Source organism: Vigna umbellata, chromosome 2, assembly GCF_029865625.1.
Source record: "Vigna umbellata cultivar VRB3 chromosome 2, Vumbellata_1.0, whole genome shotgun sequence".
NCBI classification, from domain to species: Eukaryota; Viridiplantae; Streptophyta; class Magnoliopsida; order Fabales; family Fabaceae; genus Vigna; species Vigna umbellata.
This window is the reverse complement of record NC_142166.1, coordinates 24,883,293-24,955,381: the sequence shown is the minus strand read 5'-3', so window position 1 is coordinate 24,955,381 and position 72,089 is coordinate 24,883,293. Positions and strand designations below refer to the sequence as shown.

General features: G+C 38.3%; 3 protein-coding genes across 3 annotated transcripts; all 3 read left to right on the top strand.

Moving 5' to 3' along the window:
- The first annotated feature begins 25,139 nt into the window (after nt 1–25,139).
- LOC148203683 (uncharacterized) lies at nt 25,140–25,535 on the top strand. The gene has a single exon (XM_088107713.1). The coding sequence runs from the start codon at nt 25,140–25,142 to the stop codon at nt 25,533–25,535; it is 396 nt and encodes a 131-aa protein (XP_087963839.1).
- Nucleotides 25,536–44,629: 19,094 nt separating this feature from the next.
- On the top strand, nt 44,630–49,261 carry LOC148203682 (uncharacterized). Its single transcript, XM_088107894.1, has one exon. The coding sequence runs from the start codon at nt 45,465–45,467 to the stop codon at nt 48,639–48,641; it is 3,177 nt and encodes a 1,058-aa protein (XP_087964020.1). The 5' UTR covers nt 44,630–45,464; the 3' UTR covers nt 48,642–49,261.
- Nucleotides 49,262–53,424: 4,163 nt separating this feature from the next.
- Nucleotides 53,425–60,103, top strand: LOC148203681 (uncharacterized). The gene is made up of 5 exons (XM_088107712.1): nt 53,425–55,000; nt 55,505–56,047; nt 58,718–58,941; nt 59,024–59,683; nt 59,768–60,103. Exons 1-5 carry the CDS (start codon nt 53,425–53,427, stop codon nt 60,029–60,031), a joined length of 3,267 nt encoding a protein of 1,088 aa, XP_087963838.1. The 3' UTR covers nt 60,032–60,103.
- Nucleotides 60,104–72,089: the final 11,986 nt, after the last annotated feature.

Here is a 72,089-nt window from a genome sequence, read left to right as displayed (position 1 = left end):
CTGGATTTAGGGTTTAGACGTCGGTTTCCCCAATTAACAGACGTCTAAAGTGCTTCAGAAGTCGGAGTGGCGGGATCAGACGTCTAAATGGAGTCAAAAAGTGACTTTTAAATTTCTGGATTTAGGGTTTAGACTTCGGTTCCCCCAATTAACAAACGTCTAAAGTGCTTCATAAGTCGGAGTGGCGGGATCAAACGTCTAAATGGAGTCAAAAAGTGACTTTTTAAATTTCTGGATTTAGGGTTTAGACGTCGGTTCCCCCAATTAACAGACGTCTAAAGTGCTTCAGAAGTCGGAGTGGCAGGGATCAGATGTCTAAATGGAGTCAAAAAGTGACTTTTAAATTTCTGGATTTAGGGTTTAGACGTCGGTTCCCCCAATTAACAAACGTCTAAAGTGCTTCATAAGTCGGAGTGGCGGGATCAGACGTCTAAATGGAGTCAAAAAGTGACTTTTTAAATTTCTGGATTTAGGGTTTAGACGTCGGTTCCCCCAATTAACAGACGTCTAAAGTGCTTCAGAAGTCTGAGTGGCGGGATCAGACGTCGAAATGGAGTCAAAAAGTGACTTTTAAATTTTTGGATTAAGGGTTTAGACGTTGGTTCCCGCAATTAACAGACGTCTAAAGTGCTTCAGAAGTCGGTTCCGTCCATAACGTACATCTAAATAGAATAAAAAATTATTATTTTTTAACTTTTTCGTTTAGTTATGGCGTCTATTCGGGGGAGCCGACGTATATGAGTATTTAGACGTCGAGCCCTTCCATAACCAACGTCTAAATAGTCGTTTTATTTACGAAAAATGCCACCGGTCATTTTTTACGTTGGATATTCGAGGGTCAGACGTCTAAAGGGTAACGTTAAAGGTCTTTTTTGCACTAGTGAGAGAATTCTTTCTGGCCCTTTTCACTTCATCCGTTCCTTCTTGTGTGACTTCAAGAACCTCCCACATTTCCTTAGCAGTTTTACATTAGGAAATCCTGAAAAATTCATCCATGGTTAGTGTAGAAGTAATAACATTTCTAGCCTTAACATCAAACTGAGCTATATGGTTTTCATCTTGAGTTCACTCTGAAAAGTTTTTCAAAACAACTTTTCCATTTAAAACATGAGTAGGCTCATATGGACCATTTAGAGTTGCATACCAAACTCCTTTATCCACCGATTCAAGAAAGATTTGCATCCTTATTTTCCAAAAAGCATAATTTTCTCCAGCAAATAGTGGTGGTTTATTTGTCGAAGCACCTTCACCAAAGGTTTGAGAATTCAAAGCCATTTTCCAAGATTAGTCGATTTAACGAAAATAGTAATCGACTAGTTTTTCAAATATTTTATGAAAACCAGCTCTAGTGCAAATTGTTAAAATAGAATGGCTCAATTTCTCACACCAAAGAGGGGGGGGGGGTGAATTTGGTGAAGTATAAAATTTAAAACTTTCAAAATCCTTCTCACCAAAAGAGATGCCTTTATACTCTTCTTGAAACACAAGTTAAAAGATTTTCAATGCAGCGGAAATTTAATTAAATGAGTATAAAGTATAATCGATTGAATTTAAAAGAGTAGGGATAAGAAAGTGCAAACGTTGAGTTTTTATACTGGTTCAGCCAAGCCTACAACTAGTGTCCTTCCAACCACAAGTAGCCAATGCACTGTAATGATCAAGGTTTTTACAACAAAGTTTTTATAGAGACCTCACGTTAAAAATATAAATCACCTCTTTAACCCTATAATCAAAATATAGACAGTACATAAACAAACTAGCAGCAAAAATCTCCCCTCCTGCAGTCCAACTCCTTTGAGGCACCCTCAAAGTCAAGAGCGTATCATGTCCTTCTCCTGTAATCACAATAGGGAACTCAACCCAATCTTCAGCAGATTGTAGAACTTGATCTTTTAGTAGACACCCAAATGTGCAGATAGATCAAACTTTGAAACTTAAGAACCTTGCTCTTCAAGAAATCACAAAAGTTGATCACCACCATCAAACTATTTTCTTGGATCTTTTTTCTTTCTGTAAACTTTACACTTTTCTGCAAAAGAATATGAAAATGTTAGAATGACGTTGGAAAAAGTTTAAAGAAAAAGAAAAAGAGCATTGAGCAAAGCAAGAGAAAAGCAAGAGCAAAAAGAAAGAAGAAGAGAAGGATGAGCTCAATGAATAAAAGTTGGGATTAAGTTAAGAAGTGGTTTCTCAAGCCTTAAAAAGTCCTTGTGATGATAACTTGCTTGTGAATGTGTTTGATGTTGTTAAATGAAAGGCAAAGTTGATTTGTGTGACATTGTGATGGTAGGGTGAAAGAGACACCTCATTGTTAAGATGTCGGCAAGTATACCGAATCGTATCAAGTAATAATAAATGGTAAGACCAAGTATCGTTTCCCAAGAGACTCACGACACTAAATAGTCGTGTGATTACTCAACTAATTAAGACTTTTTGAAAACCAATTGAGGAATTTGAATGCAAAAACAAGAAAATAAATATGAATGTACTTTTGATCAATTGAAGAAAAACACAAATATGAAAGAATGATATTGAAATTGTGAGATGAGTATGTTGTTGGGGTTTAGATTTCACCTAATTTACTCTCATGCACATACAAATTCGTCTTCTTCATTCAATTGTTAACATCACTTTCTAAAGTACTTAAAACCCGATCCCTCGGCGAAGAAAACTTATCCTTAATTAATAGACCACAATCCTCTGCATCCCTTAATAACAAGCACTGAGCCAAGAGCTAAGCATGTGTGCATCTTAACTAAATTCTTTGTGATGAGCTGATTTGAGTATTTACTTGTCTTGAGAAAAGAAATTTTGAATGTGGTGAACCATTGTATGGATTGGTGGAAGATGAGTTACATCTTGTTGGCTTGAGGACAAGCAAAGTTCTAAGTTTGGGGTTGTGATAACAGTTGAAAAACTGTTATTTTTATACTTAAATTTGACTTTAAAGACAACCTTTATGAGTTAGAAACTAGCTTGGAATCATGTTTGTGTTGAAGTTTTGGAAATAAGAGAGTTGGACAGGTTTTATGCTTGATTTCTCTGTTTCTGCTGGTTTTAAGATGAATTGAGTGAAAGAAGTGAAGGAGCTAGGAAATGGATTTAGAAACGGAAGAAAAAGTGTATAAAAGGAAGAAGCCGCAAGTACCGCTCAGCGCCATTTACCGCTGAGCGACACTTTAAAGACCCGCAGTCACTGCTGAGGGGCACAATAGAAGTCACGCGCATACCGCTGAGCGACATTCTTATGGGATTGGGCTTACTTTTCTGTAATATTTAGAAATCTATATAAGGCTTTAGTCTTCCTAAGGTTAGTATCTTTGGCTGGAACGAGGCAAAATACACTTTCTTCATCCCTTGGAGGAGGATTTTGGATGCTACAGCTCCTTTCTCACCTTTTTAGGGTTTCATCTTTCACTCTTCCATTGCATTTCATCTAGTTTCACCATGAATATGGTGGACTAAACTTCTTTTGTTGTTGGGGAATCAATGTAATCCTTTTGAAACTCTCATGTATTGAATTTGTTCTTTAATATATATGTTTTCTTTCATTAATTGTTAGGGTTTTTCTCCTTTGCTTAATGCTTGCAATGTTTAACTCATTCATAGCATGATAATTGATTTTGTCGATATGGACACATACGGGGAAATCTAGATCTGGGGAATTGATAATAGTTGAAAATTTGTTATTTTTATACTTAAAATTGACTTCAATTACAACCTTTATGACTTAGAAATTAAGTTGAACTCATGATTTTGTTGAATTTTTGGAAATAACAGAGTTGGACGGGCTTTATACTTGATTTCCTTGTTTTTGCAGGTTTTTAGATGAAATTGATGAAAGAAGTGAAAAGGGATAGAGATGGAATCAAAAAAGGACACAAAAAGTGCAAAAGAAGAGAAACCGCAAGCACTGCTCAGCGCAAATTACCACTAAGTGGCACTCTCAAAGACCCATTGGCACCGCCGAGGGGAGAAAAGCCGTTGAGGAGAAGAAGTGGTCACGCGCTATTACCACTGAGCGGCACTTTTCTGGGCTTGGGCTTACTTTTCTGTATTTTTTTAGAATATTATATAAGGTTTTAGTTAACCTAGGTCAGTCATCTTTGGCTGGGACGAAGCAAAAACGCACTCTTTCACCCCTTGGAGGAGGATTTTGGATTCTAAGGCTCCTTTGTCAACTTTCTAGGGTTCTATCTTTCACTTTTCCATTGTATTTCATCTAGTTTCACCATGAATATGGTGAACTAAACTTATTTTGTTGTTGGGGAATCAATGTAAATCCTTATAAACTCTCTTGTATGGAATTTGTTTTTCAAGATCATTTTTATGATACATGCTTTCTTCCATTAATAGTTAGGGTTTTTCCTCTTTGCTCAAAGCATGCATTGTTTAACTCATTCGATGTCATGATTATTGGTTTTGTCGATATGGACACATACGGGGAAATCTAGATCTGGAGAATCTCTCCCAATAGTATATTACAAACCTAGACATAAGAGTATGATAGTTGGTTGCCTTTAAGCTTCTGTTCACTATAATGCATGAATAATTACTAGGATACAAGACATTGTAAACTAGTGATTATGATTAGGCTTTCTTCGCCGTGACATCGGGTTTAAAGTAATTTAGAAAGTGGCATTAACAATAATGAAAAGAATGATGAATTCCTAAATACAAGAGAGTGAAAAGGATGAAATGGATAAACCCCAACAACATATTCATCCATATATTTCAATTCACGTGTTTTGTTTCTTCTTGCCCATTGATCATCACATGCATACATATTTACTTTTCAGTATTTTGCCTTTGAAACTTACAACAATTTGTTCATAAGTCTTAATTAATCAAATAAATCACATAACTGTCTAGGCCGTGAGTCCTTTGGGAGAACGATACTTGGTCTTACCAGGTTTATTACTTGATACGATTCGGTTACACTTGCCGAGGGGTAAACAAGAATCTCTCCCAATAGTAGTATAAACCTAGACAAAGGAGTATGATGGTTGGTTGCCTTTAAGCTTCTGTGCTTTATAATGCATGAATAATTGCTAGGGAGACAAGACATTGTAAACTAGTAATTATGATTAGGCTTTCTTCACCCAGACATCGGGTTTAAGGTACATTAATGAAGAAAGATGAATTCTTGAATACATGAGAATGGATGGGATGAAATTGATAAACCCCAATAACATAATCATTCATATATTTCAAATCACGTGTTTTGCTTCTTCTTTTCCATTGATCAATACATACATTCATATTTACTTTTCAGTAACTTGCATTTAAAATCTCAAAGAATTGGTTTTACAAGTCTTAGATAATCAACAAATCACATAACTGTCTAGGCCATGAGTCCTTTGGGAAACGATACTTAGTCTTACCAGTTTTATTCCTTGATACGATTCGGTTACACTTGCCGATGGTTAACAACCATAAAATCATGCCATAAATGATCTAAACATAACAAGCATAGAGCAAAGGAGAAAATCCCTAACAATTGATGAAAGAAACATATATAATTAAAACCAATTCAAATACATGAGAGTTCAAATGGTTACATCATCCCCCAACAACAAATTGAATTTAGTTCCTCCTTGTCATGGAGGAACTAGATGAACAATGGAATGAGAATGAAAGATAAACCCTAAAAACTGAAGAGGAGAGCTTCCGCATCCACTTCTGCCTCAAGAGAGTTGTAGAAAATCTGAATTTTTGTCAATTTTGTCCAAAGATAGTCTCTCTAGGTCGAGCAAATCCTTAAATAGGGCTGAATTGGATCATGGGTCAATGTTGACACCACTCAGTGCCCCACTTAGGGCGCCCAAGCGTGAAACGTTACAGAAAGGTTGGCGCTCAGCGCCCCAAAGAGGGCGCCCAGGCGTGCCTGCGAGGCTTCTGCGCTGAGGGCCCCATAGGAGGGCGCCCAAGCGTCCTACGACCTGTAACAACCTTCTCTTCTTGTACTCTTTTTGTCCTTTCTACGTTTCAACTTCTTGACATTTAACTCCTCTTCCAATTCATCCAATTTCCTACAAAATCAAGGGAATTTAGTGATAAAATCTTCAACTATAACCTCAACTCTGTTATTCATCGAAATAAACTAAAAACGAGAGAACAAGCAAGTTTCTAAGTCAAAAAGAGTTCATTTGTTATCAAAATTTACTCTCAAATAACAGTGAAATCAACCATTATCATAACCCCAAACTTGAAACTTTGCTTGTCCTCAAGAAAAACAAAATATGACTCAACCTAAAGAATACTTCAATGGTTTCGCATATCACAAAACACTTTCTTCCAAGACAAGTAATCACTCAAATCTGCTTATCATACAAATCCCAGTCAAGATATATTGATGCATTCGTCAATCAATTTCAGCTATGGTGCTCATCTAATCACAACACAGATGCAAACTCACGAATGATCAACAACCAAGCAAGAATGTTATCCTATGATGCATGGAACTATTCCTCTCTAAAGATAGTGGTTTACTCAAGCACTCAAAAGTGTATAGTGAGGTGACACTCTTACACTTTACTATCACAATGTCACATGAATTACCTTTGCTCTTCATTTAACCATCACTCAGCACACTCACAAGCAAGTTATTATCACAAGGACTTTTTTGTGGCTTATATTGAGGCCTGGCTAAGAAGAAAATTGGTTTATCTAGACAACAAAATCCTTGAGTTAAGAGAGTGCATAATTCAATTATTCTCATAAACAATCAAGTCTTTTTCTTCTTTTTATGTGAGAAACCAATCTTGAACTCATTCTCAACCTGACTTGCATTGAGCTTAACCTTTCTTTTTCTTTCTTTTCTTCGCCTTTTCTTTTTTTCTTTTGCGTTTGCTTCCGCTCAATGTTCTTTAATGAATTTCACAAAGTTCTTTTCGGTTTCTCACAACCCCAAACTTGAACCATTCTCCATTACCACATACACATACTCTACTCAAGGTAAGGATTTCAACAAGGGTTCTTTTCAAATTTCACATTTAGGCTCAAGGTTCAAAGGTTAGAGAAAACATTACTTTTAGTTGGGTTCACCTATTGACATTGGCTCTACGGGAGAAGAAAACATGGCCTTGATTGATACAAGAAGGCCTAGCACCATAGGACCCATCACAAGAGGGATGGCCAAAAAGCTCCAAGATGAGTATTCTCCCCAAGGTCAAATACTATTTGCTATTTTTGGATGGAAAATTGGAGAACAAGAAGATGTTACAAATTTGCCAAAACATGGAGAAGGGTAAAGTGGACATTTCCACACAAGAAGGGGTGTGCTTATCCTTCTATGGGGTGGCATTAGTAATTGTTTTCTTCATGTAAAACTCATTTCTCACGTGTTTCATAAGGCTTTCTAGAAGCCACACATTTAGCACATGGTTAGCATTTCAGATCTAAAAAAAACGTGTAAAAGGCTTGCTTAAGCTTTGAGATTGATCTATAAAATCTCATAAGCAAAGCTTGTAGCTCACTTTTGAAGATATTGAGTTTTACTCTGCTGATGCATTTTCCAGCAACCAGAACTCTGCCAAAAGTCACTTCTTAATGAGCTTTCCTTCTCCTTCTAGCTTCCTTCCAGTGAAGGCCGTCTGAGCTAGAGAATCCACTCACCATAGAGCTCTTCCTCCATCTCTGCATCCACTGAATTCACTATTCCGCTGCTGCCAAACCACAATTCATTCCGCTGCCAACTGCTTCTCGTGAGCCAACTTCGACACTGCTAATGATCCAATTCATCATTTCCCTGCCTTCAACCCACACCTCTTCTGGAGAAACTTCATCAAGTGGTATTCAGAGCCTAGGTTCTGCATCACGCTCCAGTTGAGTATCTGTTTTCATTCGCTGCATTCTGTCAACATTTCCATTCTTGTTTTCTGTATTCTGTTGTACTATTACATTGTTTTCACAATTCCAGTAGATTTCAATTGAGAAATTTGTTGTTTCCAGCTTTTAATTGCTTTATTGTTCATCATTTTAATTGGTCAATTCTTTGCTTTGAGTCTTTTAATTTAGAAATCTAATTCTGTCATGTCTAGTAATGTGTTTTGGTTTATTTTGTCAAATTTCTGAGTTGAAACTGGTTTGGGATAAATCTGCTGTGTTTGATTGGATTTTCAATAGAAGCACATGAGATGAGCAATGATTAAAGAGCTCAGTGCATCTTGAATTCCATCACAGTGCAGTGCCAATGAATGCCTATCCAAATCTGTTTTAAATCTGGTTTTTCATGTGTTTTCTCTGAAACTGCACCGTATGGAAACATCATCCTTGGCTGTGTTGATATGCTGACTTTACAATATGTGCAAACCATATGAATATTGTATTGTCTAAGACCATAAAAACTGGATGCACCATTATGCAGAATCTAGAAATCCTGGTTTAAGCAGCTTGACCGAACTGCAATCATCTTTGTTTGAGTTTTTTTTCTGATTTAAAAATCTATCCAGTTTAGAACTCCCTGCTGGATTTCCTTCAAATCATTTCTAGAGTCTTGTTTAAGTTTGATTTGCTGTCCTAGAGTCATTTTAATTGATTACATATCAGTTTGATTCCTTTGCTAAAAATTGGATGGTGAATTGGCCAAATTTGGTGTGAAAGAGCAACTGCAATAGTAAAATTTTGATTTAAAAGCATTTAGCCTCTGCTGGCAATTTGCACAAGTCATATTTGGTAAAACAAATTTGCTCAAATCATAAAATTAAGAGTCCAAATTCGTTTGTGCAAAATGACCATTCAAACCACCAATTTTTAAGCACTTTTCTGGTATAGTTGCAGATTTTTTTAATTTGAAAGCTTGTTGTGATTACTGCATCAAAGTTAGTTTCAATTTGGTAGCGAAAGCTTGGTTCAGGTGATTATAAAGAAGTGCAACATTGAAAATTAACAATAGACTGCATTTTTAAAAAAAAAAAAAAAGCTGTGTGAACCAGTGCCAAGCAAATTTTAAACTCTGATGCACATTTTTTTCAGCCTTCTGCTAGGCATTTATTCAAACACTTTGCCTAGTTTAAATTTGGTTTCGAATTGATCATAGCTACAACTTATCTTTGTTTCTTGCTTTTCAAATCCACTCTAGATCCTTTCCTAAGTTCATTTTGAGTGCCACCATTCATTGGAAACCGATTAATTGATTGATTTAAGTTGTTTGAAAATCCTGCACATAAGCTGTTTGATAAAATCACAGTTGTGCATTCTGGTTGAACAGTTTTCTGGCAGCAGCAGTGTTGATTTTCTGGCTTAATAATTGATTATTGGTGGTTTGTATGAGCTCTCTGTTGGGTGCAGAACTATCTCAAAACGTCCTACAACACTGGTAGCATCTTAGGCAGTGGATTGGAGCAAGGAAAGATCAACTTTGGAGTTGATTTTTGGTGCAGCAGAACCACATTCTTCACTGGTCTGCATCAAATTGGTTGCTGCAACAGCAACATAATTCACTTTGCAGCTGAGAGAATTGCATGAATCCAGTCTGATTCATTACTTGTTTGAGAGCAACCAAAGCTGCCATATTCAACTACATCCTTGTTTTCCCAAATTTTGTTGTTTCCCTTGTATTTTTGTGTTTACTTTCTTTTCCCATTTTGTAAGTTGGCCATTTCAAGCAAGTGAAGTGGAAGAGCTCATAAGTGTTCTTCCCTCATTTGCTAACTTGACTGAAAGTCTCATCACTTTAAAATTGGTAGACGGTGAGTGTGTCTTAGATCCAAAGTCTAAGCCTCACCTAGGAGACCTCACTTTAATTGCTTTTCCCATTCTCGACTAGATAGCATATATCTTGTGCGAATAGGAAGCTCTCTTAGGGGTCCGAATTTAGAGTTTAGGTTGTGTCTTTTCTTTGCTTTGTGTTTTCTTTGTTGCCTTTAAGACTTAAGTGGAATTAAGAGTGATTTTGATCTAAGGACTCTATTAAGTAGCCAGAAGCATATTTGGCAAGGATAAGGTTTGGTACTTAAGCATTCCTAGTGAATCACCTCCCTTACCTTGAATATTGCTTTCAAGCGAAAATCTCTAGTCTTTACTTCAAGAATAACATTTAAGTCCATCATAATGTCTAGAAGGCATTCTCCTAGGATTAGTGATAGTGAAAAAGAACATTTTTCTCTTCAAACTTTAGTTAATGAATTCAAGGAAATAAGAAGAGAAATGAATGAAGAGAAAGCCAATAGAGAGCTTCAAAATGCTGTTATTCAAGATGAGTTGAGATTGATAAGGAAAAGTAAGTCTAGGGGAAGTCAGAGTGAAAACTCTCAAGAGGGAGGGATGTCTTTGAGTCTGGGTGATTATTACCCTCATCAACCTTCTACTTCTAGGAGGCATAGGAGAAATTCTCATGCACCCCCACCCCCTAAAGAAGTCAATGTTGTGTTGCCTCACTTCCATGGGAAGGACAATGTAGAGGCTTATCTTGATTGGGAGATGAAGGTAGAACAATTGTTTGAATGCCATCAAGTGAGTGAAGAGAGGAAGGTCTCTCTAGCTACCCTAAGCTTTCAAGGGTATGCAATGTATTGGTGGACTGCCTTGGTCCAAGAGAGGCTTAGACATCAAGCCCCTCCCATCCACTATTGGAATGATCTCAAGTCTGCCCTTAGGAGGAGACACATTCCCTCCTACTACAATAGAGAACTCATGGATAAACTCCAAAGGTTACAACAAAGGTCTATGACAGTTGAGGAATATAGACAAAAGATGGAGTTGTATATGATGAGGGAAGGCATAGTAGAAGGTCAAGAAACTACTTTAGCTAGATTTTTAAGTGGGCTCAATTTTGACATAAGAGATAGGGTTGAACTTCTACCTTATAGAGATTTGAATGATCTTGTTCAAATGTGTATAAAGGTAGAACAACAAAACTTGAGAAAATCTTCTTCTAAAAGAATTCAAGTTCAACCTACTTTTGAAAAGAAAATTTTTAAAGAAAAAGAGTCATTTAAACCTCTAGCCAAAATAGAAGAGAGACCCAAGAAAGAGACACCCTCACACACCAGAACAAGTGAAATCAAATGCTTCAAATGTCTAGGAAGGGGTCATGTAGCTACTCAATGTCCTATAAAAAGAAACATCATTTTGAAAGGCAAGGACATTTATAGTAGTGAAAGTGACATCCCAACTAGTCAAAGTGAGAGTGAGGAAGAAGAAATGGAAGAGGAGATATATGCTGATGATGGACAACTTCTCATGGTGAGAAGGATACTTAGCAACCAACCAAGTCTTGAACACCTATCACAAAGAGAGAACATCTTTCACACAAGATGTAAAATTCAAGAAAATCATTGTTCTCTCATTGTTGATAGTGGATCTTGTTGCAATTGTTGTAGCACAAGGTTGGTTGAGAAGTTGAAGCTTGATATTATACCCCATCCAAAACCTTATAAACTTCATTGGCTAAATGAAGATGGGGATATAATAGTCAAGAATCAAGTGAAGTTGGCATTTTCCATTGGGAACTTCAAAGATGAAGTTTTATGTGATATAGTTCCCATGGAAGCATGTCATGTGTTATTGGGGAGACCATGGCAATTTGATCATCAAACTATCCATCATGGTCTAACCAATACCATCACTATCCATCAAAAGGACAAGAAGTTTGTGCTTCATCCTTTGACTCCTACCCAAGTGGCTAAGGATCAAGCACAAATGAAGTTGTTAAGAAAGCAAGAACATGATCAAAAGAAAAAGTAAAAAAGAAAGAAGGGTATAGAGATAAGTGTACCACCTAAGGTCACTCAACATGAAGTTCTTTTAAACAAAAAGACTCTAATCAATACACTTCAAGTTGAGCAACCTTCATACCTTCTTATTTGTCAAGGGACACTTACATGCATAGCTAGTGATCCAAAGACTTCAACTCCTTCTCCACCCATTCAAAAACTTTTGAAAGAATTTGATGATCTATTTCCAAAAGAAATTCCAAAAGGGCTTCCACCCATAAGAGGAATAGAACATCAAATTGATTTCATTCCAGGGGCAATTCTTCCTAATAGGCCAGCCTATAGGACAAACCCCTAAGAAACTAAGGAGATTGAGACACAAGTCCAAGAGTTGCTAGATAAAGGCTTAGTTCAAAAAAGTCTAAGTCCCTGTGCTGTACCAGTGTTGCTTGTACCAAAAAAAGATGTTACATTCCATTGGGGGGATAAACAACAAAAGGCTTTTGAGCTACTCAAAGAGAAGCTCACACAAGCACCCATTCTAGCTTTGCCAAATTTTTCCAAAACTTTTGAGCTAGAATGTGATGCTTCAGGATTTGGCATAGGTGCAGTATTATTACAAGAAGGACACCCAATTGCATACTTTAGTGAAAAACTTCATGGTGCCTCTTGTAATTACCCCACCTATGACAAGGAACTCTATGCACTTGTGAGGGCTCTTCAAACTTGGGAACATTACCTTGTTGCAAAGGAGTTTATCATTCATAGTGATCATGAATCACTTAAGTATTTGAAGAGTCAACACAAGTTACAAAAGAGGCATGCTAAGTGGTTGGAATTCATTGAACAATTCACCTATGTTATTAAATACAAGAAAGGAAAATCCAATGTGGTGGCTGATGCTTTGTCAAGAAAAATTAATCTATTAGCCACATTGGGAGCTCAAATTCTTGGATTTAATAACATTCTTGAATTATATTCACAAGATCTTGATTTTGCTCATATCTATGAGGAATGTCTCAATAAACCTCAAGGAGGATTCTATGTGAAAGAGGGGTATCTTTTTAAAGAAGGAAAAATTTGCATTCCTCAAGGTTCACATAGAAAACTCCTTGTTAAAAAGACACATGAGGGAGGATTAATGGGACATTTTGGGGTAGAAAAGACCCTTGGCATGTTGAAAGAAAAATTCTTTTGGCCTCACATGAGAAGGGATGTTCAAAGGCATTGCTTTAAGTGTATAACTTGTTTAGAAGCTAAATCTAAATCAATGCCTCATGGACTTTATACTCCTTTGAATGTTGCTTCCACCCCTTGGGAAGAGATAAGTATGGATTTTGTGTTAGGTCTTCCCAAAACTTCTAGGGGTTTTGATTCTATCTTTGTGGTGGTAGATAGATTTAGCAAAATGGCTCATTTTATACCTTGCCACAAAGTAGATGATGCAAGCAACATTGCAAAGTTATTCTTTAGAGATGTGGTTAAACTTCATGGGTTACCTAAGGTAATAGTTTCGGATAGAGATACAAAATTTCTTAGTCACTTTTGGCGGACCTTATGGTCTAGATTAGGGACTAAGTTATCTTTTTCTACTACTTGCCATCCTCAAACAGATGGTCAAACTGAAGTAGTCAATAGATCTCTTTCCACTTTACTAAGGGTAGTTCTTAAAGGAAATCACAAATCTTGGGATGAGTACCTACCTCATGTTGAGTTTGCCTACAATAGAGTAGTTCATGGAACTACTAAATTGTCTCCTTTTGAAGTTGTTTATGGTTTTAATCCTTTGACACCCATGGATTTAATACCCCTTTCAAATTCTATTGATTTTATTCATCAAGATGGGGTATCTAAGTATAAATTTATCAAAGATTTACATCAAACGGTTAAAATTCAAATTCAACAACAAAATGAGAAATATGCCAAGCAACATAATAAGGGCAAGAAAGAGTTAATCTTCAATGAAGGAGATTTAGTTTGGATTCATCTTAGAAAGGAAAGATTTCCTCAACTACGAAAATCCAAACTCAATCCTAGAGGAGATGGACCTTTTAGAGTGATAAGGAGGATTAATAACAATGCATATCAACTTGATCTTCCTCCTGAATATGGTGTTCATGCTACCTTCAATGTATCTGATCTTAAACCTTTTTCAGGATTTGATAGTGAAGATGAAGACCTTTTGGATTTGAGGGCAAATCCTTCTCAAGAGGGAGGGGATGATACAAGAAGGCCTAGCACCATAGGACCCATCACAAGAGGGATGGCCAAAAAGCTCCAAGATGAGTATTCTCCCCAAGGTCAAATACTATTTGCTATTTTTGGATGGAAAATTGGAGAACAAGAAGATGTTACAAATTTGCCAAAACATGGAGAAGGGTAAAGTGGACATTTCCACACAAGAAGGGGTGTGCTTATCCTTCTATGGGGTGGCATTAGTAATTGTTTTCTTCATGTAAAACTCATTTCTCACGTGTTTCATAAGGCTTTCTAGAAGCCACACATTTAGCACATGGTTAGCATTTCAGATCTAAAAAAACATGTAAAAGGCTTGCTTAAGCTTTGAGATTGATCTATAAAATCTCATAAGCAAAGCTTGTAGCTCACTTTTGAAGATATTGAGTTTTACTCTGCTGATGCATTTTCCAGCAACCAGAACTCTGCCAAAAGTCACTTCGTAATGAGCTTTCCTTCTCCTTCTAGCTTCCTTCCAGTGAAGGCCGTCTGAGCTAGAGAATCCACTCACCATAGAGCTCTTCCTCCATCTCTGCATCCACTGAATTCACTATTCCGCTGCTGCCAAACCACAATTCATTCCGCTGCCAGCTGCTTCTCGTGAGCCAACTTCGACACTGCTAATGATCCAATTCATCATTTCCCTGCCTTCAACCCACACCTCTTTTGGAGCAACTTCATCATTGATCCTGTGTAACAAGCAAGCAAGTAGTTCAATCATAGAAACTTAGGCAAAATCAATCATGCTTCCAAATTAATAGCATTCAATCAATCAAAAACTCTGGAGTCTAACCTGTCACCAGTTAACTCAAGTTCCACAGTTCAATAACATTTTGCCCAACAAATTAATCACAATTAACATCCTGCATCAATTTCTACAATTATGAGCAACCACCTGTATATAAGACTAGACCATACATCATCTCAACATCAATCACACAATCAAGCAGCACAAGATAGTAATTACTCATTACACACATATTAGCTAAAGCATCCAAACATATATCATTAGGCCAAGTACATATTAACCAAATTCAATATTCTCAAATGCATAATAATAAAACAAAAGAAAAATCCTAATAGAATAACATCTATCAACAGATGCTCCTCACCAAATCCAACATCCATCAGTAGATGCTCTCCAGCAGATCAACCCCTACTGTCATTAGACTCATCATCATCATCGTCATCCTCTACTTCTTCTTCATCTTCCTCTTCTTCTCCATTAGCATCCTCCTCCATAGTTGTGGCTCCAGATGCTCTAGCTCCTCCACTAGCCTGAGTTGGATCTGCAGGCCATGCAACATAAGCCTGGAATTCTTCTTAAGACATGAACTGTCTCTAAGGAAAGGCGGAAGTCAGGTTCATCAGCAAAGCCCGTTCCCCTCTATATAGTGCCTCCATCCTAGACTCCATTAGAGATATATACATATCTCTCATCTGGAAGGGTGCAGCATCTTGGGCTTGCTCTTGCTGATCTTACTATGGTGCTCTCCTGTGAGACCTTGGAGGATGTGGTGATGGCATAGGAATTCCTGCCTCATCTAGCATGCAGTACTAGGTGTAATAGGAGGAATCTATCTCCTTCATGGGCCGCTCAAGTGGAGAAGTGGAAGTATTCACCCCAACTAACTCACATAATTGAGTAATGAGAGAGGGATGCCCTAGAGGTACGTTGTTGCTGACGGCATGAGCACATTTCTTAATTTCATTTGCTATCACCTGCCCCACATTAATATTAAGACCTCAGAGTACACAATAGAGGAAGATAGCTTTGTGTGTCGTGATGTTTGACACATGAGAACATGGCTGGATGTTGGCATGAGTGAATGTCATTCAATATTTTGCTAAAGGATTCAAGTAGGACCTCCTGATATGGATTGGCGAGTCATTCCTTTTCCTTTGAAACTGGCCACCTGCCATGCACAAGGTCATCTCTACATCAGCATAGTTAACGTCCTCATCCATGGCTAGAGCAAAGTGACACTGCTCTCCTGCCCATTCAGCACCCAAGAAAGAATTTATAGTGTCACCATCAAAAGGAATTCTTTTTCCCTTCACATAACTTGTATACATATCATGAGTAGCACCACCAAATGTCCTAGCATTCATGTAAAACTCCTTCACCACTGCTATGTGGGCATGTGAGGGGTAAGAAGCTAGATTCTCTTACTGCCTCCTTTCCAGCTCTCTCCCAAATTCAGGTTCCATGGTGGGTATCAGTCCCACCTTTCTTTCCATCAAAAGCCTCCTATTCTGCACCGTCTGAAAGTGCCTCTCATGCATGTGTGAGAGGAACTTTTGGAATATATATGCTCTTTTCTCTTTTGTCCTCTATTAGCAATGTGCTTAATACGTTTTCCAGATGATGAAGCCATATATGCACCACAACCAAACACAATACAGTCCACTCATGAGTCATCTATTACCTCTAATTCATAATTCACATTCTCAACATAACTCCTCAAACATGAGCAACTCAATTTTTGAACCACCAATCAACATCAAAATCTTTTTTCTAACGTTGAGGGCCAATTAGGGAGCCCTTAGCGACACCTGCACACCAACACAATCACTAGAAAACACAACACACACACCATGAACCGGTCGCGCCGACGCTCAGCGCCAATTAGTGGCCCTCACCAAAAAACGCTATACGACCCTAGTTGGCCAAAAACTTCACACACATACTTTTCACAATGCAATAATCATCCATAGTCCATCCAGAAACAATTTATGCAACAGATCCAACACCTATCATGCATAAACATCAAAAATAAAAAATTTCAAGAGTAAAAATTGAAAATGCAAGATGCTTACTTGAGTGGAATTCAAATCTTTCCAAATGAGCACAAAGGGCTTGTGGAAGAAGTAGAGCACCCTATGAGGGGAGCTCATAGGGTTGCTGGTGCTCAACACCCTATGAGGGGTGCTCATAGGGTCGCTAGTGCTCAGCACCCTATGAGGGGTGCTCAACGCTATGCGTAAATTTCGCTCCCCTCCTTTCTTGCTTTCGCTAAGTGTTTTTAGATATGATTTCTTAGTTTTAACCCTTAATTTTTCCAAATTTTTGCTCTTTCAAGCTTTCTACTTTCCAACTCAACTTTAACATCTCACACTTATAATAATTAACTCTCGATGCACACCATACATCCACAAAAACATCCCTAATGCAACTAAATAACAAGCACATAAAATCAAACAAAATAAAAGTTCTCAAAAACATTGGGTTGCCTCCCAGCAAGCGCTTGTTTAACATCACGAGCCTGACGCCATAATGTTCAGTTCAAAGCCTTGATGTTGGTGTTCCTCTTGCTTTCATCACACCAACTTGTCTTCAACAACTTCCTGTCCACCTTCTTGATTCTTCTAGAATATGGAGCTTCAATTTCAATAACTCCATTCCCTGTAATCTCCTTCACAACCCATAACCTAATCTTGTACTTGACTGGTTTGCCAGGTTTGAATTCTTCATCTTCAAACTTCAAGTATGGGTGAACTATCTTCACTTGAATCTCTTTCTCCTCTTCCTTTTTCTGTGACAAGAAACAGTTCTTACCTCCCTTGACTAAGTGCGCAGCTTGTTTAGATACACTAGTCTTTAACAAATCTGTATCTTTTAGGATAGTGTTCTTCTCTTGAATTGGCTGCTCATCATCAAAGACATTGAAAATCACCGCTTCATCTTGGTCTTTAAGCATTAACAGTCCATCATCTACATTGATGACAACCTTAGCTGTCTTCATGAATGGCCTTCCAAGAATGATAGGGATCTTCAAATTTTCCCCCATCTCCATCACCACAAAATCCACCGGGAATTTAAGTTTATCAACATGCACCACAACGTCCTCCACTATCCTGTACGGATTCTTGGTCGATCTATCCGTCATTTGTAACACCATCTTTGTCGGTTTGACCTCAAGACCACCAATCTTATTTATCATGGATAGGGGCATCAAATTGATACTAGCCCCTAAATCAATTAAAGTTTTGCCTACATTACAATTCCGAATAGTGCAAGGAATAATGAAGCTTCCTGGATCTTTGACTTTAGGAGGAAGTGTCTTATGCAAAATCACACTACAATTTCCCTATACTTCAATTGTTCCCCCATCTAAATATTCCTTCTTTTTGAGGGACGTCATCAACATTTTTGCATAAGCAGGGATTTGGTGCAATGCCTCAATCAATGGGATATTAAACCCCAATTTCTTGAATATCTCTTTAAAACACCCTAAATGTTTCTCATTTTCCTTTCTAGATAACTCTTTAGGGTAAGGAAGACCTTTCTAAATTTTTCTTTCTTTTTCCTCTCCCTCTTTTTTTTTCTCACTTTTCTTTCTCCTTTCCCTTCCTCTTAACCTCACTTTTTCTCTCTTCGCTTTCTTCTTCTTTGTCACTCAACTCAACTTTTTCTTTTCTCTCAAATTTTCTCTCTTGCAACCTCTCACTATTAATGCTTATGACAACATTACACTCTTCTTTAGGGTTAACTTCAGTATTAGCCCCAAACTGCTTTTCAGATTTTTCCTCCAACTTTTTAGTCAGTTGGCCAACTTGTATCTCCAAATTCCTTATAGCAGCTTCAATACTCTTATGATTAGAGATAGACACTTGCATGAACTGTTGGAGTGTCTCTTCTAACTTTGCAGTTCTTTCATATAGTGAAGGTTGTTGTTGCCATTATTGTTGTTGTTGTTGTTATGGTCTATTGTATTGCCTAGCTTGCCATTGACCCATGTTTGGGTAAGGTTTCCATCCTTGGTTGTAATTACGTGGACGAAATTGATTTCCTTGACCCATAAAATTGACTTCCTCTTGGGTAACTTCCGGCATAACACATTGACCATTAATATCATCACCACCACACAACTCACAAAGTTGTTGTTGAACTTGAGAAACGTTCTGCAACTCCCTTGGCAATTGAGAGATTTTCTGCATTAGAGTCTCCAGTTGTTGAGTCATAATCTTATTTTGTGCCAACAGAGCATCTTGAGATTGCAATTGTAGAACTCAGTTTTGTTGAAGATGAGTTCTTTCACTATGCATCTCATATTAATTTGTAGCCATATTTTCAATCAAATTATAAGCTTCCTCTGGAGTCTTGCACTTGATATTACCTCCAACCGAGGCATCTAACATCAATTTAGTTTGTGAGCTTAGACCTCCAAGGAATAGAATAACTACTGTAGGTTCACCAAAACCATGAGTGGGCGTCTTTCTCAACAAGTCTTTAAATTGGAAAGTATTTGTTCAGAAACTTTGCAACCATGGCTTCCCACTTAGTAAAGTTGTTATTTGGAAAAGAGTTCAACCACATCTTAGCATTGCCTCCCAAAGAGAAAGGGAACAAGCTAAGTTTAATAGCTTCATCTAGCACGCCATTGATCTTCATAGTATTGCATATTTCATTGAATGTGGTCAGATGCTCATATGGATTTTCATGTGACAGTCCATTGAATTGGTTGCTCTTCACCAATTGAATCAAAGTAGGCTTCATCTCCATATTTGCAGCATTAATGATGAGTCAATATTTTCTTCACTTCACTTAGTTTATTGTGCTAGAATTAATCAGGGAAATGTACTTAAATGTCCAGTATTTTCCCATTTTTCCTAATTGTGCTCAATTTGATTAGAAATTCTTATTTTAATTAATTTGAATTATCTGAGACTAATTATTTGCATTATTAATTGTAGGGAAATTGTTGGATAATATTTTGGGACTGAAAAAGAAATGCTTTAAACTAAAATGAGTGAGGAGGTGTGGATTTAAATTACGGGAGTGCACATGGAGATGGGCTTGATTGGAGAAGCTAAGAAGTGGTGCTAGAAGAAAAGGAGAGGCTCACGGCCTTCACACAAGCAAAGCAGCAGCTGCTACCTTAGGAGGAAGGCATCTTTCATTTAAAGAAATCACACATCCAACAAGAAGCACACGAGTGGGAGCCCACGTAAAAGGGGTTGAGTTCAGTAAAGGTAGGGCTTGACGCAGAAATTGGTGTGTACGTTGAGGAGGTGCTTGGACTAAAGCAAGGTGTTACATCCAGCAAATCACGCACATCTAAGGGCACACGGTCTAGGGGCTTCACTGAGTGGACAAAAGCAAGGGCTCCAGTAGTGTTTGGGAAGGGTCTCGGCCTGGAGCAGGAGGCGGCCGCCACTTGCCACTTATTCTCTCGGTTCATGGAACGCTGTTTTGAAGGATAAATAAAGAACACATCTTTCTTTTCCTGGAGTATGAAAAACGGTGACTTGTGAAGACATTCTCGGTTTTTGCTTTTGGAGAAAAAAAGGACAGCACTGAGGATGATGGGTTATGGTTGAGTGGTCATTTTCATTTTTCTTCGGAGAAAGGACGGTGCAGAGGAGAGTGAGCTGGGACGTGTTGGAGCAGCCACCTAGAGGGAGAGAGCGGTGTGCACGGCCTGGAAGAAATCCTCACGCTTGCAGCTGCTGTTTTTAGAACGCAGATTTCATTTTTTTTCTTTCTTTGGAAGCGCACGGTGACTGATTGTTGGTGATGCACGCTGATTTCATTCCTAGCAGCTGAAGTGGTGATTTTAATTTGATTGTGCACGCAGTCCAGCAGCACACGGTGATTCAATGGGGAGCAACACACGCGGCACATGGGAGGAACTTACAAAGCTCTTGATTTTATTTTTATATAGAGAATAGGAAGGAGTTGTCACAGTTTGGAGGGATAGGTGCTGCACGGAAGTGGTCCAGCAACACATGGTGATTCATGGAAAGAAGAAGTGGCCCACTTGGTGATTCATTTAACGTGGAAGAACATGGATTCAATTAAGAGCTGGTGCCACGTCCATGTGAGAGGAGCTCCAAGGGTTTTCTTTTAAATTATTTTAAATGCTTATCCTACATTTAAGTTTGGTTACAATTTTCATATTGAATACATTTTGAATGCTTGTTAACTTTTAAGTCATTTTTCTTATTCACCATTTGCTTCTTTCAATGCTCATCATCACAAAGTTAATTTAAACTCCTTTAAATTGGTTAAGATTTTTTGTTGAATGTTTTATTTTTACTGCCGCTCTCTGCACCTTAGGCATTTAATTTTATTTCAGATACCTTTTCTGATTTAGCAATTTCAATTCAAGTGGTCACGCATTTAGTTTTCACGCCAAATTTAATTATCTCGCTGGTGTGCAATGTTCGGTTTAGGACTGTTCGGTTTACTATTTTCATTCACTTCAATGCTTTCAATTATGTTCGGTTGTGTTTAATTTCCAGTTTTAATTTAGTTCATTTCTAAGCACAAAAACACTTTCAAACCCCCCCTATGTGTTTGACCTGAGACTCGAGTCACATTTGGTCCTTGAGAGACGACCTAGGAGTCACTTCCTAGTTTATACTGCATTAATTTTACACAACAATTTTTGTGTGAGGTGCAATTAATAACCCTCGGCCTTGCAATGCTATTAAAATGATGAGAGCCAATAACTGTTGCATAATCTGCCAGGGTACGTCTATCATTCTGCTCTTCATCCATATTTTATGTTCCCTCGTCATATCTTTGAGGTGAAGGCTGTAAACAAGTCTCAAGAGAAGGGACAAGTTCTCTGGACGTCCTGTTTGTCCTTTTTCTTCTACTATTGCCCAGTCCTACAAGAAGAGGTTCATAAACTTTTGTGCTTCTAGTCCGAATTGTACCCTGCATACACTAGAGAACAAAACACTTGAGCACCTAATAAGCACTAAAAGATAAAAAAAATAAAAATTAAAGATAAAAAGTGTTGAGATTGTTGATAAGGGGAGTACTGGTTTAGCCAAACCTTACCATCTCAAAGAACTTCTGGTTTTTTATGATGATAACATTATTAATAACAACATGTGTTGTTATATGTTACATGTTCATAGCTCTCATGTTTATGATTGCTTGAGAACATGTTTGTATTGATTCTATCATTGCTGCAATTCACTGTGTTTTACATGAGATCCTATTTGTTAATGCATGACATATATTTTAGAAAAGGAAAACCACATGCACTTTTGTTGAACTTATAATATGTGGCAAAACAACAGTTTTAAGTCGACTTCATTATGAAGTAAGTCGATTAAAACTCGTGGCTTTACACAAACTTTTTCAAAGTGTGCTGTGAGAATTTTTGAAGAGAAAGTTTTTCAAAACTTTGTTTAACTATGTTGTATAGTCGATTACATGCAACCTCCATTCGACTAAGTCCGTTACGGTTTTGAAATTTTGTTAATGCTTGAATTAAATGTTACCACGACTATATTTTTAAATATGTTGACCAATCATTTATTGGGATTTGACTGCATTGTCCATTCAATTAACTGCATTTATTCTTTCTAACTGCTTTGACTGAAGTGTTGTATTCGACTGCATTAGTAGCTAAGTCGACTTGAGAGCGTCAGAATTGTGAAAAACTATAAATAGACGCGAATTTGAATTTTGTAAGAACTTTTATGAATTCTAACATTTTCATATTCATTACAGATTAATGCTATCTTACAGAACGTGGAAAAGCTGCAAGCATCCAAGAAGAAGACCGTGGTGATCATCTCTTATAATTTCTTGAAGACCAAGATTATTGTGCTTTGATAGAGCTGATCAAATCTCCACAGAGAGGTGTTTACTGAAAGATCAGAGTTGACAATCTATTGAAGATTGGGTTGATTCCCTGTTGTGATTACAGGAAGAATAGCGTGTTGCGTTCTCGACTTTGAGGGGTTTCTCAAAGGGTTGAAGACGGTAGGAGAGGGGACATCTTGCTGTTGGTCATTATGTGTTGTATGCCTATATTTTGATTAGAGGGATAAAGAGGTGTTTTATATTTTTGACGTGGAGGTCTCTATAAAAGCCTTGTTGTAAAAACCTTGATCATTATAGTGCATTTGCTTCCTGTGGTGGAAGGACACTGGATGTAGGCTTGGTCAAACCAGTATAAAAATCCAGTGTTTGATTTTTCTATCCCTACTCTGTTACATTCAGTCGACTTTATTTTTCACGCATTCGACTATATTTCGCTGTACTACGAAGTCTTTTTCCTTACGTTTCAAGAAAGCTTTTAAAGGCATTTATTTTTCGAAAAAGATCTAAAGAAAACATTGTTTTTGTACTTCACCAATTCACCCCCCTCTTGGTGTTGAAAACTAAGCCATTCTATTTTCAACAATTGCCACTAGAGCTGGTGTTAATAAGATATTTGAAAAACAAGTTGATTACTTTTTTCTTTAAGTCGACTATTCCTGGAAAATGGCTTTTAGTTCTCTAACCATTGGTGAAGGTGCATCAACAAATAGACTACCACTATTTGTTGGTGAAAACTATGCTTTTTGGAAAATCCGGATGCAACATTGAACGGTCCATTTGAGCCAACTCATGTTGTTAATGGAAAAACTATTTTGATAATTTTTTCTGAGTGGACTCAGGATGAAAATCGTAGAGCACAATATGATGTCAAAGCACGTAATGTAATTGCTTCTGTACTAACTATAGATGAATTTTTCAGGATTTCAGAGTGCAAGACATCAAAGGAAATGTGGGACGTTTTGGAGGTCACGCACAAAGGCACAAAAGAAGTAAAGAGAGCCAGAAAGAACTCGCTGATACAAGAGTATGAACTGTTCAAGATGAAGGCTGGAGAGACTATATATGAAGTACAGAAAAGATTTACTCACATAGTCAACCGCCTGATGGCTCTAGGAAAAGTGTTTGACAAAGAAGAGATCAATATCAAGATATTGAAAAGTCTGAATAGAAGCTGGCAACCCAAGGTTACTGCAATTTCTGAATCAAGAGACTTGACTAACATGAACATGGCCACATTGTTTGGAAAACTCAGAGAACATGAGTTGGAGCTTGGAAGGATAAAGGAGGAAGAAGAAATTGAAGAGAAGAAATCGATTGCTCTAAAAGTCACAAGCAAGAAAGCTACAAAGATTCATGAACCTGAAACTGAATCAGATGCAGATATACCAGAAAAAGAAATGATGAATATGATGGTAAGAAAATTTAGCATATTCATGAAAAATAAAAATTTTGCAACTAACAATGAAGGTTTCTCAAGAGGAGGAAAGAAGAGTTCAAGAAGCAACGTTGTTCAATGCTATGAATGTGGAAAGGATGGTCATGTCAAGCTTGACTGTCCAGACTTGAAGAACAAGCAGAAAGAATTCTCCAAGTATCCTTAGGACAAGAACAGAAAGCAGAGGAAAGCTTATATTGCTTGGGAAAACAGTGATGAAGACTCTTCAAGTGATGATGACAATAGTGCTGAAGAGGAGTCAAATCTATGCTTCATGGCAGGCTCTGCACAATCAGACGATGATTGTGATCGTGAATTCGAAAATGAACCAATAGAAGTCAAGTACTACATGCTACTGGATGCTTTTCAGGAAACTCATGCAGAGGCCATGCGACTTCAATACAAAGTGAATCGATTATCATCCAGGAGAAGAGATTATGAATACATAATTGATAATCTTGTGCAGGATAATGAAAAGCTTGAAAATGATCTTGAAGAACCTCTGAAATCTGCAAAGACAGATATACAGAACCACAACAACAATGGCAGCAACAACTCTCTATTTCAAAAAGATGGGCTAAGATAGATGACACACTTCAATAGTTAATGCAGATGTTTGATTCTCATCACATAAGCACTCAAGCTGCCGAACAATTTGATAGGCTGCCACAACAACAATGGCAGCAATAACCCTCTATATAAAAAAGATGGGCTAATATGGATGACACGCTTCAATAGTACATACTGATGTTTGAGTCTCATCGTAATAACACTTAAGCAACATGCAAAAGGATGGAGGTGAATTGTAGGTTCATAATTCAAAAGCTGAATGATTTTGGGGGCAATATGGAAGTTATCCCTAAAGAGGAGTGCAACGCCGTTATCACTAGGAGTGGCAAGTTTTTAGATGAGAGAAAAATAGAGATAAAAGAAGAAAGTTTGAGCAAAAAAGAGAAGGATGTAGAGGAAAAGAAAGAAAAAGAAGAGAGTGAGAGAAAAGAAAAGGAGAGGGAAGAAGAGGAAGAAGATGAGAGAAAAGAAAAAGAAAGTTTGAGTGAAAAAGAGAAAGATATAGAGAAAGAAGAAGAAGAGAGTGAAGAAAAGAGAAGGAAAAAGATAGGGAAGAAACGAAAAAAAGAGAGGAAGAGGATAAGAAAAAAAGAAAGAATTATATGAAAAACCTCTTCCTTACCCAAAGAATTATTCTAAGGAAGAGAAGGAAAGACAGTTTGAGCAATCCATGGAAATCTTTGAGGAATTGGAGATTAAAATTCCTGTGACTAAGACATTGCAGCAGGTTCCCGGTTATGTTAACTTCCCGAAGAAATTCAACAAAAAGAGAAAAAGTCCAGAGGAGGAAACAATTGAGGTACATGGCAAGTGCAGTGTGATCTTTGAGAAGGCACTTCCTCTAAAAGCTAAAGATCCGGGAAGTTTCACTATTCCCTACACTATTGGGAGTCATGAAATAGGGAAAGCCCTAATTGATTTAGGGTCTAGTATCAACTTGATGCCCTTATCTGTACTTGAAAAGATTGGTGGTCTTGAAGTCAAGCCTATAAAGAGGAAGTTGCTAAAGATAAGTTGGTGTGGAGACAGAAAGGAGAACACCAAGATTAAAGTTGGAATTGGTTAACCTAGACATGAGCCTATTGGGTCAAGCTAGTGACGTTAAAGAAGTGCTTACTGGGAGGCAACCCAGCTTTCTAAACTTTCCCTTGCTTTTTTTTTATTGTTTTTATTTTGTTTATTGTTGAAGTCTTTTTATATTCCTATTTTTATTGTTTTTCTGAAGTATAGGAATGATGTACTTTGCTCTATCTTATTGTAGTGGTTTAGTTATTCTGATGTTGTGTTTTGATGAGTGTTACTTTTTTATGCTTATTGTTTGAGTTGATGTTGGATGATGCATGATGTGAAAATACACAAGTGGTTGGTCTAACATGTGAAACAGGTGCTTGAGGTAACATTTGATTCAGATACTAAGCAAGATGTTTTTCTGAATTCTAGAACTTGAGAGTTTACCTGTGTGATAATTGGGCTTCAGAATTCTCATGTGAATAATTGTTATTACTTTGGAAGCATAAATGATTTTGCCCAAATTTTCTGTGATTGAACTACTTTCTTGCAGGTTTCATATGATCAAGGCCATCTTTTGTTTTGCCTTCAAAAATTTTTCCACTGAAAAGAAAACCAATTGCTCTACCTTTTGAACATTGAACCTTATGCATGTTTTGAAAACCATGTTTTAAATTCTTTACCTTTAGTTGAGTTGAGAATATTTGTGAGGTATTGAAAAAGGTTCAAGTTTGCGGTTGCTGGTAAGTAACCCCACTTTTCTAAGTAGTGAGCAATTGAAAAGCAACATAAAAAGAAAAAGGAAAGAAAATGAAAGGAAAAAGGAAAAATAAAAAGAGAAGAAAATAGAGCTCACTGCAAGGGAAATGGTTGGGAAAGATCTTCTTGAAAAGAGAACCTGTGAGTAATTGATAAATTCAAAAATGTATCTCTTAAATCAAGGAATTTTGCTTACCAGAAAAACCAATTTCCTTCTTAGCCCAGCCAAGTTACAAGCCATAAAAATCCCTTGTGATGACAACTTGCTTGTAAGTCTGTTTGATTGTAGTTAAATGAAAGGCAAAGTTAATTTGTGTGACATTGTGGTAGCAGAGTGAAAGCACCAACACTATACACTTGTATATGAGTGATACACTTTTGAGTACTTGAGTGAAACATATTCCTTGGTGAGAAGTAGTTCTTTGAATTTCTAATTACATTTCTACATGAATGATTGATTATTCTTAAGGATAGCATCTGTCGAATTCTTTGAGCATCACTTTGAGTTATTTGAGAGAAAACATTTGTGCATCTTGACTAATATTCTTATGATGAGCTGATTGAAGTAATCATTTGTCTTGGGAAAAATATTGTGAAAAATTGTTGAACCAGTGTGATAATTGTTAAGAGCTGAGTTACATTCTGTTTTGCTTGAGGACAAGCAAAGTTCTAAGTTTGGGGTTGTGATGACGGTTTAAAATACCGTTATCTGTGATGTAATTTTGATACTAAATGCACCTTTTTTGACTTAGAAACTTGCTTGGACTCATGCTTTTTCATTAAGTTGTGTGAATAAGAGAGTTGAGGTTGAATTTGATGATTTTATGACTAATTCCCTTTGTTTTGACAGAAAATAGGTTAATACAGGAAGTAGAGATGAAGTGATAAGGAGTTAGAGCTCAGAAAGGCCTAGAAAAGCACTTGAAGGAAGGACAGTAAGAAGCTTGGGCGGCATGCAGAGATGCTCAAGCATAGATTATCGACGTCCGTCGCCCGGGCGCCCTCTTAGGCTGCCTGGGCGTCGGACCCCGAAGCCTGGGTGTCCAAACTGGAGGCTCAAGCCCTACAAAAATCGAGCGTCGTGTTTTGCAGGTCAGGCCCAATTCTTGTCTGTTTCGACTCTTTTGGATCGGACCCTATTTCTACTCTTTTGTATCTCTGGCTGAAGCAATACAACAACACACTCTTCTACCCTCTGAAGGATGATCTGGAGGCGGGAGCTTCCTCTTCTACTTTTAGGGTTTTACTATCTCATGCTTTTCCATTGTTCATCTAGTTTCTCCATGTTTATGGGGAACTAAACTCTATTTGTTTTTGGGGAATGATGTAACCTTTTGATCTCTCATGTATTTGAATTGATTCTTAATTTATATGCCTTATTCATTAATTGTTAGGGAATTCATCTGTTTCAATGTTTGCTCTATTTAACTCATTTAGTAGCATGATTTATGAATTGCATAAGTGTTGGGAGGTTCCTTACAATTCAGGTTCTTGTTGAATTCTCCCAAGGGTAATATTTCTCAAGGATGAGGGTATGAGGACTTGGTCGTCTTAAGCTCTTGATCTTCAAACTTAATCCTTTGAAACTCTCGTATATTGAATTGGTTCTATATTCTATATGTTTTCTTTCATTAATTGTTAGGCTTTTTCTTTTATACTCTATGCACGCTTTGTTTAACTCATTCAATTGCATGATCATTGATGTTATTTGTATGGACACATATAAGTAAACCTAGAACTGAAGAAATTCTCCCAAGAAAAGGGAAGTTGAATAAGGACTTAATCTTTTCTTTCTAAGTCTTAACATGTTCTTTTTAACTAATGGTTGTCTAAGCATGATTCTTGAATGATTTTGATTTTTATGCATGATTAGATGAATTAATCATTGTTTGGACCGATTAAACTGCTTGATTTGGGACTGGAACTAGGAAGAATGCATGTGGGTGGAGATGAGAAGCATTTTTTGGCAATTTTGGCAAATCTGCAGAAACGCCGCTCAGTAGAAATTTCCCCTGAGTGCGATTTCTGCATAATGATGTTTTTTGTGTTTTGGTTGGTTGTTTCTCTGCACAGGTGGCACTGAGGGTTTCTGTTTTGCCCTCAGCAGTGATAAAGAGAGTTTTAGGGAGTTGTTAGTGGTTTACTAATGCTTAACAATGTTTCTTGTGGTTTTGTGATTTGTGTTTGATGCAGGGATGGCCTCCTCATCGGGCAAAAGAATCAAGACTGTGGGAAATAAGAGGAACGAACCAGAGCGCCCCTATTCCAACAAGTTCCTCTCCCGTACACATGAGCAACATTTCATCAGTATCCAAGATAGAAGGCTCTTGATGGAAAGGAAGGCAGGGTGGATACCAGACTTGGCTCCACAGTTTGGAGAGGAACTTGAGTACAGAAATTGGGAGAAAATAGCTACTTATCCTGCACCAGCCAACATTGTAGTAGTAAAAGAATTCTATACCAATGCAAGGAGATTGGGTAACTCTCACACTAAGGATTATATGAGCTATGTTAGAGGAAAAAGCATTCGATATGATGCTAATTCCATTAACAGGTTTATGCATGTTGAATGGACTGGTGAGCAGTGTTAGTTTGTTCTAAACATGGTAGAGGGAGCAGATTATGAAGATATGGAATGTGTGTTGTGTATGCCTGGAGGGCATGTTTAGAGGAATAGCAATGGTGTAGTTGTGCATATAAGGAGAGCTGATTTGACTCCCATGGCAAAATACTAGATGATGTTTTCTCATGCCAACATCCAGCGTTGTTCACATGTCTCTGATATCACTGTCAGCAGAGTCATGTTCCTTTATTGTGTACTTAGAGGGATGAGTATTAACATTGGTTAGGTCATAGCAGATGAAATTCAGACTTGTGCAAGTACTGTGAACAACAAGGCGCCCTTGGGGCATCCTTCTCTGATCACACACCTCTGTGAGTTAGCTGGGGTTAACACTTCTTCACTGCGTTTGGAGAGGCCTATGAAGGTAATTGATGGGGCTTATTACAGACAGTATTGTGGGGGAGATGAGGCAGCTCAGCTAGTACCACCACACCATCTTTCTAGAAGGAGAGGACCATCATGAGCACATGCACCGCCTCATGATGCAGAGCCTTTCCAGATGAGGGACATGTATATGTCTCTGATGGAGGATAGGCTGCAGTCTATTCATAGATGGCAAGTAGCCACTACAGAGATGATCATAGGGATGTATGATACACCCCCAAGACATCGGTGGACCATGGATGAATTCAACAATGTGGTGGCATGGCCAGAGGAGCAAGCTCAAGCTAGTGGAGCTGGAGCAGCTGAAGCTCCAACTATGAATGATGATGATGAGGATGATGATGATGACTTTGAGAATGCTGAAGAAGAAAGAGAGGAGGAAGATTCGGATGATAGCATGGGTTGATGAGGAGTAGAGATAACATCTACTGATGGATGCTATCACCTCTAGAGCATGATTTTGCTATCTTTTGTTTTGTAATGTTGAACTTATTTTCTTATGTTCTTAGAATAGGTTGTGATGTACTCAGTGTGAAACTTTATTTGCTATGATGGTTTACTTGTGATTTATGCATGACGAGTATTGCTTGATGATGCTTGGATATTTATTGATGTTGAGATTGTGCACTATATGCTAATATACAGGTGGTTGTTCACAAGCTATGTGAACATATGCATGATGTTGCGATTGTGATTATGATGCAAAGCAGGATGTGTATCTGGAATAGATGGAATGTTGAATGAGCTTATGTGTGAGATTTTGAACTCTAGAGTTTTTGTGATTGAGTGCTATTACATTGAAAGCATGAATGACTTTGCCCAGGTTTCTATGATTGAATCACTTGCTTGTATGTGTCATATGATCAAGGCCATTTGTTGGTAACTCTTTTTAGCCAAATGCATTATTTTAGCCCAATAAAAGAGAACACAATGTGTTCAATCTTTTGAACCTTTAGCCTTGAATATGATGTGAAAACCCTTTTTGAAAATCTTTACCTTGAGTTGAGTTGAGAATATATTGTGGTATTGATAAAGGTTCGAGTTTGGGGTTGTTAGGAAGTTTAGAAAGGAAAAATAAAAAGCATTGAGCCAAGTGTTAAGCACGTGAAAAGCAAAAGAAAAAAGAAAGAAAAAGAAAAGCTCAATGCAAGGGAAAGTTGGGAAAAAGTGAGAATGATTGTAAATGAATCTCTTAAACTCAAGGATTTTGTGATCTCGAAAGACCAATTTTCTTCTTAGCCCAGCCACATTATAAGCCATAAAAAAGTCCTTGTGATGATGCTTGCTTGTGAATGTGTTTGATTGTGGTTAAATGAAAGGCAAAGTTGATTCATGTGTCATTGTGATAGTAGAGTGAATGAGTGACCTCTATATACACTAGTGTGATTGAGTGAAACACTTTATCTGGTGAGGAATGATTCCATGAGCACTTGATTACATCTATGCTTAGATAATTGATCATTCATGAGAATAACATCTGTTGGAGATTATGTGATTATGTGAACACCATGTTGAGTAGTTGTGAATCAAGGCATGTGTGCATCTTGACTAAATTTTAATTGAAGAGCTTATTTGAGTGATTACTTGTCTTGAAAGAAAGAGTTTTTGAATGTGTTTAACCATTGTATTGATTGGTGAGGACTGAGTTACATCTTGTTTGCTTTAGGACAAGCAAAGTTCTAAGTTTGGGGTTGTGATAATGGTTGAAAAACCATTATTTTTATACTTAATTTTGACCTTAAAAACAACCTTTATGACTTAGAAACTAGCTTGAAATCATGCTTTTGCTTAGGTTTTGGAAATAAGAGAGTTGGATGGGTAATATGCTTGATTTTTCTTGTTTTGACAGGAATTAAGATGAATTGGATGAAAGAAGTTGAAGTAGCAATGAGTTGGACTCAGGAAAGGAAGGAATAGTGCACAAAACAAGAATCGTTGCCACCGCTCAATGCCATTGGCACCGCTAAGAGCCAATATGGCTAATGAGTACATTATCTCACGCTTGAGCGCTACTGCTGAGGGCCAATTCAAGTATCGCACCTACCGCTAAGTAGTATTTTTACCGTTGAGCGCAGACTGTGCTGTTGAATACACTGTTTCGGGCCTGAGCGTCAACGCTGAGGGTCATTCTAAGTGTCGCACTTACTGCTGAGTGCCAAAACTGCCGCTGAGCGCTATTTAATTGGGCTTGGGCCATTTTTCTGTATTTTTAATAAACTATATAAGGGTTTAGTCGACCTAGGGTTGATATCTTTGGACAGAAAGAGGCGAAATTACACTCCTTTCACCCCATGGATGCGGATTTTGGATGCGGAAGTTCCTTTATTCAAATTCTAGGGTTTTATCTTTCATTCTTTTCATTATTTTCATCTAGTTTCACCATGTCTATGGTGAACTAAACCTCCACTGTTGTTGGGGAAACGATGTAATCCTTTGAAACTCAAATGTATTGAATTGATTGTTGATTATATATGATTTACTTCATTAATTGTTAGGGTTTTTCCTCTACACTCTATGCATGCTTTGTTTAAGTCATTCAATTGCATGATCTTTGATTTTGTCGATATGGACACATACAGGGAAATTCTCCCGGAAGCAATATTACCTAGACATAGGAATAGGAGGATCGGTTGCGTTTAAGCTTTTGTGCGAATGTAATGCATGAATAATTTCTAGGGAGACAAGACATTGTAAACTAGTAATTATGATTAGGCTTTCTTCACCGAGACATCGGGTTTAAGGTAAATTAGAAAGTGGCATTAACATTAATGAATAAAGATGAATTCATGAATACATGAGAGTGGATAGGATAAGTCGGAAACCCCAACAACATCATCATTCCATATTTTACATCAATCACTTTTGCATCTTTCAATCCAATTGATTAAAACTTGGTCGTGAGTCCTTTGGGAAACGATACTTGGTCTTACCATTTATTATTACTTGATACGATTCGTTACACTTGCCGAAGTGTTAACACATGGGGGGGGGTGTTCCTTGGATGAATGGTGCGGAAATGTGGTGGCAAATGGTACAAGGATGATGAGCTAATGTATGAATAGTGTAGAAGCTCAAAGCCTCTAGGAGATATGATGGTGGTGGTGGTGTAGTGTTCGGTGGCTCCAAGAGAGGTTAGGCCAACTCAAGGAAGAAAGTGACTAGGGGGGCCTCATGGTTGGCTCTAGTCTTGATCTAAGATGAGTAGTATGGCCAAAAATGGGCAGCATAAAATTACTCAACATCATGAAATACAAGGGTGAAGACACTTATATTTATAGGCCAAGGGTGTCTCCTTCTAACCCTAAAAGCATGATCTCCCACCTTTCCTCTCATTGACCAAAAATGAGGCCTTCTAAGGAGTGGACAAGTGTCCACAAATCCTCTCCAATGATGGAGGGACATGTGGCCAATCACAAAACACAATCCTCTCCATTCCTAGAGTTCCATGTGGCCACTACTAAAAGAAAAAACTCTTCACTCCTAAGGTGCCATGTGGCTACCTTTTAAAAAGTAAATCCTCTCCAATGGAAGCATGACTCATTGCACACACTTTCCACTTGGTTTGGATGTCTAACTTTTAAGGAAAATCCTATGCTACTTAGGCCTTAATATAAGCCTTAAATAAACCTACACTACATGGCCTAATACAATGGCCTAAATTCCTACACTAATCTTGAATCCATGCTCCATGATGGCTCGAAAGGTGGCCCAAAAGGTAGAGTTGTTGTCATCTTCATGGATGGCTTCCACTCTCTTGAAAGTGCTTGACCATTGATAACGGTTGAAAATACCGTTATCTTTGATGTAATTTTGATACTAAATGCACCCTTTTATGCTTAGAAACTTGCTTGGAATCATGTTTTTCTATTAAGTTGTGTGAATAAGAGAGTTGAGGTTGAATTTGATGAATTTATGACTAAATTCCCTTGTTTTGGAAGGAAATGAGATAATACGAAAAGCAGAGATAAGTGCCAAGGAGATGAAGCTCAGAAAGGCCTGGACAAGCACTAGAAGGGAGGAATGCTCGAAGCTTGGGCGCCCTTTTTGGAGGCTTAAGCGTAGAAGAGTGTTGCTCACCGCCTGGGAGCCCCTTTTGGGCACTTGAGCATCAAAAGCACGAAGCTTCGGTGCCCCTTTTTGAGGCTTAAGCACCAAGAACCACCGCTCACTGCCTGGGCACCCTTTTTGGGCGCTTGAGCGTCAGAAGCACGAAGCTTGGGCGCCCCTTTTTAGGCTTAAGCGCCAAGAACCACTACTCACTTCCCGGGCACCCTAAGTAGGGCGCTTGAGCGCCATCGAAATGGGTCGGACTTCGTCTTTGATATGTTTTCGCTCTGTTTAAAGGACCCAAACGTCCTAGGTTGGGTATCTTTGGCAGAGGGAGCGCAACAACACACTCTTTCAGTCTCTAGAGGCAGATTTGGATGCGGGAGCTTCCATCTTCTACTTTTAGGGTTTTTCTATCTCATTCTTCTCCATTATTCATCTAGTTTCACCACGTCTATGGTGAACTAAACTCTATTTGTTGTTGGGGGATGATGTAACCTTGTGAACTCTCATGTATTTGAATTGATTCTTAATAATATATGCTTTTTCATTAATTGTTAGAGTAATTCATCTGTTACAATGCTTGCTTTGTTTAACTCATTCAATAACATGATTTATGATTTTCATGAGTACCGAGACGTTCCTTACAATTCAAGTTCTTGTTGAATTACTCCCAAGAGTAATATTTCTCAAGGATGAGGGTATGAATCTTGGTCATCTTAAAGCTCTTGATCTTCACATTTAATTACTAAGAATGCTAGGAATTGCATGAACTAGTGATTAAGGACATGCTTATTTCACCAAGGGATCGGGTTTAAGTGATTTGGTGAGTGACGTTAACATAAAATGGGTAAGAACTTTGAGACACGTATCTCTTGAAGACTTCCAAGATAGTGACCATAGCTCTGATACCAAATGATGGAGGTTGCTTTGAGGATGCTTCTTCAACAAGAGATGTTCTCCATGGTGTGTTGATGAAGCTCTTCAAAGGATGGACTCCATGTGAGATGATGAATGTTGCGGAAGCTTTTCAACATGAAGAGATGTTGTTGACGGTTGAATGGTCTAGGTAGAAGTTCTTCTTGGAGGTGAGGCCAACCTTGAAGTGAAAGGTAAGAAGAAGTCTCAAAAAAGACATTTCTTAGAGTGAGAACTAAAGTGAAGGAGACTTTCAAATTTGGCAAAGAAACTCTAGCATTCAAAATAGTTCTAAAAAATTATACAAGGTTGCCTCTCCTTTTATAGGTGAAGGAGTAGGCTAGCATTTAATGCACTAGAAAGGAACTAGAAGCTTCCTATGGCAAGGGGGGAGGAATGGGAGCCTTTCCCCCTAACTACCATCCAAGTTCAACGTCTAGGAGCCTTCCCCCCTAACTATCGTCCAAGTTCAATGTCTAGGAGCCTTCCTTGATGTTGACATGTTCCAAAGTCTTCCTATGACCCATTTTAGGCACATATTCACCTACATCAAGGTTTATGGTGTGCTACTTTACTCTAAAAGCTACTAAGCTTCTAAAACAAAGTTAAACAATTTTTACATATTTACAAAAATTGTTTTAAGATAAAGAAGAAGACTAAAATGTGACTGATGAGTCGTTATTTCTTGAATTATATTTAGTTTATTGCACTTAAATAAACCAGGGAATTGTGTTTAATTGTCTGTTATTTCCCCGTTTTCCAAATTCTGCTTAATTTGGTCGGAAATTTGTAATTGTGCTAATTTGGGTTTTCTGAGCTGATTAAGTACATTTTTTTATTACAGGAAGAATTTTGGAGATACATTTTGTGACATCAGGAAGAATGCAATTAAATTCAAGACTCTCCACACAGACATTTTATAATTAATTAAATTGTAATTTAGTAGTTTAGAATTTTTGAATCAACTCTTAGATTTTGGGTCAATTTTTGGTAAACTAGATTAGACCCAAAATTAGAGGTTAGTGACTTGGACCCTAGGGTTTTATTGTGTGGACCCCCACCTTATTAAAAGGTGACACACGGCCTTTAGGGCAGCCGCCACACTCTTTTGCTGAGTTTTTCTGGAACGTTGTTTTATGACATGGGATGAATTGGAGACAAGCACGTTGTTCTCGGCCAACATATTTTTTGGCATTGGTTCTTTATTTTCATTTTTGATTCCAGCGTTGGTGTGCACATGTTTTATTCTGCTACTGTTACATTGATTTTAATTTTTCAATTCGAGACGATGCTTGGATTTCATTATCTTTGATGTTTGGTTTCTTTGAGAATGCTGAGCATAGGGAGGAGTGTGTGTCTCGGCCTGGGCAGAAGAGAGTTGCCACCTTGTCACGGGAAAGGATGGATTCCAGCAGGGAATTTCAATTGTTTTTAATCATGGGTTTTCAAGCAGAGAAAGTAGGGTGCACACGGGAATCAGCTTTTGGGGTTTTCATTGTTTTTAGAGATTAGGATGCGTTTTTAATAATGGAGAGAAGTGGGAAGTCCAGCACGCACAATGGTCTCAGCCTAGGGAAATGTTGATTGAGTTGGATGTGTCTCGGTGTGCACGGTGACGGCTGGAAGCAAGAAGTATGTGGTGCTACTGTTACGGAAGGGGAGCACGGGGCACATAAGAACTGCTACTGTCACGTCATAATAGAAAGCTCCAATGTTCATCACGGGAAAAGGAGAGGTGCTGATTCATGGTAGCAAGTGCACGTGATAGTTTGGAGAAAATAATTTTATTCAATTGCCTTGGAGAAAGGAAGCAGCAGCACGTAGGTGTCACGGTAGTAGGGGTCATGGCTGCTGGAAGAAAAGAGAATGGTTTTTGATTTATGCAATGAGAAGCTGATTTGGTGGGAGTATGTAGCGTGCACGGAAACACATTCACGTTGAGAAGAGTCTTGTCACGGTATGGCTGGATGGAATAAGCAAGGAGAAACTTTAATTGAATGAGGAAGAGTGCACTGTTACGTGTTGGAGGCTTGAGGTGCCACGGCTGGAAGCAAAGAGGAGAAAGCTGATTTGAAAGCTGCTGCCACGGGAAGGCTACCCCACTTTCATTTTCTTTGGATTAAACATTTTGAAGATTTATTTACTTTGAGAAATGATGAAGTAGATTATCTTTGCTGGAATGCTCAACATGTCATGGCTAGAGAGGACTTTTAGAAGCATTTGGAATTTCAAATCCTTTTGGTAGATGCACATGGGTCCCGGTTAATGGTAGAGAAAAAAATATTTTCTTTTATTTATTTTGCCTAAGAATGGTTTACATTATAGGTTGAATTGATTTTCTTCTTTTTGTGGTGAATTGTGTTTGGATATTTATCTGTTGCAATGTTCAGTTTAATGTTTTCATGCACTGGAATACCGTCAATCATGTTTAGTTGTGTTTAATTTCCATTTTCTTTTAAGTTCAATTACAGTCACAAACCTTTCAGTTTAATGTTTTCATGCCCTCCCACACCCACACCATCTCCCTGTCATCGCCGCGCCCCTCCTCCGCCACCTCTATCTCGGGGACAACTTTTTCTCCGGCCAGATTCCTTCTGAATATGGCACTTGGCAGCACCTCCATATTATTTTTATTTTTCTCAAATCACTGTCAGACATTACAACAAACAACACCAACATTGCATATATGCGATTCCAACATAAAAAGAAATTGAAAAAAGAAAGGAGTTGTTGCAAATGTTTGGACTGGTCAGGAATATTGCTGCAAAAAAGAAAGGATAATAATAAAAAAAACTTTACAAAAAAGTAAACACTTAATTATGCATAACAGAAGCACTCTTTTCCCAGAAGCTGCATAACAGAACTAATAAAAAGAGGACAAAAAGAATAACAAGGAAGGAATTAGGGCTAAAAATGAATGGAGTGTGTGACCTTGTCGCGAACCCAGCCACCCGTGACATGGAGCTAAGATCAAAGTGGCAAAGAGTGGCAAGAAGCCTATCAAAGATGCTTCTGTCGGTATCAGATATGTCGATTCTGTCATGAACCTGAACCGTAGACATTGGTGCGCCACCGTAACTCCGAAACGACGACGGAGGGCGAAGTAGAGGTTGAGGGGGTTGTGGAGGAGTGCGGCAGTAATGAGACGGCGAGCGATGATGAGAGATGTGGAGGCAAGGGAGGTGCGCTTGACGGTTGGATTGGGGGATGGGCGTGAATGTAGATGTTGAAGAGGTGGGTGTGGGAGGGCGAGAAGAAAGTTTCCCAAAGATGGGAGAAGGTGAGGTTGGAGTTGGAGAGGAAGGGGAAGGGGAAGGGGAAGGGGAGAAGGTTTCCACACAACGTGCCACGTGCTAATTAAAAGCCACCTCAGCATGCCACCTCGCTAGAAAGTTAACACCGTTTACAAAGATTAACGGCAAGGACATTATTGATTCAATTTCACCAAAACAGGGACTCAATTGATCACTTCCAAATTTAGAGGACCCAATTGAAACTAACCCGCAAATATAGGGACTTCTGAACCTATTAAACCTTATTTTTATAAATCACTTTTCAAGATTGAAACACGAAAAAAGAAGAATTAAAAAAACCAATAGTAAATAATCTGTTTTTTATTTTTAATTCTACTAAGTTCATTTTTTTATTATCTTTTATCATTTACATAAATTAATTATGGCATAAGAATAAAAGGATTTATGAATATTTAGATGAATAACTTAATAAAATAGCGGTATTTCTGAAAGAAGATAATTTAAAGAATCTAATAGAACTTAATTAATGTTTGAGTTCAATGGATTGAAAGTAATAAAGATTAGTTGGATTTAATTCCCAAACAATTAATATTCCACCAATACTTAGAGAACTATTTGAATAATACGTCTATATATTATTTGTAATATCTTCTTATTAATTTTTTTCATGCACTATGAAGTAAATATTAAATAAAAAATGAATAAATTCATTTAATATGTTTGACATAAAAAATGTTCACTTTATTTAAGAAGAGAGATTCTTCCTATAAAAGAAGAAAAGAGGATTTGTAAGAAAAATATTGTGCTACGATTTAGAACTATATTATTTATTTATTATATCTTAACTTAGTGCTCAATGAGAGACTAATATTGTTAGAAGTGGACTTGAGGCCTAACTCATCCCCACAAAACCGGCTTGTAAGGTGAGGTCTGCACCCACTTATATACTTTAATTTGGCCTTATCTCTAGTCGATGTGGGACTTCCAACACACCCCCCTCACGCCGAGGTATATACATATCGAGCGTGAGATTAGACATTAATGGGTGGTCCAATAGCGGCCCGATAATGGGTGGAACAATATGCCCAACAAACAACCAATAATGCTAGGATAGGCTCTAACCATAGCTCTGATACCATAATAAAAGGTTTAAAGAATAATTCTGATATTTTATTTCAAAGAGTAGAGTACCATATATATACATTTAAGGATCCTATAATCCTTCATCTATTAAAGGAATGACAGGTGCACAAATCTGCACAAATTATAATAATATCTAAATTATAACTAACATAATATTTGATTGCCTAATATCCTTTAATAGAATATTTAGCATATCTTAACAGCCCCACTCAAGTTGGTGCATGGATATCACACATTCCCAACTTGAATAAAGACTCATTAAACAATCTTCTTGATACTCCTTTGGTGAGAACATCAGCCAACTGCAATTCTGATCTTACAAAAGGAAATGAAATTATTCCAGCTTCAAGCTTCTCTTTGATGAAATGTCTATCAATCTCCACATGCTTTGTTCTATGATGTTGCACAGGATTGTGAGCAATTGCTATAGCCGAAGTATTGTCACAGTACAAACTCATAGGTTCATTTTGTGTAAAGCCCAAATCTGATAGCACATTTTTAATCCACAAAAGTTCACATACACCTAGTGCCATGCCTCTGAATTCTGCTTCAGCACTAGATCTTGCTACTACAGGTTGTTTTTTACTCCTCCAAGTTACAAGATTCCCTCCTACAAAAGTAAAGTATCCAGAGGTAGATCTTCTATCATCTTTTGAACCTGCCCAATCTGCATCAGTGTACCCTTCTACCTTTAAGTTTTCATGATTTGAGAACAAAATTCCTTTTCCAGGAGCAGGACTTCAAATATCTCAAAATCCTTTCAACAGCATCCATATGAAGCTTCCGTGGGTCATGCATAAATTGACTAACAACATTCACTGCATAAGTGATATCTGGACGTGTATGGCACAAATAAATTAATTTTCCTACCAGCCTTTGGTATCTTCCTCTGTCTATGCTTGCTGAATTTGAGCATTGAAAAAGTTTATGATTTTGTTCAATTGGTGTATCAGCTGGTTTACTCCCAAGCAGCCCAGTTTCCGATAGTAAATCAATAGTATATTTTCTTTGGCATAGAAAAATACCATGTTTTGATCTAGCTACTTCAATACCTAAAAAATATTTAAGATTTCCAAGTTGTTTCATCTCAAATTCAGATGCAAGGTATTGTTGTAAACTAGAAATCTCATCTTGGTCATTTCCTGTAACAATCATGTCATCTACATATATAATCAAAGCTGTAATTTTTCCTTTTCCTCTCTTAAAAAATAAGGTGTGATCAGAGTTACTCGCTCTATAGCCAAAAGCCTTCATAGACTTGGTAAACCTTCCAAACCATGCTCTTGGGGATTGTTTTAATCCATATAGAGCCTTCTTTAATTTGCAAACCTTCATTCCAATTGAATCAGTCATGCCTGGTGGAGAATCCATATAAATTTCTTCTGAAATTTCTCCGTGTAGGAAAGCGTTTTTCACATCAAATTGTAGAAGAGGCCAATCTTGGTTTGCAGCTAGCGACAAAAGTATTCTCACAGTATTGAGTTTGGCTACTGGTGCGAACGTCTCTTGGTAATCTACACCATAAGACTGAGTGTAACCTTTAGCCACAAGTCGTGCTTTATACCTCTCAACAGTTCCATCAGCTTTATGCTTAATTGTAAAGACCCATCTGCAGCCCACAGTTTTCTTCCCTTTTGGTAAGGACACAAGATCCCAAGTGTTGTTTTTTTCTAAAGCTGCCATCTCCTCAACCATTGCTTCGGTCCATCTAGGACCTGCCAAAGCTTCTTGTACATTACTAGGAATAGAAATTGAAGATAATTGAGATACAAATGATGCATATGACTGAGATAACCTGTGAGATGACACATATTTACTAATGGGATATTTAACTTTGGCTTGGAGGTCTGGTTCATATTTAACTGGAGGTTGACCACGGTTAGAACCAGGTGGAAGAATATATTGAACAGTAGTAGACTCAGTGTTTGGTGTGCTGGTGGTCTCACGCAGACAAGAATCAATTTCATGATCAATTTCATTAGTATTATCAGAGATAGTATCAGAAGGTACCTCTGAAGAGTCAAGTTGAACCTGTGGAGAAGATTGAGCCAATTGGTTATGATCAGAAGACACTGTATTATCCAGAAAAGAAGGGTCCATATTTAGGATTGGCTCACTTCCTGCAGAATGATCCTCACACAATAATTTATCTTCACAATCAAACATACCAACATCACGATTATGCACTTCACTTTCATTGCCTCCCTGAAGTGGAGAATCAACATAAAAAAATTCATGCTCATTAAATGTCACATCCATAGAAATATAAAATTTCCTTGATGGTGGATGGTAAGCACGATAACCTTTTTGAGTTGATCCATACCCAACAAAAACACATTTGATCGCTCGTTCTTCAAGCTTTGTACGTTGATGTGGGTGTAAGTGAACATATATAACACATCCAAAAATATGAGGTGGTAAATAAACTATGGGAGGAAGGATACAATGATCAGACAACACATCAAAAGGCCTTCGAAAGTTAAGCACACTAGAAGGAGTTCGATTAATTAAATAAACGGCAGAGCTCACAGCTTCACCCCATAAATGAGATGGGACATTACCATCTATCAAAAGTGATCTTGTCACCTCTAATATATGTCTATTTTTCCTCTCAATTGGCATGAAGTGCTTTGAACCTCGAAGAAAATCCAACCAAAAGAAATCGAACATATAAAGCATTTTCTTTAATTAATCGCTTCAAAGATAAGAACTGAATACGCTAAAGTCAACCTTTCCTTTTCGCAACCAACAAGATTTTATCATCATTTGCATCTTCACTGTTCGTGATTATTACAACGCCTTTAGAACTTATTTCTTTATTACGTTATTTCGTTCTGTTAATGGTGGTTAATATAAATAGAGGACATTGTACATATTATATATTCAACACTTGTACATCTCCAATCTCAAAGGTTGGCATGTTAGGCACAAATTCCAAACCAAGGAAGGAAGGAGTTGTGACTACGAAGAAAACCCAATAAAGGTAAGAGGATAACTTAATCAAGCAACAAGAAGTTGGGTAGAGTGTGACCATGTCTCAAACCATTGTGCATAAGTGTTTCGGGGGTAGGGGCCAATGGGTCACATCCTTTGTTCAATCGAAACGCGTGGACTCGAGCCACGTCGTGATCATCACATGCATACAAAAGGAGGTCATGGTTTTGTTTGGAAAAGTGGTCCCAACTCACTTTTGGTCCATCACGTGATGCCATGCAACTTTGCATTTGCATGTTAGCATGTGGTTGTGTGACTTAGAGATGAATGGGGGAAATTATTATTCAAGTTTTGGTTTGGGATTTTGCTTGACTCATGAATGGTGAATGAGACTAATACCTTTAACTTGTCTTTGCTTAGTTGGACAACGGAGTAGGGTTAGAGGGCACAAATTCACGTGCTTTTGTTGCTCCTCTACCTTAACACTGTCCCTCTCCATACCTCACAACTATTAACCTCGTCCTTTCCTTCCCTTCTACTTTCCGACTGACATGTTTCCTTTCAACAACTTTGGGATGCACAATATCTTTACCAGTATCCAAACTTGATTCAACTTTCAAAAACCCGTCTAAATTTTCTTTCTGTTGTTGCTTACTAAAAAAGATCTTCAATTGTTATAGGTTACCAACACAACGGCATAGGAGAATGATCATCATTCATATACATCACTAGTCCTCATAGGATGACTATTAAGTGTGTCTTCTTCTAAATGGGGTCTTGGCGTGGGTTGATATTGTAACAGAACTTTGTACTATAGCTATACTGTGCAGTGTTTTGTTTTTATTGTTCGATAATATTTTGTTTTTCTGCCTATAGACGTACAACAAAAATATGGAGGGAAGGAAATGTTCAAATAGTGGGAGGTTTTTGATGTCTATAAAAAGAAAAAGAAAGAGCTTTATTATAAGATATAAATAGAGGAAATAATACGATAAACTTTTATAGGAGTATTATTCAATGTTGATGTTCATCAAATTATCTGTTAGCAAGCCAGTATATATGCCATCATATCATAAAAATAAATTACATACGTTATGACACATTTAATGTTTTCAGAAGATCAGACAAATAATATAACAATGATAACATGAATAAAAATCACAATTATTTAATTACTTTTAATTATAAAATAATATTAGTCCGGGTTCTGATTTGCCATTTTAATATTGTTGGTGTTAATATCCATCCATTTTTTTTTTCTCAAATGTGTTCTTATCCGCCCGATAATGCATGACATTGGGTCAAGGCCAGTAAAATTTGAAACTTAATTGTCTAATCATTGTTGACGCAGTCATCATGACGGGTCTTTTTAAGAAGAAAACAATTTAAATCATTATTTTGTATTATTTAATTCTTTATTCTTCTCTCATTTTCATTATTTATGGTTAATTAAACTATTAATTCTTATTTTAATTAATTTGAATTATTTGGGCCTAGTTATTCCAATTATTATTTGTAGGACTGTTTTGGTTGAATTTGTCCAAGGGTCGGTCGTCCTTCCTTGTTTTGATCTCTTTCGATCGTCCAAACCTCTCCGAGAACGCAATCCACTCCGATGAGTTGTTGACCTGCAGAAGACACTCCGACGCTCAAGTCAGATATGTTTCATAATGAGGTCTCTATTTTATTAGTATAGATAACACTAGTGCAGAAACGGCTTTTCACGTCACCCAATAAACGTCCGTCCCACGAATCCCCAACGTATATATGTGACCGGTGGCATTATAGTAAATAAGTGGACCTCTAGACGTCCGTCCGTGGTCGAACCGGACGTTTATAACATTATAGACGTCCGTCACAAGCGGACGGACGTTTTAAAGGCTGCCTTGTCAATCCTTGAACGTCCGTCGTGGGTCGCGCTGGACGTTTATAGTATTATAGACGTCCGTCCCAGGGGCACGGACGTTTTATAGGCTAACGTTTTCAATCTCTGAACGTCCGTCCTGAGGTGAGCGGACGTCCGTCCTGACAGGGTCATCCTCTGAACGTCCGTCCTGGGTCGAGCTGGACGTTTATAATATTGGCTTCAGTCCTGGAACGTCCGTCCTGAGGTGAGCGGACGTCCGTGCGCGTGGTGAATACGTTCATTAACCTCGAACGTCCGTCCTGGGAGAGCCCGAACGTCCGTCCTCAGAACGGACGTTCAGAGGACTGACAGGGTCATCCTCTGAACGTCCGTCCTGGGTCGAGCTGGACGTTTATAATATTGGCTTCAGTCCTGGAACGTCCGTCCTGGGAGAGCCCGAACGTCCGTCCTCAGAACGGACGTTCAGAGGACTGACAGAGCTGCTGGGGTACTAATTGATTTAAGTGCACTGAACGTCCGTCCTGAGGGGCACGGACGTCTATAATATTATAGACGTCCGCGCCCCAGAGGACGGACGTTCAGAGGAGATAAAGTAATTATTACCCCACCCACTCGTCAGTGCACTGAACGTCCGTCCTGAGGGGCACGGACGTCTATAATATTTTAGACGTCCGTGCCCCTCAGGACGGACGTTCAGTGCACTGACAGAGTGGGTTGGGTAATAATTACTTAAGTCCGCTGAACGTCCGTCCTGAGGGGGCGCGGACGTCTATAATATTATAGACGTCCGTGCCCCTCAGGACGGACGTTCAGTGTACTGACGAGTGGGTGGGGTAATAATTACTTTATCTCCTCTGAACGTCCGTCCTCTGGGGCGCGGACGTCTATAATATTATAGACGTCCGTGCCCCTCAGGACGGACGTTCAGTGCACTGACATGGGTAATTGAATCGTTTAGGTTTTCATCAGAATTTTAGACGTCCGTCTTGGGACGGACGTTGATAACATTATAGACGTCCGAGCCATGTTAACGGACGTTTAAAGCCCCGCGAAATTCAATTTTAAATTCATTACAACGTCCTATTAGTGGCGGGACGGACGTCTATAATATTATAGACGTCCGTGCCCACGTGGCCCGGACGTCTATGTTCATTAAAATGGAAAGCGCGAACCGTGACCATTCACTGTTCGTCTTCTTCCCCGCGAACGCGAGCTGCTGCTGCTGCGCCGTTGACATTTCCAGGTTGGTTTTCTCACTTTTGGACCGTTTAAAATTACATTTAATCCGATTACATTGCTCTGTGATGACATGTCTTTGATTTGAACCGATTAAAAATGGTTTTGGGTCCGTTTTTTTGCAGACTCTTGCGTGTTCTTGGGCGGCTTCCTTGAGTCTTTTTGGACTGCGTGTTGGGCCGTATACTCCTCCACTTCCCTCCTTCTCATTTGGAATCTACTTTTCAGGTTAGCTTGTTGGTTGAAAATTTTGTGTATGCATGTATGTGGTATGGACGTTTTTGACTGTAAAATGTGTATTAGTTATGTTATTGTGTTAAACGATTAAGAAATGTGTATTAGTGTATGGACGTTTTTTACTGTTAAATTTTGTGTATGCATGTATGTGTTATTGTGTAAAATGTGTATTAGTTATTGTCATACATTGAGTGCCACTTAGTTCCCGTTTGAAATTTAAGACAAACGATTAATGTTTTAATCGTTTGTGTTAAATTTTGAATTGTCCGATTGGACAGTTTGAGAAAATTAATTTTCATAATTTGCAATACCATGTCAATTGGAGTTTAAGGATAAGATTGATGAAATTTCGGTTCAGTACTTGTGTTGTTCTCCGGATGCATATTTGATTGTGGTCATCGTTGACTACTCTCATTTCGTGTATTTTGGAGACCAATGCGAAATGCTGCCGAAATTGTATCAATTTTATGACGTAGACTTCAATGCACGTGGCTGAGCAAATTATGAAAATTAATTTTTTTGAATGGGTAGGGCCTAACCTTGTGAGAGTTAAAACACTTGAACTGATGATTTTACGAACATAGTATGGATCGAAGATGGATGAACGAACGTCGCATGAGTGAAGAATATGACAAGGGTGTTTCGCAGTTCTTGCAATACGTTGAACAAAATGCTAAGTCTGTCAACGGGACATATTTTTGTCCTTGTGTGCGTTGTCTTAATCAAATACGCCAAGACTTAGGCAATGTGCGTGACCATCTATTCATGTACGACATAATGAGGACTTATACCGTTTGGACTTGGCATGGAGAAGTACTTGAGCAGCCTACCACGTCACGAGGAACAAATTATGTGGAAGAATGGATGAGTGACCATTTAGAGGACATGATACGTGATGTCGGTGAAGATAATTTTGGAAGGGCTAATTTGTATGATACTCTTATTAATGATTCAGAGCAACCGTTGTTCCCAGGATGCTCAAACTTTACACGCTTGTCTTCAACTTTAAAGTTGTTTAGTTTAAAAGCAAGGAATGGATGGACCGATAAAAGTTTCACCGAGTTGTTGGAGTTGTTGAAGGAGATGCTTCCAGAAAATAATACTCTACCTATTCGTAATTACGAGGCCAAAAAAATTTTATGTCCAATGGGTCTTGAATATCAAAAGATACATGCTTGTCCTAATGATTGTGTTTTGTACACAAAGGAGTTTGCTTCGTTAAACTATTGTCCAACATGTGGTTTATCCCGTTTTAAAAAGAAATCTGACAGAGTCACTGGTAATGAAGGTAATGATGGTGCACCTGCTAAGGTGATGTGGTATTTGCCTATAATACCTAGGTTCAAACGTATGTTCTCTGTTAAAGAAGATGCAAAGAACCTTAAATGGCACTCTGACGAAAGAAAGTGCGATAATCTTCTTCGACACCCTGCTGATTCTCCACAATGGAAAAATATTGATGACAAATTCCCTGAATTTGGTGCAGATCCAAGAAACTTAAGGCTTGCACTTGCAACTGATGGTATGAATCCTTATGGAAACTTAAGTAGCAAACACAGTTCGTGGCCAGTTATGTTGATGATTTACAATCTTTCTCCTTCGTTGTGCATGAAGAGAAAATATGTGATGTTGACCATGATGATATCGGGTCCTAGACAACCTGGAAATGACATTGATGTTTACTTAGCACCTTTAATTGATGATTTGAAATTGTTGTGGGAAGAAGGCATCGACGTGTTTGATTCACATGTTCAGGAACAGTTCCGTTTGCGTGCAATGTTGTTTTGCACTATAAATGATTTCCCAGCATATGGAAACTTGAGCGGTTATAGTGTTAAAGGTCATTTTGCATGTCCCATATGTGAAGAAAACACTAGTTACCTTCAGTTGAAGCATGGTCAGAAGACAGTATATACAAGACATCGAAAATTTCTTCCTCGTAATCATCCTTATCGTAGATTGAAAAAAGCATTTAATGGAAGTGCTGAGGATGAGGTTGTGTGCAGACCCCGGAATGGTCAAGAGGTGTACAACGAAGTCAAAAACATTGACATTGTGTTTGGAAAACATCATAAAAGTACCTCCGCAAAGAACATTTGGAAGAAACGATCGATATTTTTTAAGCTTCCATATTGGTGTGAACTTGATGTTAGACATTGTATTGATGTGATGCACGTTGAAAAAAATGTTTGTGACAGTGTCATCGGAACTTTATTAAACGTCAAAGGGAAGAGCAAAGACGGAATAAAGGCAAGACAAGATTTGGCTGACATGGGAATCCGATCTGAGTTACATCCACAGATAATAGGAAGACGCACCTATCTGCCCCCAGCCTGTCACACACTTTCCAAAAAAGAAAAACAAAGTTTTTGTAACTGTTTAAGAAGTGTGAAGGTTCCGCAAGGTTATTCTTCAAATATTAGTAACCTTGTGTCTATGCAAGACTTAAAGCTAGTTGGTTTAAAGTCTCACGATTGTCATGTATTGATGCAACAATTGTTACCGGTTCTTATTCGAGGCATATTACCTCCTTCTGTTAGGGGTATTCTGACACGTCTGAGTTTTTTCTTTAATGCCATTTGCAAGAAAGTTGTTGACCCTCGAGGTTTAGATGAATTGGAAAATGAGGGAATAAGACTACTATGTCAATTGGAGATGTATTTTCCACCTTCCTTTTTTGACATCATGGTACATTTGATTGTTCATCTAGTCAGAGAAATTCGAATATGTGGGCCGGTCTTCTTAAGGTGGATGTACCCAGTTGAAAGATACATGAAGATCTTAAAGGGATATGTCAAGAATCAGTATAGACCAGAAGCTTCAATCATAGAGCGATACGTTGCAGAAGAAGCCATTGAATTTTGTTCAAGTTATATGCCATCTTGGGAACCCGTCGGTCTTCCCAAGAGCAAAAACGAAGGAAAATGTGAAGGTAAGGGTGTTCGAGGTGTGACAATTCAAAGTGTTAGCAGAAAAGAAATTGACCAAGCTCATTTGTACGTCTTAAACAACACTGTTGATGTGATTCCTTACATTTCTGACCACGTTAATGAAATAAAGGCAGCAAACCCAAAAATGAGTGAAAAATGGCATCTTAATGAACATGTGAAAACCTTCTTGGGATGGTTTAAGAAAAAGGTGTATGCGACTCCACATGTTTCTGAAACTTTATTGAGGTTATCTCGTGGACCGAACACAGAGGTCATTACATATGGTGGGTACTATATAAACAATATTTCTTTTCAGACAAAGGTAGAAGATGACAAAAGCAGAGTTCAAAATAGTGGCGTCACACTACAAGCTGAGTCTGTGCACTTTGCTAGTTCTAAAGACAAAAATCCAATCACAGCATCCATCAGTTATTTTGGAATAATACAAGAAATATGGGAAGTTGATTACGTTACTTTTAGAGTACCAGTTTTCAAGTGTAAATGGGTTGATATAAATTCTGGTGTCATGATGGATGACCTTGGTTTCACATTGGTAGACTTGAACAAGATGAATTACACTGATGAACCATTTATCATGGCTAGTCAAGCAAGACAAATATTCTACGTAAGTGATCCATCGAATAACAAATGGTCAGTGGTTTTAGAAGGTAGAAACATGCATGGACATGATGATGACGATTCTCTTGATATACTTGAGACAACATCTGTTGCATGTAGACCCACTGAAGACCCAGTTGATGACGTTGCCGATGTAATGCAAGCAATTCGTAGTGATCACAACGAAGGCATTTGGGAAAAAACAATTAATTAATAGGTTAATATTTTCACTTTTATTGACTTTATATGTATGTTCATCATAATTGAATTATTACTAACGTTGTCTAATTTTTCAGGTATGTCGGCCTCAGACTCAGGATCGGGAAAGAGCAGACGTGGACGAGGCGTCACCCGAGTGGCAGATGTGACATCCGGACGCGTGGATGGTCAGAGGAGGCATGTTGACATTGACCCCAGATCAGGTCATCCATCAGGGCCAAATGCTGATAGGTTTAGGAGTTATCTGGGCAAGTTAGCAAAAAGTCATGTCTCTATCCTTCATGCATGTTGGGATGACGTCCCAGAGGTCGACAAGAACCTCTTATGGCAAGATGTTCAGGTATGTTTAGACTTCATGCAATTTGTGATATACTTATCTGTTAACTTTTCTCTTGGTAACAAGTTTTTTGTTTTAAACAGCAACATTTTGATATTCCAAACACATTGCAAATCAGAAGGAAAGTGTTATCGCATATAGCGATAAGATTTAGGGATTTCAAGACAAGGCTGACACGACTATATGTCTTTGGAGATAGACAACATGAAAATCCATCTCAGCATTATACCTTCACAGAGGAGGATTGGATGCAGTTTCGTGCATCTAGAGAGTCTGAAGAATGGAAGGTATGTTTCTTAAGATCATCTTTCATTGAGTTTTTATGATTTTAGACTTACTTATATACATGGTTTCACAGGATAAAAGGTTAGCCGCTGATAACAGTTGAAAAAGTGTTATTTTCATGCTTAAAAGTGATACTAAAAGCAACCTTTAGACTTAGAAACTAGCTTGAAATCATGCATTTTGTTTATATTTTCAGAAATAAGAGAGCTGGACAGGTTTATGCTTGATTTGAGTGTTTTTGTGCAGGTTTTGAGGTGAATTTGGTGAAAGAAGTGAAGAATGAGAGAGAGGACATTAGAAAAGACAAGAAAGAGTGCAAAAAGGAGAAGTCGAAGGCACCGCTCAGCGGCAAACTACCGCTGAGCGGCACTCAAGAGGTGGCGTTGGAACCGCTGAGGGGCAAATGGCCGCTGAGGGGAAGAAAGAAGACGCGTAACCACCGCTGAGCGGTAAATGGCGCTGAGCGGCACTTTTTGGGCTTGGACTTTTGTAATCTTTTGTAACTCTAGATTAGTATATAAGGGCTTGCACGTCCTTTAGTTAGACATCTTTGGCAGAAACGAGGCAAACACTCTCTCTTTCACCCCTTTGAAGGAGGATCTTGGATGCTCAGGCTACCTCTTCACCTTTATTGGGTTTATTCTTTCATACTTTCATTGTTATTCATCTAGGTTCACCATGAATATGGTGAACTAAACCTTGTATGTTTGTTGGGGAATCAATGTAATCTCTTGAAGCTCTCATATATGGATTTGTTGAATACATCTTTGAATTAAGACATATGCTTTCTTTTCATCATTAGTTAGGGTTTTTCCTCTTTGCTCAATGCTTGCATTGTTTAACTCATTCTAATGCATGATTATTGGTTTTGTTGATACGGACACGTACGGGGAAATCTAGATCCGGGGAATTTCTCCCAATATTTTACTGATAACATTATATTGGTTGCCTTAAGCTCCTGCACTCATGAACTAATCATTAGGAATGCTAGGAATTGTATGAACTATTTGATTAGGGAGAAGCCATCTAGAATGGTACATTAGAGAGTGGCATTAACAATGATGATTTGAAAGAGGAATTCCTAAAATATATGAGAGTGGATGAGATGAAATTGACCCCCAACAACATATTCATTCATTTAATCCATTGAAAGTGTTTATCTTATGTCTTTGCCATTGATCAATTCATGCATACATGTTTATTTTCGTCTTGCATATTAAAATTTCAATCATTGTTTTCTTAAGTCTTAGCTAATCAAGAAATCACATAACTAAACTAGGCCGTGAGTCCTTTGGGAAGAACGATACTTGGTCTTACCAAGTTTTATTACTTGAACGATTCGGTCATACTTGCCGATTGTGAAACAAGTTTGTGACATCATATTTTGGTGCTTACAAATTTGTCCATCAAGTTTTTGGCGCCGTTGCCGGGGATTCGTGGTTTAACTGGTTAATTTGTGTGATTATTGATTATCTTTGACTTTAATTTTGAATTTCTGTTTTTATTTTTTTTATTTTTTTAAATTTGATTTTTATCTTTTAGGTTAGATTTTATTTTTATCTTTTTAGATTAGATTTTATTTTATTTTCGAATTTTTATTTTATTTTTCTGTTTTCTGTTTTTCTGTTTTCTGTTTTTTTATTTTTAGGTTAGATTTTATTAGATTTTATTCTATCTTTTAGGTTAGGTTAGATTTTATTTTATTTTATCTTTTAGATTAGATTTTATTTTTTAGATTAGGTTTTATTATATTTGATTCTATCTTCTAAATCTTTTTATCTTTTGAATCTCTATCTTCTCCTATATCTTTTTGCGCTAACAAATCTTTTCTAGGGTTTTGTTTTCTTGTGTATGCAGGAAGGTCAAACCAGTACTAGTTCAATAGCACAAGGAGTATGGAGAACAATAATGCTAGAAGAACTCTTGCAGATTATACTAATCTTGCTGGACCTCAACACTTTAACAGCATAGCTCGACCTAGAGTCAATGCAGCCAACATGGAGGTCAAACCAGCATTAATTCAACTGGTAAAGAGTAATCAATTTACTGGGTTATCACATGAAAGCCCATATGAGCACCTTACAACATTTAATGAGATCTGCAACACGGTCAAGATCAATGGGGTGCCAGACGAAGCTATCAAACTTAGCTTGTTTCCTTTCTCATTGGGAGGCAATGCTAAGCTTTGGTTGAACTCTTTTCCAGAAGAAAGTTTCACGGAGTGGGAAGCAGTGGTTACAAAGTTTCTAAGCAAATACTTCCCACAATCTAAGGTGACTAAGGGCAAGCAAGAGATATCTTCATTCAAGCAGGGCATGGAAGAATCACTTGGACATGCATGGGACAGATACAAAGGATTGTTACGTAAAACTCCTATGCATGGTTTCAGAGAAGAAGAAGTAGTCCTAACTTTCCTTGGAGGGCTTGGTTCACAAACCAAGATGATACTGAATGCTTCAGCTGGAGGCAATATCAAATGGAAGACTCCAGAGGAAGCAACTGAAATATTTAAAATATGGCTACTAGTGACAACGAACTCAATATTGAAAAAGGAGACTTTCATCAGAGGGAGTTGTTACCATTACATGATGCTCTGCTAGAACAAAATAAAACTCTCTTTCAACAGCTTGAGGAAGTAACCATGAAACTTTCTCGAATACCACAGGGAATACAACAGGTCTCAATGGTTCAAGAACGACAAAAATGGCAGATGCAAGTTACTCCAGTTGAGAAAACAACAAAGCTTGAAGAGACTTTCCAGAGATTCTTGAAGACAAATGCGTCCTATTGTCATAATGTGGATGTTGCATTTAAAAAAATGGAGGTTCATGTTGAGAGAATAGTTGACGAAATTAAACAGGATAATCTTGGAAAGGAGTGCAAAACTGTTGTGACTAGAAGCGGTAGAGTGTTAGAGGAGAGACAAAAAGAGAGAGAGGAAAAAGAAAATGAGAGTGAGAGTGAAAAAGAAACATGTGAGAGAGAGAAAAAGAGAAAAGAAGAAGAGGAGAGGAGAGAAAAAAATGAGAGAGAAGAGAGACAGAAAGAAAAAGAGTATGAAAAGCCACTTCCTTATCCAAAGAGTTATTCAAGGAAGGAGAAAGAAAAGCAGTTGGAAAGATTCATGGAACTCTTTAAGAAGTTGGAGATCACTATACCATTCTCTGAAGCATTGCAACAGATGCCAGCATATGCAAAATTTTTGAAGGAACTTCTCACAAAGAAACACAAGTACATTGAGAAGGAAACTATCAATATACAGGGCAATTGCAGTGCAATCATACAGAAACTACCTCCTAAACTTAAAGACCCAGGAAGCTTCACCATTCCATGTACCATAGGAGATGTGAAAGTTGGAAGAGCATTGATTGATTTGGGAGCTAGCATTAATCTAATGCCGCTATCCATGTGCAGAACAATTCAGGGGTTGGAAATTAAACCAACCAGAATGGCTCTTCAATTGGCAGACAGGTCTCTTAAATATCCATATGGAGTGGTTGAAGATGTTCTAGTGAAGGTTGACAAATTTGTATTCCCAGTAGATTTCATTGTGATGGAGATGGAAGGAGCTAGTGATGTTCCTCTTATTCTGGGGAGACCTTTTATGAAGACTGCTAGAGTTCTGATTGATGTGGAGAATGGTAAGCTTAAACTGAGAGTTGATGATGAGGAAGTTACTTTTGATGTATCCAAGGCCATGACGTATCCAAATGATGACAAAGCATGCTTTCAATTTGATGAACTTGATGAAGTTTGTATGGTTCACGAAAGAATGGTGCGTAATATTTCACCATTGGAAAAAACGCTCATTGATGCATGTGAAGATTTGGATGAAGAAGAAGAGAAATTGATTGATGAATGTCTGATGGACTTGGAAACATTGAAAAAGGGTCCAGAGGAAGATCCAATATTTGAAACAATTGATAAGGAAGAAACAATCAAAGCACAGTCGCCAGAATTGAAAAGATTGCCATCACATTTGAAATATGTGTTTCTAGAAGAGGATGGAGCAAAGCCAGTCATCATCAACAACTCTTTATCTTTACAAGAAGAAGAGCAGTTGATAGAAATTCTGAAAGCCAACAAAGAAGCAATTGGGTGGTCAATATCAGATCTCAAAGGTATTAGCCCAACTTATTGTATGCACAGGATTTTTATGGAAGAGGACTATAAACCAAGTGCTCAACCGCAGAGAAGGTTAAATCCTGTCATGAAGGAGGTGGTCAGAAAAGAAGTGTTGAAACTGCTAGAAGCTGGTATCATCTATCCAATCTCTGACAGTGAATGGGTGAGTCCAGTACAGGTGGTTCCAAAGAAAGGAGGGATGACAGTAATTTATAATGATAAGAATGAACTTATTCCTACTCGGACAGTTACTGGCTGGCGCATGTGCATTGATTACAGGAAACTGAATAAAGCTACCAGGAAGGATCATTTTCCTCTTCCCTTCATGGATCAGATGCTAGAAAGGTTATCAGGGCAGGCTTTCTATTGTTTTCTGGATGGATATTCTGGATATAATCAAATTGTGGTAGATCCAAAAGACCAGGAGAAGACGGCTTTTACTTGTCCTTTTGGTATCTTTGCATATAGAAAGATGCCTTTTGGATTATGTAATGCTCCAGCTACGTTTCAGAGGTGTATGCAGGCAATCTTTTCTGATCTTTTAGAAAAATGCATTGAAGTATTCATGGATGACTTCTCAGTTTTTGGAAATTCTTTCCAAAGATGTTTAGCTAATTTGAACACTGTCCTCAAAAGATGTGTTCAGACAAATCTGGTTCTGAATTGGGAGAAATGTCATTTCATGGTAACTGAAGGGATTGTACTGGGGCATAAAATCTCTGCTAAAGGAATTGAGGTGGATAAAGCCAAAGTAGAAGTCATTGAGAAACTGCCTCCCCCAACAGATGTAAGGGGGATTAGGAGTTTTCTTGGTCATGCTGGGTTCTATAGAAGATTCATCAAAGATTTCTCAAAAATTGCTAAACCATTGAGTAATCTTTTGATGAAGGATGCGCCTTTTGTGATGAACGAAGATTGTCTGAAAGCTTTTGATATATTGAAGAAGAAGCTAGTGTCAGCTCCAGTAATTGTAGCACCAGATTGGAATCAAAATTTTGAATTAATGTGTGATGCAAGTGATTATGCATTGGGAGTTGTTCTCGGCCAAAGGAAGGAACAAAAGTTTCATCCAATCTATTATGCTAGCAAGGTGTTGAATGATGCTCAATTGAATTATGCTACTACAGAGAAAGAGTTTCTTGCCATTGTATACGCTCTAGAGAAATTTAGACCCTATCTTATTGGGTCTAAGGTGATTGTCTATACAGATCATGCAGCTATCAAATATTTGTTGACAAAACCAGATTCTAAGCCACGTCTGATTAGATGGGTACTACTATTACAAGAATTTGATGTAGAAATCCGTGATAAGAAAGGAAGTGAGAACTTAATTGCTGATCATTTGTCACGGTTAGTCAACAATGAGGTCACTAGCAAGGAGTCTGCAATCTGGGAATCTTTTTCAGATGAATCACTCATGTATATTCAGCAGAGGCCCTGGTTTGCTGATATGGCCAATTTTAAAGCTGCAAGAGTCATGCCAGAAGATTTAACTTGGCAACAGAGAAAGAAATTTCTACATGATGCCAAGCAGTTTGTATGGGATGATCCGTATTTGTTCAAAATTGGAGCGGATAATCTTCTAAGGAGATGTGTTACAAATGAAGAAGCAGAAGGAATTCTCTGGCATTGTCATGATTCACCTTATGGAGGACATTTTAATGGAGAAAGAACAGCAGCAAAAGTCCTTCAATCAGGATTCTATTGGCCAACTTTATTTAAGGATGCTCATAATCATGCTAGGAATTGTGACAAATGTCAAAGAGCAGGGACAATCACTAAACGTCATGAGATGCCTTTACAAGGTATTTTAGAGGTTGAGGTCTTTGATTGTTGGGGTATTGACTTTGTTGGACCCTTCCCTCCATCTTTCAACAATGAATATATTCTGGTAGCAGTGGATTATGTGAGTAAATGGGTGGAAGCATTGGCTTGTCCTAAAAATGATGCTAGCACGGTAATTAAATTCCTGAAGAGGCAGATATTCTCACGTTTTGGCACTCCAAGAGTGTTGATCAGTGATGGAGGATCTCATTTTTGCAATTATCAGCTAGAGAAAGTACTCAAACACTATGGAGTAAAGCATAAGGTAGCTGCACCTTATCATCCACAAACCAATGGCCAAGCTGAGGTGTCTAACAGGGAGATAAAAAGAATCCTGGAAAAGACTGTGACTTCATCCAGAAAGGATTGGTCTCTCAAATTAGATGATGCTCTTTGGGCTTATAGGACAGCAATGAAGACGTCTATGGGATTATCACCATTTCAACTAGTCTATGGGAAAGCATGCCATTTGCCAGTTGAACTGGAGCATAGAGCATTATGGGCTTTGAAATTCTTGAATTTTGATCCTTATGACACGCAATGCACCCGCAGACGGCAGATTTTGGAGCTTGAAGAAATGCGCTTACATGCATATGATTCATCCAAGGCTTACAAAGACAAAATGAAATTTTATCATGACAGGAAGTTGGTGAATAGAGTTTTCAATCCAGGACAACAGGTATTATTGTTCAATTCAAGATTGAAGATATTTCCTGGGAAGCTGAAGTCAAAATGGACAGGACCATTTGTGATAAAAGAAGTGCATCCGCATGGAGCAATTGAAATCTTTAATCCATCTGATGATCCGCAGAGAAGTTGGGTGGTAAATGGTCAACGTCTCAAGCCCTATCTAGGGGGAGAGGTGCAACAATTGTCCACCATGATGTTGTTGGTGGATCCTTGAAAGTTTGGGTCAGGCTCGGGACGTTAAACAAGCGCTTACTGGGAGGCAACCCAGTAGTTTGTAAGTTGTTTTTGTTTTTGTTTTTAGATTAGGGTTTGATGTACTCTATTGAACACTTGGTTTGTTATGATGGTTTGCTATTAACTGTGATTGTGTGATAAGTAATGCTGAATGATGCTTATTGATTGATTGATGTTGAGATGATGTGCACATTAAAATGCTTATACAGGTGATTCACAAGCTTTGTGAACAAATGCATAATATCATGATTGTGATTGTGAAATTAAGCAGGATGTGCATGTCAAATGTGAATGAGCTTATATGTGAGGTTTTGAGCTCCAGAGTTGTTATTGTTGAATGTTATTACTTTGAAAGCATGAATGACTTTGCCCAGGTTTTCTATGATTGAATCAATTGCTTGTTTTGCATCATATGATCAAAGGCCGTGTTGTTGAAACCCTTTTTATTGGCCAAATTCATAAAGTTAGCCTTCTAAAAGAGAACACGTTGTGTTCTATCCTTTGAACCCTTAGCCTTAAACATACACTGAACACCCTTGATTGAAAATCTTTACCTTGAGTTAAGTAGAAGATATTGTGTGGTATTGTTAAATGTTCAAGTTTGGGGTTATTGGGTAAACATGAAAAAGGAAAAAGCATTGAGCTAAGAGCTAAAAAGTAAGAATATGCAAAGAAAAGAAAAGAAAAAGAAGCAAAGCTCAATGCAAATGCAAAAGCAAAGGCAAAAGAAAGTTGGGAATGAATAAGAAGATTGTGTTGTTATGACTCTCTTAACTCAAGGATTTTGTGATCCAGAAAAACCAATTTTCCTGTTAGCCCAGCCACATTATAAGCCATTGAAAAGTCCTTGTGATGATGCATGCTTGTGAATGTATTTGATTGTGGTTAAATGAAAGGCAAAGTTGATTCATGTGACATTGTGATAGTGGAGTGAATGAGTGAAACACTTTACCTCTTATACACTTGTGTGTTGAGTGAAACACTTTACCTAGTGAGGAAATATTCCATAAGCACATGAACATCCATGCTTAATTGATTGATCATTCATGAAAAATAGCATTTGTTGGAATTTAAATGACTTTGTGAACATTAAAGCATGTGCACATCTTGAATTAACTCTCGGTCATAAGTTTAAGTGAAGTTTTTACTTATCTTGAAAATAGGATTTTGAATGAGTGAACCATCATATGAATTGGTTGGAGATGGAGTTACATTTTATTTGCTTGAGGACAAGCAAAGTTTTAAGTTTGGGGTTGTGATAACAGTTGAAAAACTGTTATTTTCATGCTTAAAAGTGATACTAAAAGCAACCTTTAGACTTAGAAACTAGCTTGAAATCATGCATTTTGTTTATATTTTCATAAATAAGAGAGCTGGACAGGTTTATGCTTGATTTGAGTGTTTTTGTGCAGGTTTTGAGGTGAATTTGGTGAAAGAAGTGAAGAATGAGAGAGAGGACATTAGAAAAGACAAGAAAGAGTGCAAAAAGGAGAAGTCGAAGGCACCGCTCAGCGGCAAACTACCGCTGAGCGGCACTCAAGAGGTGGCGTTGGAACCGCTGAGGGGCAAATGGCCGCTGAGGGGAAGAAAGAAGACGCGTAACCACCGCTGAGCGGTAAATGGCGCTGAGCGGCACTTTTTGGGCTTGGACTTTTGTAATCTTTTGTAACTCTAGATTAGTATATAAGGGCTTGCACGTCCTTTAGTTAGACATCTTTGGCAGAAACGAGGCAAACACTCTCTCTTTCACCCCTTTGAAGGAGGATCTTGGATGCTCAGGCTACCTCTTCACCTTTATTGGGTTTATTCTTTCATACTTTCATTGTTATTCATCTAGGTTCACCATGAATATGGTGAACTAAACCTTGTATGTTTGTTGGGGAATCAATGTAATCTCTTGAAGCTCTCATATATGGATTTGTTGAATACATCTTTGAATTAAGACATATGCTTTCTTTTCATCATTAGTTAGGGTTTTTCCTCTTTGCTCAATGCTTGCATTGTTTAACTCATTCTAATGCATGATTATTGGTTTTGTTGATACGGACACGTACGGGGAAATCTAGATCCGGGGAATTTCTCCCAATATTTTACTGACAACATTATATTGGTTGCCTTAAGCTCCTGCACTCATGAACTAATCATTAGGAATGCTAGGAATTGTATGAACTATTTGATTAGGGAGAAGCCATCTAGAATGGTACATTAGAGAGTGGCATTAACAATGATGATTTGAAAGAGGAATTCCTAAAATATATGAGAGTGGATGAGATGAAATTGACCCCCAACAACATATTCATTCATTTAATCCATTGAAAGTGTTTATCTTATGTCTTTGCCATTGATCAATTCATGCATACATGTTTATTTTCGTCTTGCATATTAAAATTTCAATCATTGTTTTCTTAAGTCTTAGCTAATCAAGAAATCACATAACTAAACTAGGCCGTGAGTCCTTTGGGAAGAACGATACTTGGTCTTACCAAGTTTTATTACTTGAACGATTCGGTCATACTTGCCGATTGTGAAACAAGTTTGTGACATCATATTTTGGTGCTTACAAATTTGTCCATCAGCCGCCCAAGAAAGACAAAGGCTAAACGACACACCCCACTTGTTATCACGAGGTGGATATGCAAAACTCGAGAAGAAACTGAGAAAGTCTAGAGCCGATGCCTTGGGACTTGAGTCGCCTGACCTAGCACCTGCACCTGCTAGGTACGAGCTGTGGAAGGCTGCTCGGACTAAATCTGATGGGAACATGACATCTTCCTCAGCTGCCTTGATCTCACAGAGAATTGTAAGTTCAAATTTTAAGCAGTTATTTGATTGTGTATCTATCACAGCATGTCTTCTAAGTAACTTGGTTTTTTTATGTGCAGGATGAGTTGGTTGAGCAGCAGACTCAGGGCACATTTGCTGGCCAAGGTAGGGACGACATTCTGACAACGGCCATTGGAAGGCCCGAGCACCCAGGACGTGTACGTGGAGTTCCAGGGGCGATTGGTCTTCGTGACTATTTTGGCCCTACACAGAAAACCCCCCAATCAATGAGTCAAGAGACACTGAGGCAGCTGGATCTTCAGTGGGAGGAAAGACTCAACCAAAGCATGAGATCAATGGAGCAACGATTCATGGATCAGCTACAAGAACAAAAACAAATACAAAGAGCGCTTGAAGAAAAGCTGCATTCCATGACGCAAGGCCACATGGGGGCCGATGAAACTCCCACAGCACCTCGTGTCAGCACTAGAGGATCATGCTCTGCTGTAGAACCCAATGAGTATAGCGGTCAATATGAGCTGTTGGTTGATGGGGATCCCCCACGCATTGTGGCTGTCGGACGAGTGCTTGAGGGAGGGGAGACCATTCATGGTGTTGCCATATTACCCCAGCACGTGCGTGTGACCATTGACGAGGTTCGGGATCCCCAGGCTCAGGTGCCTGTACCCACTCCAGAAATTAACTTTGTGGGGGAGGCCATAGGAACATTTATTGCCTGGCCTAGAGCATTGATCATGTCCCACATCGCGACTCCACAGGTATAATGTCTTTTTCCTTAGTATTTATGTTAATTGTCTTCATATAATTGTTTATAAAGCTTTGACGTAAATTCTTATCTTCAGTTCACACGTCCTCAGAAGCAGCCAATTCATGATACAGTCATACATGAAGATGATGACATTCATGAAGCAGAGGATGATCCTATATCAAAGTTAGTGACAAAATTACCGAGATTGAAGAAAGCATCATTAGAACTATACTGGGATTTGAGGGTATTTGGTCTTCCCTCACATGTGCCAGTTTATATCACATTTTCTGATGCATTGGAGGTGATTGAGGGAGACAGGATGTTGAATATTTCCATCATTCAGCTGTGGTGCATGTAAGTTAGTCAATTTGGTCTTTGATATTACTTTTATTTACATTCTTATATAGTTTCTAACGACTTAACTTTGTTGTTTTAGGTACATGGACACAATCGTTGTAGACCAAGGTCGGTCTTCCATGTACGGATTTGTTGAACCTCATACCATTCAACTGTCTGGTAACACACTTCAAAACAGACAACATTATTTGCAAACATGGATGGATGAGTCCAAAAGAGACGTATACCTTGTGCCATACATTGACGGGTACGTGTTTTTATATGTGGTCAGTTTATTATTATAGTTTCCTTAATTAGTTGAATAACTATTTGTCCTTCGTGATAGGTCTCACTGGCAGCTGATGGTCATCATTCCCAAAACCTGTAAAATTATATGGTTTTGTTCGTTGCACAGGAGGATGAAAACTGAGTTGAGAACCATGCTTCAAGGGTAAGTGTTTCTCCAAAAAATGACTTCAATTTGATGTTAACCTTCAACTTTTATGATAAAATAGTCATATTAATTATACTTTGTGTTTTCAATCTGTACAGAGTTATTGGTAAATCTCGTGGTCAATTGGTTCAAATTTTGTATCCAAAGGTTGTAAGTCATTTATAGTTTCTAATTCATTTATGTTATTGAATGATCTAAATTTTTAACTATTTAGTTTGTTATTTTAGTGTAACCAGCAAGTAGATTCATGGGAATGTGGCTTCTATGTGATGTGTTGGATTAAGACCATCATTCGAGCTGTCATTACAGATGACTGGAATGAGGTAATGATGTATACCTTCAATACATTACAAATCAAAATCATCTTCAACTATATATGAAACAATAATGAATCTTTCTTGAATTTTGCAGCACTTCAAGACTACATCGCCTATTACAGAGGACACAATTAACCAGATAAGGCAGGAGTGGACCGCTTATCTTCTACAAAGATGGAGTTATGAATAGTTATATTTCTTCTTGATTGAACATTGTTTGGTTTTAGTTTTATTTTTATGTTAATAGTTTGGTAGTGGATTGAACATTAAGTAGAAATTTGTTTATATAAAACGCATATTTATGTTATTGGAGAATTGTTCTGGGACATTTTTCTGTTTTTCAGGTGTGGTTCTATTGAAAAAACAAACAAATTTTTAAAAAAAAAACGCCCACTAGACGTCCGTTAGTGTACAGTCGGACGTCTATAGACGTCCGTCTGTGCACATACGGACGTCCCACCCCAGCCCTACACCAAAAGAACTCAGCAAGGTAGACGTCCGTCCTCAGACAGCAGCGGACGTTTATATGGACGTCCGTCCTCAGACAGCGGACGTTTATTATAAACGTCCGTGGTTAGGCAGCGGACGTTTATTATAAACGTCCGTCCTGAGGCAGCGGACGTTTATAATAAACGTCCGTCCTCAGGAACGGACGTTCATATAAACGTCCGTCCTGATGCAGCAGACGTTTATATAAACGTCCGTCCTCAGGCAGAGCGGACGTTCATATAGACGTCCGTCCTCAGGCAGCGGACGTTCATATAGACGTCCGTCCTGGCACGACGGACGTCTGAGGGACGTCTACCGCATAGACGTCCGGCGTACGCCGGACGTCAAAAGGCCAAAATATCGGACGTAAAAAGCCGTTTCTGCACTAGTGTAAAGACTATTTTACCTGAACATCAATCGTATATTTATAGGGCTTGTGGATGCCAAGCCCATTGACAGTAGTGCAGAAAAGGATTTTAACGTTTGTTATTTTGGGCTTTTAACATCTGATCCTGACCCGATGTCTTTCTAGGAGAATGTTAACTCATTGGCAAGTGTACCAAATCGTATCAAGTAATATAAAATGGTAAGACCAAGTATCGATTCTCAAGAGACTCGTGTTACTAAACAATCGTGTAATACCTTAACCAATTAAGACTAAAGAATGATTCCAATGATTAAGCGTAAAATGCAATAAAAGTAAACCTAAACTTAAATGTAAAATCTTAATCTTTTGGAACTAAAAGAAAGCATGAATGAATGATATTGATGATATCAGATGATGATGTTATTGGGGTTAGATTTCACCTGCTTCACTTTCATGCATATTAGAACTCGTCTTCTTCATTGGAATGTTAATGTCACTTACGAAATTACTTAGAACCCGATCCCTGAGCGTAAAAAGCCTAGTCTTAATTATTAGACCTCAATCCCTTGAATCCCTAATAACCAATTCTGCATTAAGAAAAGAAGCTTAAGACAACCAAACGTCTTATCCCTATCCCTAGGAAATATTCCCTTTGGGTGAAATCCTCCAGTTCATGATTCATAAGATATTTCCCAATACTCAAACAAATCAAACATCAAGTCATGAATGTCCAAAATAAGACAAGCATTAGGAATAGGAGAAAATTACTAACATTCAATGAAAGAAGCATAAAATATTTAAAACATGTTCAAATACATGAAAGTTTAGAGGTTACATCATCCCCAACAACAAATGAGTTTACTTCTCCATTGTCATGGAGAACCTTGGTGTAAAATGGAAGAATGAATGAATGGAAACCCTAGAAAGTGAGAAGGAACATTCTTGCATGCCCAATATTCCTCCAAAGGGTCGAAATTAGCTTTTTTGTGCTTCAGCCGTCCAAAGATACCAACCCTAATGTATAGAAGCCTTTAAATAAATCAAAATTGGATCATGGGCCAATGTCACTAGCATTCAACACCCTAAGTGGGGCAACCAGGCATAACTGCGAAGAGACTGGTCTTCAACGCCTTGGTTGAGGGCAATCAGGCGTCCTACGGTGTAGCTGACGGGTGCTTAGTGAGAAGAGTGGCGCTCAGAGCCCCAAATGGGGGCAAGCAGGCGTCCTCGCGAAACCTCCAACGCCGAGTGGCTTTAAAGAGGGAAACCAGGCATGGTTGTGTGACAACCAGCGCCCAGGGCCCCAAAAAAGGGCAACCAGGCGCCCTGCGCGCCTTCTTCAGCCTTTTTTTTCGGTGCTTTTGCTGTCCCTCCTGGGTTTCAACTCCTTCATACTTTTGCTCCTTTTCCAATGATAGCAATCAGTAGTGCAGAAAGGGCTATAGACGTCCGTTCTTTAGGCTTTTTGACGTCCGACGTTCGACCGACGTCTTTGCGGGTGACGTCTATGTAGACGTCCATTGTGTCAGGCCGGACGTCTATATAGACGTCCGCTGTGTACAGAAAGGGCTTTATTAGACGGGTTATTTAGGGTTATTTACGGGTTATTTAAGATTACAGGGTTTGGACGTTTGTTTGTGCACTGCAACACGTCTGAAGAGCAGATTCGAAATGAAAATGGAGGGAGATGGAGGAGTAAATGACCTACAACGTAGGCCAAAAACGCCGCCCAAGAACACGCTACAAACTGCACAAAAATGCACAGAAAATAATTTTTAATCGGTCCAAATGAAAGATATTTCATCACTGAACAATTTAATCGGAATAAAAGTAAGATTAAATGGTCCAAAATAGATAAAAACCAACCTGAAAATGCAAGGCGCAGAGGGAACTCTCACGGGTTCGCATAACTCCTCGCGGGTTCGCGTTTTGGTTAGTAAGTCCTTATTTTAAACGTCTTTTGAACGTCCGTTGTAGCGGGGGCGGACGTCTATAATATAGTAGACGTCCGTCCCCCTCCAGGACGGACGTTCAAGAGACTGACAGTAGTTCAATCCATCAGTCTCTTGAACGTCCGTCCTGGAGGGGGACGAACGTCTATATATATTAAACGTCTGTCCCCCTCCAGGACGGACATTCAAGAGACTGAGAGAGTAGTTGAACCTGTCACCCTGCAAGAAGGCCTATCCTTAATTACGAGTTCATACAATTCCTAGCATCCCTAATAATTAATTCTGAAGCACAGAAGCTTAAAGGCAACCAACCCTTGTATTCCTATGTCTAGGCAATATGCTATTGGGAGAATTTCCTCGGATCTAGATTTCCCCGTACGTTCCCATATCGACAAAATCAATAATCATGACATCGAATGAGTTAAACAATGCATGCTTTGAGCAAAGAGGTAAAACCCTAACTAATGATGAAAGAAAGCATTATCTCAAATAAGATGTTTAAACACAAGTTCCATATATGAGAGCTTCAAAAGATTACATTGATTCCCCAACAACAGTACAAGGTTTAGTTCACCATATTCATGGTGAAACTAGATAAACAGTAATGAAAGAATGAAAGATAGAATCCTAGAAAGATGAGTAGGTAGCCTAAGCATCCAAGATCTTCCTCCAAGGGGTGGAAAAGTGAGTGTTTGCTTCGTCTCCAGCCAAAGATACAAACCCTAGGACCTCCTAAAGCTTATATACTATTCGAAATATTACAAAAAAGTGGGCCTAAGCCCAAAAGACCACCGCTCAGCGGTAAACTGCCGCTCAGCGATACCAGCGCGTAGTCAATTCTCCCCTCAGCTGCACTTTCACCACTCAGCTGAGCCAATGGGTGTTCCTGAGTGCCGCTCAGCGGTAAACTGGCGCTGAGCGGTACTTACGGCTTCTCTTCTTTTGCACTTTTTGAGTTCTTTTCTGATTCCATCTCTATCCTTCTTCACTTCTTTCACCAAATTCACCTTAAAACCTGCATAAAACACTGAAATCAAGCATAAACCTGTCCAGCTATCTTATTTCTAAAAATATGAACAAAAGCATGATTCCAAGCTAGTTTCTGAGTGTTAAAGGTTACTTTTAGTATCAATTTTAAGCATGAAAATAACAGTTTTTCAATTGTTATCAAGTTGCATGATAGGGATTTGCATGAGTGATCTGAGAATTTAATTGTAGGGAGCAGGTGAGGGGCATGTGTAGGAGGCGATTACGTTAAGCTAGGAAGAAGAAGAGCACTTCCCGAAAGTGTCGCTGAGCGGTAGTGTCGCAGAATGGGCTTAGGTTGCCCCTTAGCGGAACCCGAGCCCATTGGGGTATATTTATACCCTAAGTCGCGCCTTGGCCTCTATTTTCAGATTCTTCTCTGCATATACACTCCTACATACTTTTACAAAGGTTCTTTACAATTTTCCCTTCTTTCCTCTTCAGAAAATCTCCCTTCCACTCACTTTCTAACTAGCTTTTCATCTAAGTTTAGGGTTGGGAGAGAGCATCATTGTTCTTCATAGTTTGAAAGCATTCTCCACTCATCTAGCATCTCCACCCAAGTAAGTCAAGCATTTTTCATTCTAGGGTTCTTGAGCATGAATTTGATTGTTGAAGCATGAATTTTTAGGGGTTTTGATTTCTATGCATGATTTAATGAATTAATTGTTGTTTGAACTGATTAAACTGATTGATTTTGATCTGGAAGATTGAAAATTGCGTGTGGGTGGAGTTAGGAAAGGTTAAAAGTGAATTTTTCAATACTTGTGTTATTCTCCGGATGCATATTTGATTGTGGTCATCGTTGACTACTCTCATTTCGTGTATTTCGGAGACCAATGCGAAATGCTCCCGAAATCTTATCAATTTTATGATGTAGACTTCAATGCACGTGTCTGAGCAAATTATGAAAATTAATTTTTTTGAATGGGTAGGGTCTAACCTTGAGAGAGTTAAAAAACTTGAACTGATGATTTTACGAACATAGTATGGATCGAAGCTGGATGAACGAACGTCGCATCAGTGAAGAATATGATAAGGGTGTTTCGAAATTCTTGCAATACGTTGAACAAAATGCTTAGTCTGTCAACGGGACATATTTTTGTCCTTGTGTCTGTTGTCTTAATCAAATACGGCAAGACTTAGGCAATGTGTGTGACCATCTATTCATGTACGGCATAATGAGGACTTATACCGTTTGGACTTGGCATGGAGAAGTACTGGAGCAGCCTACCACGTCACGAGGAACGGATTATGTGGAAGAATGGATGAGTGACCATTTAGAGGACATGATACGTGATGTCGGTGAAGATAATTTTGGAAGGGCTAATTTGTATGATTCTCTTATTAATGATTCAGAGCAACCGTTGTTCCCAGGATGCTCAAACTTTACACGTCTGTCTTCAACTTTAAAGTTGTTTAGTTTAAAAGCAAGGAATGGATGGACCGATAAAAGTTTCACCGAGTTGTTGGAGTTGTTGAAGGAGATGCTTCCAGAAAATAATACTCTACCTATTCGTAATTACGAGGCCAAAAAAATTTTATGTTCAATGGGTCTTGAATATCAAAAGATACATGCTTGTCCTAATGATTGTGTTTTGTACACAAAGGAGTTTGCTTCGTTAAAGTATTGTCCAACATGTGGTTTATCCCGTTTTAAAAAGAAATCTGACAGAGTCACTGGTAATGAAGGTAATGATGGTGCACGTGCTAAGGTGATGTGGTATTTGCCTATAATACCTAGGTTCAAACGTATGTTCTCTGTTAAAGAAGATGCAAAGAACCTTAAATGACACTCTGACGAAAGAAAGTGCGATAATCTTCTTCGACACCCTGCTGATTCTCCACAATGGAAAAAGATTGATGACAAATTCCCTGAATTTGGTGCAGATCCAAGAAACTTAAGGCTTGCACTTGCAACTGATGGTATGAATCCTTATGGAAACTTAAGTAGCAAACACAGTTCGTGGCCAGTTATGTTGATGATTTACAATCTTTCTCCTTCGTTGTGCATGAAGAGAAAATATATGATGTTGTCCATGATGATATCGGGTCCTAGACAACCTGGAAATGATATTGATGTTTACTTAGCACCTTTAATTGATGATTTGAAATTGTTGTGGGAAGAAGGCATCGACGTGTTTGATTCACATGTTCAGGAACAGTTCCGTTTGCGTGCAATGTTGTTTTGCACTATAAATGATTTCCCAACGTATGGAAACTTGAGCGGTTATAGTGTTAAAGGTCATTTTCCATGTCCCATATGTGAAGAAAACACTAGTTACCTTCAGTTGAAGCATGGTTAGAAGACGGTATATACAAGACATCGAAAATTTCTTCCTCGTAATCATCCTTATCGTAGATTGAAAAAAGCATTTAATGGAAGTGTTGAGGATGAGGTTGTGTGCAGACCCCGGAATGGTGAAGAGGTGTACAACGAAGTCAAAAACATTGACATTGTGTTTGGAAAACATCATAAAAGTACCTCTGCAAAGAACATTTGGAAGAAACGATCGATATTTTTTAAGCTTCCATATTGGTGTGAACTTGATGTTAGACATTGTATTGATGTGATGCACGTTGAAAAAAATGTTTGTGACAGTGTCATTGGAACTTTATTAAATGTCAAAGGGAAGAGCAAAGACGGAATTAAAGCAAGACAAGATTTGGCTGACATGGGAATCCGATCTGAGTTACATCCACAGATAATAGGAAGACACACCTATCTGCCCCCAGCCTGTCACACACTTTCCAAAAAAGAAAAAACAAAGTTTTTGTAACTATTTAAGAAGTGTGAAGGTTTCGCCAGGTTATTCTTCAAATATCAGTAACCTTGTGTCTATGCAAGACTTAAAGCTAGTTGGTTTAAAGTCTCACGATTGTCATGTATTGATGCAACAATTGTTACCTGTTGTTATTCAAGGCATATTACCTCATTCTGTTAGGGGTATTTTGACACGTCTGAGTTTATATGTATGTTCATCATAATTGAATTATTACTAACGTTGTATAATTTTTCAGGTATGTCGGCCTCAGACTCAGGATCGGGAAAGAGCAGACGTGGACGAGGCGTCACCCGAGTAGCAGCTGTGACATCCGGATGCGTGGATTGTAAGAGGAGGCATGTTGACATCGACCCTAGATCAGGTCATCCATCAGGGCCAAATGCTGATAGGTTTAGGAGTTATCTGGGTAAGTTAGCAAAAAGTCATGTCTCTATCTATCATGCATGTTGGGATGACGTCCTAGAGGTCGACAAGAACCTCTTATGGCAAGATGTTCAAGTATGTTTATACTTCATGCAATTTTGTGATATACTTATCTTTTATGTTTTCTTTTGGAATAACAAGTTTTTTGTTTTAAACAACAACATTTTGATATTCCAAACACAATGCAAATTAGAAAGAAAGTGTTATCGCATATAGTGATAAGATGGAGGGATTTCAAGACAAGGCTGACACGACTATATGTCTTTGGAGATAGACAACATGAAAATCCATGTTAGCATTATACCTTCACAGAGGAGGATTGGATGCAGTTTCGTGCATCTAGAGAGTCTGAGGAATGGAAGGTATGTTTCTTAAGATCGTCTTTCATTGAGTTTTTATGATTTTACACTTATTTATATACATGGTTTCACAGGGTAAAAGGTTAGCTGACCAAGAAAGACAAAGGCTAAACGATGCACCCCACTTGTTATCACGAGGTGGATATGCGAAACTGGAGAAGAAACTGAGAAAGTCTAGAGCGGATGCCTTGGGACTTAAGTCGCCGGACCTAGCACCTGCACCTGCTAGGTACGAGCTGTGGAAGGCTGCTCGGACTAAATCTGATGGGAACATGACATCTTCCTCAGCTGCCTTGATCTCACACAGAATTGTAAAAGTTCAAAATATAAGTAGTTATTTGATTGTGTATCTATCACAGCATGTCTTCTAAGTAACTTGGTTTTTTTATGTGCAGGATGAGTTGGTTGAGCAGCAGACTCAGGGCACATTTGCTGGCCAAGGTAGGGACGACATTCTAACAACGACCATTGGAAGGCCCGAGCACCCAGGACGTGTACGTGGAGTTCCTGGGGCGATTGATCTTTGTGACTACTTTGGCCCTACACAAAAAATCCCCCAATCAATGAGTCAGGAGACACTGAGGCAGATGGATCTTCAGTGGGAGGAAAGACTCAACCAAAGCATGAGATCAATGGAGCAACGATTCATGGAGCAGCTACAAGAACAAAAACAAATACAAAGAGCGCTTGAAGAAAAGTTGCATTCCATGATGCAAGGCAACATGGGGGGCCGATGAAACTCCCACACCACCTCGTGTCAGCACTAGAGGATCATGCTCTACTGTAGACCCCACTCAGTATAGCGGTCAATATGAGCTGTTGGTTGATGGGGATCCCTCACGCATTGTGGTTGTCGGACGAGTGCTTGAGGGAGGGCAGACCATTCATGGTGTTGCCATATTACCCCAGCACGTGTGTGTGACCATTGACGTGGTTCGGGATCCCCAGGCTCAGGTGCTTGTACCCACTCCAGAAATTAACTTTGTGGGGAGGCCATAGGATCATTTATTGCCTGGCCTAGAGCATTGATCATGTCCCACATCGCTACTCCACAGGTATAATGTCTTTTTCCTTAGTATTTATATGTTTATTCTTCAAATAATTGTTGATAACGCTTTGACGTAAATTCTTATCTTCAGTTCACACGTCCTCAAAAGCAGCCAATTCATGATACAGTCATACATGAAGATGATGAGATGGCTGAAGCGGAGGATGATCCTCTATCAAAGTTAATGACAAAATTACCCAGATGGAAGAAAGCATCATTAGAACTATACTGGGATTTGAGAGTATTTGGTCTTCCCCCACATGTGCCAGTTTATATCACATTCTCTGATGCATTGGAGGTGATTGGGAGAGACAGGATGTTGAATATTTCCATCATTCAGTTGTGGTGCATGTAAGATAGTCAATTTGGTCTTTCATATTACTTTTATTTACATTGTTATAGTTTCTAACAACTTAACTTTGTTGTTTTAGGTACATGGACACAATCATTGTAGACCAAGGTCGGTCTTCCATGTACGGATTTGTTGAACCTCAGACCATTCAACCGTCTGGTAACACACTTCAAAACAGACAACATTATTTGCAAACATGGATGGATGAGTCAAAAAGAGACGTATACCTTGTGCATACATTGAGGGGTAGGTGTTGTTATATGTGGTCAGTTCATTATTATAGTTTCCTTAATTAGTTGAATAACTATTTGTCCTTCGTGATAGGTCGCACTGGCAGCTGATGGTCATCATTCCCAAACAATGTAAAATTATATTGGTTTGTTCGTTGCACAAGAGGATGAAAAATGAGTTGAGAACCATGCTTCAAGGGTAAGTGTTTCTCCAAAAATGACATTAATTTGATGTTCACCTTCAACTTTTATGATAAAATAGTCATATTAATTATACTTTGTGTTTTCAATCTGTACAGAGTTATTGGTAAATCTCGTGGTCAACTGGTTCAAATTTTGTATCCAAAGGTTGTAAGTCATTTATAGTTTCTAATTCATTTTCTATGTTATTGAATGATCTAAATTCTTAACTATTTAGTTTGTGATTTTAGTGTAACTAGCAACTAGATTCATGCGAATGTGGCTTCTATGTGATGTGTTGGATTAAGACCATCATTCGAGCTGTCATTACAGATGACTGGAATGAGGTAATGATATATACCTTCAATACATTACAAATCAAATTCATCTTCAACATATATGAAACCATAATGAATCTTTCTTGAATTTTGCAGCGCTTCAAGAGTACATCGCCTATTCCAGAGGACACAATTAAACAGATAAGACAGGAGTGGACCGCTTATCTTCTGCAAAGATGGAGCTAGGAATAGTTTTATTTCTTGTTGAACATTCTTTAGTTTTAGTTTAAGTTTTATGTTGATAGTTTTGGTAGTGGATTGAACTCCACATTAAGTAGAACTTTGTTTATATGAAACACATATTTATATTATTGCAAAATTGTTCTGGGACATTTTTCTACTTTTCAGGTGTGGTTTTATTGAAAAAATAAATTAATTTTAAAAAAAAAACGCCCAGTAGATGTCCGTTAGTGTACAGTCGGACGTCTATAGACGCCTGGCAGTGCACAAACGGACGTCCACACCCCAGCCCTTACCACAAACAATTCAGCCAGGTAGACGTCTGGGGAGGGAGGAGGCGGACGTCTATATAGACGTCTGTCCTAACACAGCGGACGTCTATATAGATGTCTAGCCTTGCACAACAGACGTCTATATAGACGTCCGTCCTGACACAATGGATGTCTAAGTAACATCACCCACATAGACGTTGGGCGAACGTCGGACGTCAAAAGGCCAAAAGAACGGACGTCTAAAGCCCTTTCTGCACTAGTGGATAGGGAGTTAATGGATAAGATCCACAAACTCCAGCAAAGAAACATGAGTGTTGAAGAGTATAGGCAGAAAATGGAGTTGCTTATGTTGAAAGCTAGGATAAGAGAGGAACCAAGGATAACAATTGTTAGGTTCCAAAGTGGACTCAACTATGACATAAGAGATAGGGTTGAACTTATACCCTAGAATGATCTTAATAATTAGTCCAACTTTGTGTGGGGGTGGAGCAACAACTCAAGAGGAAAAGCTCCACTAAGAAAGATTACCCTCATAGTTCCAACCATAAGAAAGAGTACAAGAGGGAGGGTAGTCTAACCAAGCCAAGGTATGAAGAATTTACATAGAGAGAGTGATGAGAGGGTCGCACCTCACACAAAAGTTGATTGCAAAATTAATGCAGTACAGTGCTAGGAAGTGACTCCTAGGTCGTCTCTCAAGGACCAAATGTGGTTCGAGTCTTAGGTCAAACACGTAGGGGGGTTTTGAAAGTGTTTTTGTGATTGTAATTAAACTAAATTAAAACTGAAAATTAAATTCAACCGAACATAATTGAAAACACTAAAATAAATGAACAAGACCGAATAGACAACATAGTGAATGGAAACAATAAACCGAACATAATAGACAACATTAAAAAAAAACAACATTAAAGTGAAAATTTCCAATTACCAAATTAAAATGCAAATGAATTTAAAAGTGAAAAAGCTAAAAGGCAAATCCATCACATATAATATAAAAATAACTTTAGTTCAAGTGTGAAAATAATGAAAATAAAACCTATTGGACTTTATCTCTTCCGGACGAAACCATGTGCACATTCTAAAAGAAATAAATTTTCATCAACAGCCGAAATGAGCATGGTCCACCGAGTGCACCAGCTCCTAGCTTCACCCTTTTTTTTTCATTAAAACAGCATCCTATTCTATAAAAACAATGAAAACCGAGAGTTGCTTCCCGTTTGCACACCGCTTTCTCTACTGGAAACAAAAACCATGATTAAAAGCAAAATAAAGTTTGTGCTGCTGGAATGAAAATCACCACATCA

Bases quoted from the DNA above. Each gene is read 5' to 3' on its own strand.
- LOC148203683 (XM_088107713.1), top strand. From the start codon at position 25,140: ATGGAAATCTTTGAGGAATTGGAGATTAAAATTCCTGTGACTAAGACA.
- LOC148203682 (XM_088107894.1), top strand. From the start codon at position 45,465: ATGGATCGAAGATGGATGAACGAACGTCGCATGAGTGAAGAATATGAC.
- LOC148203681 (XM_088107712.1), top strand. From the start codon at position 53,425: ATGGAAGAGGACTATAAACCAAGTGCTCAACCGCAGAGAAGGTTAAAT. The intron at 55,001-55,504 runs AAGCAGAAGGAA...CTTATCATCCAC, and splicing joins GAGATGTGTTACAAATGAAG to AAACCAATGGCCAAGCTGAG. The intron at 58,942-59,023 runs GTAAGTTCAAAT...TTTTATGTGCAG, and splicing joins CCTTGATCTCACAGAGAATT to GATGAGTTGGTTGAGCAGCA.